This window comes from Ursus arctos, unplaced genomic scaffold (assembly GCF_023065955.2).
Source record: "Ursus arctos isolate Adak ecotype North America unplaced genomic scaffold, UrsArc2.0 scaffold_19, whole genome shotgun sequence".
In the NCBI taxonomy this organism is placed as follows: domain Eukaryota; kingdom Metazoa; phylum Chordata; class Mammalia; order Carnivora; family Ursidae; genus Ursus; species Ursus arctos.
In genome coordinates, this window is record NW_026622863.1 from 44263683 (window position 1) to 44332382 (window position 68700).

General features: G+C 56.8%; 2 protein-coding genes across 5 annotated transcripts in view; both read left to right on the forward strand.

The window, feature by feature from the left end:
• The first annotated feature begins 8904 nt into the window (after positions 1-8904).
• On the forward strand, positions 8905-52829 carry PAK4 (p21 (RAC1) activated kinase 4). Of its 4 annotated transcripts, none has more exons than XM_026482346.4 (10): positions 8905-9065; positions 42130-42203; positions 43376-43637; positions 46415-46873; positions 47088-47531; positions 48824-48957; positions 49178-49304; positions 50326-50451; positions 51225-51359; positions 51794-52829. In XM_026482346.4, the coding sequence occupies exons 3-10, from the start codon at positions 43434-43436 to the stop codon at positions 51947-51949; spliced, it is 1785 nt and encodes a 594-aa protein (XP_026338131.2). In that variant the 5' UTR covers positions 8905-9065; positions 42130-42203; positions 43376-43433; the 3' UTR covers positions 51950-52829. The 4 variants fall into 4 exon arrangements, with proteins under 4 accessions (XP_026338131.2, XP_026338132.2, XP_026338134.2 ...); XM_026482347.4 differs by lacking the exon at positions 8905-9065 and adding an exon at positions 33202-33370; XM_026482349.4 differs by lacking the exon at positions 8905-9065 and adding an exon at positions 40105-40724.
• A 12024-nt stretch (positions 52830-64853) lies between these two features.
• Positions 64854-68700, forward strand: part of NCCRP1 (NCCRP1, F-box associated domain containing) — a 3899-nt gene continuing 52 nt past the window's right edge. Inside the window, 7 exon segments of the mRNA XM_026481731.4 lie at positions 64854-65151; positions 65740-65802; positions 65886-65937; positions 66539-66634; positions 67197-67314; positions 67316-67336; positions 67468-68700. The exon segment at positions 67468-68700 is cut by the window's right edge and continues 52 nt beyond it. Of these exon segments, the coding sequence (XP_026337516.1) occupies positions 64854-65151; positions 65740-65802; positions 65886-65937; positions 66539-66634; positions 67197-67314; positions 67316-67336; positions 67468-67608 (789 nt within the window). The 3' untranslated portion in view covers positions 67609-68700.

Below are 68700 nucleotides of genomic sequence, written 5' to 3' on the forward strand. Positions count from 1 at the left end.
CACTTCCAGCTCTCCGCTTCCTGGAAATCACGGACTGATTTATGCTTGTCCGTGGTCAGTCGAGCCCTGGGGCTAAGGGTCTGTGCGGGTGGAGACCAGGGCCATCTTGTTCATTTGTGGGTCTCTCACCTCTACCCAACTCTCCCCAGACCCCTTCTCAGGCCAGGCGGTGGCCCCGTGCCCCCTCACCCCAGCCCCGCCCATCCTGGGCCGGCACTGTCTGGAGGTGGCTCTGTCTCCCCCACTGGACTGTCAGCCCCGGGAGCGCGGGGCCCGGGGCTCAGCCCAGCACAGCCTAGCACAAGAGAGGCACTTCATAAATATTTGTTGCCTTAATGAAGGCCGCCACATGCCAGGCTCTAGCCGGACAATGCCAGGGGCATGCCCGGGACAGGGAAGAATCGGCCCCAGCCAGGCCCTGTAGGAGTTCACGGGCGAGCAGAGCAAGGCGGTTACCCAACTCGGGCGACATGCAATGAGGGAAGGCCACTGAGGGAGGCACCCAGCCTGTGAAGTCGCCAGCCTCAGTGTCATGCATCACTGGTGCCTGAGCTCGTGCCCACGTGGGCCTGGCCCGTTCCGTCCCAGGCCAGGGGAGGCTGTGACAGGCCTGGACAGGGGGGTCCACAGAGCATGAGGGCCTAGCACTGGGGCTAGACAGAAACGGGGTTTGAATCTCAGCTCTGCCACTTGCTGTGGGATGTGGCATCATCATCTATCACCAAAGAATGATCGTACTTTATGGCATTGCCTTGGGATTAAATGAGGCTGAAAGCCTTGATGTCGTCCTTGACTCTTCTTTTTCTCACGTCCCACATTTAACAAGCTAGCAAATTCAGCTGACTTTGTCTGTGAAGTCTATCAAGAAGCTGTCCCCTTCTCCCATCTCCAAGGCCCCCACCCTGGTCCCGTCCACCTGTCCCTTGCCTCCTACCTGGTCTCCCCTCTGCTCCCATCCCCCCCCCCCCATCTGCTCCACATGCAGCCGAAGGGACCCATGGACATCTGTGTCAGATCGTGTCCTTCCTCTGCCTGAGCTCTCCCGTGGCACCATCTCCCTTGGGGTAAAAACCAGTGTCCTCCCCATGGCCCACCACACACGATCTGCCCCGTCACCTCCCTCTCCTCGACTCCCACTGCTTGTCTCTGTCCCCTCTGCTCCAGCCACACTGGCCTCAACTGTGTCAGATGACTGGCTGTTCCCTCTGCCTGGGACGCTGCCTCCGACTACCCACATGGCTCTCTGCCTCCCCTCCTTCAAGCCTTTGCAGTGAGCCCACCCCTGACCACCCTGTTAAAACAGCATCCCGCCCCCTACCTCCCATCAGCATTCCCTGCTTTCTTTTCCTTCAGATCGCTTCCACATCGTGGCCTACTGTGAAGAGACATCTTTCATTATGTATTCTTTATCTCGCCATCAGAAAGTGAGCTCTGGGGATGGCAGGGGTTTCTGGGGTTTCTGCCCGTTCTGATTACCCCTGTAGCTCCAGTACTCGAAATATAGTAGTCGCTCAATAAACTGGTTGAGTGGATGAGGGGAGGCAGGGGAAATTCAGATCACATGCTTGAAGCCGCACTTGGCGCCCACGGAGCAGGTCCTAAATAGTAGGAATGACAGTGATTTAGGTGAATCAGACACAGGCCCAGCCCTTGGGGCTCCCACTGCTGGGCGCACAGGAGACAGGCACATCTAGCTGATTGCAACACCTATGATGTGTGACATGATCGGGAAGTGACAGGTTGCAGGACTGAAGACCCTACAGCTTCTGGAAGGCAAAGCCGAGCAAGGCTGAAGGCTACGCAGATGCTTGCTCAGCAGGCGGGGGTGACGCTCCTGGGAGAGGCAGCAGGTCCCAGGGACGGCCTGTGAGGTGGTTTGGGGTCTATGGAGACACAAGAAGGGGGAAGCTGTGGGTCTCAGGATTCATTCATTAGCAAATATTTATTTACTGAAGTCCCTCATTGCTCAAATCAGCCAGAAATGGTTTTTGTCGACTACGGCTGAGAAGCAGGAAAGAACAATGCGCCCAGCACGATCCAGCTGTTGTAGGTACTGTGGTGGCCGAGAGGACATTTTGGCCCTTGTGAGGCTGACATTCTCCCGGGGGAGATAGAGAAGAAACTGTGAAAACAAAAATATTATCAGTTGAGAATTCGGACGGTGATCAGCATTGTGGAGAAAATATGGTGGGAATTAAAGCGTGGGATGGCAAAGGGTGCTCTCGGTAGGGTGCCCAGGAAAGGCCTCTCTGAGGAAGTGACATTTAAGCCAAAGGACGGGGAGCTAGTCAAAGCAAAAACCTATAAGAGTGTTCCAGGTAGAGAAACCAGCAGGTGCAAAGGCCCTGAGGCAGGACTGAGGCGGTGTGTTTGAGAGATAGCCATGAGACCAGGGTGACTGGTGCGGAGTGAGTAGGATTTCCAGATAAAATACGGGGTGCCCAATTACATTTGAATTTCAGAGACAGTCCCTAAATGTTTAGTCTAAATATGTCCCAAATATTGCATGGGGACAGGCTTATACTAAAAAATGACTTGAGGTTTATCTGAAATTCAACACTAGCTGGGCATCCTGTATTTTTACCAGCTAAATTTTTATTGTAACCATAGGAATGAGCAAGACAGGATGTGGAGGAGATGAGGACATAGAAAGGACAAAAAGTTCCTCTCCACATCCCGCACACATGCGCAAGGAGACAGGACGCTCTCCGAAGAGGGACCTCTGTTACTTGGTGTCCCTACTCCCTGGGCAGAGACGCCTCCTCTCAGCCCTCCACCCTCTCCTCCCTCCAGATCTTTGCTGCTGCTTTTCAGCAAATTTAAAAAGTAATAATATTGTGATTTTACTTCAGCAGAGAAAGTAACACACTCATTGTTAAAAAACAAACAAACAAACAAACAAACAAACAACCAGGGGCGCCCGGCTGGCTCAGTTGGGGTAAGTGTATGACTCTTAGTTTCAGCTCAGGTCATGATCTCAGGGTCCTGGGATCAAGTTGAGTCAGGCTCCCTGCTCAGCGGGGAGTCTGCTTCTCCCTCTCCCTCTGCCCCTCCCCCCTGCTTGCTCTCTCTCTCTCTCAAATAAATAAAAATCTTTTTAAAAACTTTTAAATATAACTCCATTTAATACAATTACCTGGACCCTTTTAAAGTGTGTAATTTCATGAGTTTTGACCCATGTATATTCCCATGAGACCACTACCACAATCAAGCCACGGAACATTTCCACCACCCCAGGGTTTCCCTCCCATCCCTTTGCAGCCGAGCCTCCCCTCTGTCCCCCAGCTTCAGGCAACAATGAATCTGCCCTCTGTCACTACAGATTAGATTTACCTTTCCCAGAATGCTAGGAATGGAACCACAGGACACTGGCTTCTTTCACTCAGTTTACTACATTTGCAGTTCAGCCATGATGTCCCGCCTGTCAATAATTCCTTCCTTTTCATGCCGAGTAGTGCCCCATGGAATGGATAACTTGTAATCTATTTATCTGTTCACCAGTTGATGGACATTTTGGGTTGCTTCCAGGTTCTGGTGATTATGAAAAAAGGTGCTATAAAAAAAAAAACCTCAAAAGCAAAAAAAAGAAAACAAGCTTTATTTTTTTTTTAAGATTTTATTTTTATTTATTTGAAGAGATAGAGACAGCCAGCGAGAGAGGGAACACAAGCAGGGGGAGTGGGAGAGGAAGAAGCAGACTCCCAGCGGAGGAGCCTGATGTGGGGCTCGATCCCAGAACGCTGGGATCACGCCCCGAGCCGAAGGCAGACGCTTAAGGACTGCGCCACCCAGGCGCCCCAGAAAACAAGCTTTATGAACATTCCCGTACAGGTCATTGTGGGAATATATGTTTTCATTTCTGTGGAGTAAATACTTAGGAGTGGGATCGCTGGGTCCCTGTGTCTTGCGCATTCCTTTGATGGCTGCCTAGCTGTATTCTGTGACACGTTTTGAGCTCCGCTCATCACCTTATTTTATATTATTTATTTATTCATGTGTTTATTAGCTATCTCCCAAGCATTTGTTTTCTGAAAAAGAAGAGAAATGGCTAGAAGCCTGGACCTTGAAGCCCGGCTGCCTGTGTGACTTTGAGGAAGTTACTTAACCTCTCTGTTTCTCTGTTTGCACACTTGTAGAACGGGACTAACCATAGTGCATAGGGTTGTGGGGATTAAACGAGGTAGTAGGGGGCTCCTGGGCGGCTCGGTCAGGTGAGGCGCCGACTCTTGATGTTGGCTCAGGTCATGGTCTCAGGATTGTGGGATCCAGCAGCTTTAGGCTCCGTGCCCAGTGGGGAGTCTGCTTGAGATTTTCTCTCTCCTTCTCCCTCTGCCCCCCTCCCTCTGCTCTCTCTCTCTAAAATAAATAAATAAATAAAATCTTTTAAAAAAATAAGCGGGTAGCATATGTAAAGTGCTTAGCACAGGACCTGCTATAAAGAAAATCTTCAATAAATGTTTGCAGTTGTCATTATCAACATGCGGGGCACACAGATGGCACTCAACCAATACATTTATAAAATGAATCTGAGCAGTCTCTTTTTCTTTTTTTTTTAAGATTTATTCACTTATTTTTAAAGATTTTATTTATTTATGAGAGAGAGTATAAGCTGGGGCAAGAGGCAGAGAGAGAAGCAGACTCCCCACTGAGCAGGGAGCCCGATGCGGGGCTCGATGCGGGGCTCGATCCCAGGACTCTGGGATCACGACCTGAGCCGAAGGCACACGCTCACCTGACTGAGCCACCCAGGCGCCCTGAATTTGAGTGGTCTTTAAGAGCATAGGTTTTGAAGTCAGAACTGCCAGTTAAAATTCCAGCAAAACTGCTTACAGGTGGTGGTGGGACCTTGTTCCCATGCCTTAGTTTCCTCATCGGTGAAATGGGGCTAAGGATCCCATCTTACAGAGAAGTGTCGAGGATTAGCAAAGATCAGGTAGGTAAAGTGTTCAGAGAGAGTCTGGTGTAGCAAGCAGTGAAAAAAAATTGGAAGCAATCTAAACGTGCAACAGTAGGGAAATCGTGAAGTGTGGTATGATACATCAATAATTAAAAAACAATGAGGTGGTATAACAATGGTAACAATAGTAAATGGTATAACAGTGGTAACAATTGTAAAACAATGGCGATCTTTAAAAATCGTACTAAAATAACACTAAGGATGAATACAGTTGACCCTTGAATAATGTGGGGGTTGGGGTGCCCACCCCTGCACAGTCAAAAACCCAAGTATAACTTTTGACTCTCCCAAAACTTAACTACTAATAGCCTTGTGTGACCAGAAGTCTAACCAATAACATAAACGGTCAATTACTGCACATTTTGTATGTTCTATGTATTATAGCTGTATTCTTACAATAAAGTAAGCTGGAGAAAAGAAGATGCTATTAAGAAAATCATGGAGAAGAGAAAATACATGTATGGTACTGTACTGCATTTATTGAAAAAAAATCTGCTTATTAGTGGACTGATGCAGTTCGAACCCACGTTGTTCCAGGGTCACCTATACACTCAAATATATACCATTGTCTATGTCTTTTTTTTCCTTTAAGAACAATTCCTAGGGGCGCCTGGGTGGCTGTCAGTTAAGCATCTGACTTCAGGTCAAGTCAGACCCCTGTGAAGAGCTCTGAGCTCAGGAGGGGTCCGTTTATCCCTCTCCCTCTGCCCCTCCCCTGCCCATGCTCTCTCTCTCTCTCTCTCAAATAAATAAATACAAATCTTTAAAAAAGGGGCGCCTGGGTGGCTCAGTTGGTTAAACATCTGCCTTTGGCTCCGTTCATGATCCTGAGGTCCTGGGACCAAGCAGGGAGCCTGCTTCTCCCTCTCCCTCTGCCTGCTACTCCCCCTGCTTGTGCTCTCTCTCTCTCTGCCAAGTAAATAAAATCTTTTTAAAAAATCTTTTAAAGAAAAGAACAATTTCTAGAAGCGGAATTGCTGTTTCAAAAGGTTGACAGCATTGTTAAGTCTCTTGATGGGTTTCACCAAAATCTGCCCCAGATCATAGTCCTATATGTGGGGTATGAGAGTAACTGTTATCTTATATTCTCATCAGCACTGATTATAATAGTAAAAAAATATTTTTCTGGGGCACCTGGGTGGTGCAGTAGGTTAAGCATCTGACTCTTAGTTTCGGCTCAGTTTGTGATCTCAGGGTTGTGAAATCGAGCCCCACATGGGGCTCCACGTTCAACTCAGAGTCTGCTTGAGATTCTCTCTCCCTCTCCCTCTGCCCCTCCTGCTCATGCCCTGTCTCTCTCAAATAAATAAATAAATCTTTAAAAATACATATTTTTCTGAGAGACCAAAAAAAAAAGGATCTGTTTAATAGCTTAATATGCATTTCATTAATTTCTTATTTATGGATTCCATTTCTTTCTTATCCATTGTCTGTACTTTAAATTGTTGTCCATGTCCTTTCCTGTTTTTCTGTCATATGTTCACCTTTCTTATTGATTTGTAAATGCTCTCTACATATGAAGGCCATAAAGCATTGCCTGCCATCTATATATTGCCACTTATCTTTTCCCTTGATGTATCATTTTTATGAGGCCAAATCCTCCTCACCCTCCCCACCTGTTGCCATCTATTGGAGGTCACCTCCTCACCACCTCCTCCAGGAAGCCGTCTGTAGGAGGCTCTTTTGGGGCTGGTTTTCTCTCTTAGAGCCCCATCCTGAGGAAGCCCTTGGAGCAGATCTACCACTGGGCTTGTTCCACATCTGATCTCTGACTCAGATCTCCAGCTGAGTTCCAAGGAGGCTTCCCCAAACGTGGGTTCTAGAGCCTAATACCCTGCAATTTGTGCAGGGCATTCAGGAGGCAAAGGCTGCACCTGGCCCTCCTCCCATCACAGCGACCTGGATAAAGTGCTGTCATCTCAGCTACTAAACTTGCTTTTTTTTTTTTAAACGGAGACTCTGTGAGGCATACAGATTTCAAAAGAGCACAAAAACAAAAACGTTTAATGCTGGCGAAGATACTTTAAAGTGCATGTTCCCTCTGAGCGCTGGTGGGAGTGTGAATTGGATCCTTGTAGCACAATTTGGCAATGTGTGTTCCAGGCCGCGGGGAGGCAGCAGAGAGCAGTCAGCGAGAGCCTTGTCCGGGAGTCAAAACCGGATGAGCCCTGGCTCTGCCCCATTAACTTGGGCGGCTTTGAGCAAGTAAACTTACTTCTCTAAGCTTAGGTTTCCTCTGCGAAGCCAGAATAATCATAGCCCCTGTTGTTAAAATTACACAGCTTAGCTCCATGCATGGGAACTGTTACTATTATTAAATCTTAAAGCTGTACATTTTCTTTGACCCAGCAGTTCCATTTGTGGTAATCTATTTAAAGGAAATAATTAGAGATGTGCACAAATATTTAACTGCTTGAATGGGGGGGGGGCGGTATTATTTATAATAGCAAAATATTTATCACAGCTTAGATGTTCAACAAGAAAGGGTGGTTAAACAAATTAGAGTTCATTGATAGAAGGGCATCTATGCAGCCATTAAAACGCATGTTCTTGAAGAAAATGACGTGGAAAGATACTGGTGATATTTCTAATCTTGTTTTTAGAAACATATAAAATTCTTTATAAATGTGTGCCTCTGATTCTGTTAAAAACGAAAGAGGTAGGTAAATGTACAGGAAAAAAATGACTCATCATGCAATCGTTCATTCATTGCTTCCCCCAGACATTAATTAAACGGCTACTATGTGCTAGACACTGTGCTGGGGTGGGGCGGTGGGGGGGATGCACTTAGCATTTAAGAGTATCTCTGAGGGGGTGGAATTAGGACTCATCCAACCATCCATTCAACAAATGTTTATTGAGCATCTACGTGCCAATAGTGCAAGGGCACTGGGCTTGCACAGTGAACAAAACAGACAAAAATCCATGCTCTCATGGAGCTGACATTTCAGTGGAGGAAAAAAACCAAAACAAACTAACAACAATTAGCTAATCATCTAGTTTGTTAGAAGTTGATTAGAGCAGGAAAATTCGAAAAAGCAGATAAAGGGAGGGGTTCAGTAGCATGCAAGAGGAATGTTTGCTGCTTTAGTTAGGGTGGGAAGGAATAAAGTCACAGATAAGGTGATATTTGAGTAAAAACCTGAAGGAGGCGAGGGAGGGAGCCCTGAGGATACTTGGGGAAAGAGTCTATCCCAGACAGAAGGAACAGCCAATGCAAAGACCTCGGGGAGGGAGAGCTCCGGATATTTTTTCTGGAAGAGCAAGGTAGCCAGGGCCCAGAGAGTGAAATCATAGGAGAGGATGCAGGGGCTTCGTTTATGGATTTTGTTGTTGTTGTTTGTTTTCTGGTGTTTTCCTTTTTTTTTTTTTTTTTTTTTTTTGACGAACTAATTACTTTTTAAAAACCTGCAGAAAAGATTAAGATCAAATAGTGTCTTGCTTCCAGGTCAAGTTCCTGGACTCAGGCAGACTGTCGTTCAAAACTCATTATCAACTTCCTGTAATCCTGAGGCAGCTAGTTTAACCCCTTTGAGCCTCAGTTTCTTTATCCGTAAAATGGGTATTAATAATAAGAGAGTTTTAGTGAGTATTTAGTGAGACAATGCAAGGAAGGCATTTGGCCAGGTGTGTGGCACATAAGTGCTTAGTAACTGTTTCTGGCCATTTTTACGCATTATTGCCTTCCACTCACCTACTCGTTTTGGTGTAAGGTGGGACTATTACACGAGGATAGTCATTTCCCCTTTAAGGACCCGATTGGGCGGGGAGCCAGCTTCCCCGCACCCTTTCCAAATTTTCCAATCCCCGCTTGGCATTTTCTGCCCGAAGGTTTCCGATTGGACGATATGCACCAATCAGAGGCTGAAGCGGGCTCTGCCAATGGCCCAGCTCCGCCCCTGAGCGGGCCCTGCCCCCTGCCCGGTCAGCTCCGTTGCTATGGGGACTGGTGGGCGGCGAGGGGGGAAAGCCCCGGATGTTCGTTGGGGATTTAACATGGCGGCGGCAGTGGCCGCGGTGGCGGCGGCGCAAGAGAGCTGAGGGCGGTGTGAGGGTTCGGAATCCCGGGTCGAGCAGCTAGGCCGCGAGCGACTGCAGCGCCGAGCCGGTAGGATCAGCGGTCTGGCCAGGGGATTGGGGTGGGCCGGGCGATGGCGGTGGGACAGCGTTTACGTAAGTAGGGGGCGGGGCCGTTGGGGTCAAAGTTCGCTCGAGGAGGGAAGGGTCGCCTCCAAGAGGTCGGGGGTCAGTGCCGCTGGGGAGGGTGGTGTAGAGGAGGTCAGAGGTCAAACGAGCGAAGGGGGCGTGGCGAAGGGGACCACAAAGTTCGAAATTTGAAGTGGGGCGGGTTCGAGGGGACGGGAGCGAGTGTCAAAAAATGGGGGTCAAAATCATTTTAAGGGAGGGTGCGCTTACCAAAGTCAGAGATCACAACCATGGGGGCGGTGGTTTGGAGGTTTTTTCGGCAGCAACCAGCGGACCAGATGCATGAGATTTAGGTTGGGGGGCACCTTTTTAATGGATCAAATGTGGGGCGTGGCCAAAGGGGGCAAAGATCAGAATCTGACAGATGATATACGTGAGGGTCAAAGTTAAAACCCTAATGGGAGACATTGCTGGGGAGGACGGGAGGGATGCCCAAGAGAGAGATCAAAGGTGCTTCCTGGCCAAGTAAAGGGGAGCCCCCTCCCACAAATAATGAAAATAATAGCAAACACTCATAAATCACTATGTGCCAGGTCATTTAGATGCTTTCCATATATTTAATCCTCACTACAACGTTATGGGGTTGGCTCTTTTATTAAGAGCCCAAGTGATTTGCCCAGGATCATCTAATGAATAAGTTGTGGGGTTGGGATTCAGACTCGAGTTCTGGGCCCAGAGATGTACTATGCTCTATCGCCTTTCAAATAATCACAATTTTGGCTAATATTTAATGAGGGCTAACGCTGTGCTCAGCAGTCTTGTTTCGTTATAACACAGCTTGTGACGTGGGTGCTGGGTGGACCTGCTTTACAGAGGGGAAAACTGAGGCTCAGGTAGCTTCTGCCGAGCAACAGAGGCAGATTCCGTGCCGGGTCTGAATGATTCGGGAGCTCCTGCCCCCAGTTGTTACACTGTAGATTGTTGAAGGTCTGTTCCTGGAAGCAGGGGGCTGGGCAAGGCCAAACCACTCCCTGGACTGGAATGGATTGTCTCTGGGCTCCCTGAAAGGGTGTGATCTGGGAAGAGAAGTTCTCCTGGACCTATGGGAGTGGGGTGTTTGTGGGTGGCCCAGAGTCCTAGTGAGTCTGATGGGTTTTGACTGGGGAGGGTGTCCCTGAATGGGATACAGTACAAAGCCGAGTGTTCTCTGTACTTAAAACCCTAAACTCTCATGGTGGTCCCAGATTGCTTCCACCTCATTTCCTACGGCTCTCCCTATCCTTCTCAAGGTCCAACCCCACCGGCCTGTTTGCTGTTCTTCAACTCTGTAGGCATATGCCACCCTCCAGGTCTTTGACCTTCCTGTTCCCTCTGCCTGGAATCCTTTCCCAGCGCCCCCCTACTCATGGTCACCCACGTGCAGCCCTACCAGCACCACCTGCCTCTCACTGTCCCTCACACACTCTTTATCTCCCTATCTTGTTTCTTCCCAGGCTTTGCTCTGTGCTTACCTTGTTTGTCAGGGCCCCTGTGTTGTCTGCCTCTGCCCCCCCCGTCCCCCCCCCCAGGAATGTGGGCCCCACACGGCAGGAATTTCTCCATGTTGTTCTTTCCCTGAATCCCCGCCTGAAGCACCGCCTGGCCAATGGAGGGTGCTTGATGGTTGGTGGTTGCATGCTGGACACTGTGCTGGGTGCTGGGACTCTAGCAGCGGACAAGACGCAGAACCCCTGGGCCTCTAGGGTCTCTCGGTGTCCCTTGGTGGGAGCCGACTGGAACCACACCCCCAGCCAGTGATACCCGGCTACATCTGGACCCCTAGGGTGCCCGGCCTGGGGGTGGGGGGCCAGTGGAGCAGGGGCTGAGGAGGAGCTGTCCTGTGTCGGTGGAGCAGTTCTGGGGACTGGTTCAGACCCAGCCCTGTCACTCACGTGGGCTGTGGGACCGTGGACAAGTCGCTTAACTTCCTGGGCCTCCATTTCTTCCCCTGCCGAATGGAAATGATAGTGACTACCTTGTGGAATGGCCGGGAGGGCGCAGAGCGGAAAGCGCGTGGCCTGGACCTGGCACCCACCAGGTGCTGTGTTGGCATTAGTCCTGCTGCCACTGCCACCTGGGGAGAACCTCAGAGATGGAGGAGGGTCCCTCTCCACCTGCCTGCTGGCTCTCTCAGGAAGCTGCGCCCCCCCTTCCGGCTGTGGCCGGGTCACCGGGTGGGCACACTGCCAAGCAGTCCTGTGAGGCCAGCCCCATCTCCTGGCCTCGTGGTTCCAGCTTGCTCAGCGTCCCAGGCTTGGCGCAGACGTGAGGGCTGGGGCTTTGACATCGGAGACCTGAATTCAGGTCTCTGCCCTGTCACCAGCCGTGGGACCTTAGGCAAGTGATTTCTTCCTTGCCAGTTTTGTTCCTTAGGCTGCATTTTAGATTAGGGGGAAAGGTAAAGCCTTCAATTAACAGAACCCCCACGCCTCCAGCATCCGGCCTGGGACGGAACTCGCAGGGTGGATGGCGTTCAATGCCCCACTCCCTCCCCGGCCTCCCTGCAGACTGGTACAACTGCTGGGGCGCCGCTGGACCTGGATTTGGTGTTCGTCTCCCTGCAGGTCTTCCTACTGTTACTCCCCTCGAATGTATTCACAGCTGATAGGGCCACCGTTCTCAATCCCAGCTCCACTCTGTAGTCACCTGGAGAGCTTTCAAATCTGCCGCGGCCCAGGCCAGCCATAGGGCTTCTGACTTGGAGTCATTGGGTCTGGGGTGGGGCGGGCCTCAGTATGAGGTTCCAGTGGCCAGCCAGGGTGGCCCACCACTGTTTTACTGTTTGCCGGCTGATGTAAGCGGCGTCCCGGTCAACAACCTGCTCTTTCTGCTCAACATTCGAGTTTGCCTTTCTCTTTGCCAGGACGTGTGCGTAGCTCTAGGATTCGTTGTCTCTGCCAGGAGTGTCTCTCTTCTTGTGATTGTGCCACATAGGAATTACCTGTTCACCTGTTGGTGGACATTGGGGTGGTTTCCTATTTGGACAGTGATGATGCCGCATTGAACATTCTAGAATGCGTTTCCTTGTATACTGTGGCCAGAGTCTCTCTTGGGCATGTGGCTCACCGTGGACATGCAGGGCCTTCCAAATTGTTCTCCAAAGCAATTGTACCAGTCTGCTTTCCCGCAGGGCTTAAGGGCTCCCTTCACTCCATGTCCTGCTTTGGGGCAACTTTGTGGCCCTTGCTGAAGTGGTTTACTCAGCCATCAGATGGTGGGTTTATAGCCCCCCAGGCTAGCTGGGAACAGCTGGGGAGATGGTTCACGTGATGGGCTTAGCAGGTCTGACACCCACCAAGCCCCCACACCCAGGCTTTTGCCCTCTAGGATGTCCAGGACAGTGACCACAACTTTGACCCAGCTCTCCTTGGGAGGCATCTCTCAGGGCTGACAGTGGGAAATGAAACTGTACTGACTTGAACCTCCTCAGGAAGGGGGCAGGGAGGAAGGAGGTGAAGTGTGGAAAAGGAGGGGCAGAGCCTTGTTACACTCTTTTTGCATGTGACCACTGGTCCCACTGGCGACCCACACAGCCCTGGCCCTGTCTGCACAGATTTTAGTATACAAAGGAAGACGGACCCATCCCGAGACAGTGACAGCCCAGAGTGTCAGGGCTGGGATGAGGGAACACAAGCAGAAGCGTTAGGGCTGGGCTACGGGAGGCACAGGGACTGTAGGAATCCAAAGGAGGCCCCTGACCAGCCTGGGAAGTCAGTGAGGGCTTTATGGAGAAGGAGACATCTGATCCATGAGAAAGGGTGAGCCAGGCCTAAGAAAGGAGGTGAAAAGAATAGAGCAGGTAGTGGGTACAGGAAGTGCAAAGGTCCTGAGGTCCGAATGAGCTTGGGATGGTCAAGTACCATCAGGGAAGCCCATGTGGCAGAGTGGGCGGCAAGGTCAGGAAGGTGAGGAAGGGGGCGCCTGGGTGGCTCAGTCGTTAAGCATCTGCCTTCGGCTCAGGGCGTGATCCCAGAGTCCTGGAATCGAGCCCCGCATCGGTCTCCCTGCTCCACTGGGACCCTGCTTCTTCCTCTCCCACTCCCCCTGCTTGTGTTCCCTCTCTCACTGGCTGTCTCTCTCTCTGTCAAATAAATAAATAAAATCTTAAAAAAGAAAAAAAAAAAAGGAAGGTGAGGAAGATGTGGCAGGTATACCAGAGGCTGACAGGCTGAGGTAAGGAGCGTGGACTGCGTTCTGTGTGTAATGGGGAGTCATCGGAAGGCTTTAAGCAACATCTAGTTTCCCTTTTATCAGGATTACTCATGTTACCATGTGGGGAGCGGATCACGGGGTGCAACAGCAGGGAGACCCAGGGGGAGGTTGGTGTGATGGTCCGAGCAGGAGATGAGGGTGGATTGGAGGAGGGGGCCAGTGATGGAGGAGGGATCTGTGTGCTGCCAGGATTGTGAGGACTTTACCCATATATTTTTTTCAAGATTTTATTATTTTTATTTGAAAGAGAGAGAGAGAGCGCGCGCGCAGGGGTGAGGGGCAGAGGGAGAGGGAGAGCGAGAATCTTAAGCAGGCTCCACGCCCAACATGAGACTCAGTCTCACGACCCTGAGATCATGACCTGAGCTGACATCGAGAGTGGGACGCTTAACCGACAGCCACCCAGGTGCCCCTTCTTTCCCCATATTAACACATTTAATCTCCACAACAACCTACAAGGTAGGTACCATTATTATCCCCATTTCAGAGATGAGAAAACTGAGACCCACAGAGGTCCGTGACGTGCCTAAGGTTACATAGCAGGCGAGTTGGCAGAGGTAGGACTTGAACTCCAGGCCTTCGGACTCTCGAGTCACGGCCTGCGGTGGCTGCCCTCCAGTGATTTGGAAGTGGTTGGGATAAGACAAGGCCACTTCCTGTCCAGTTGGTTCTTCCCCAGGCTCCTCTTTAGTTGGAATCTCTTGGAGATTCCAGTTGGAGGTCTGTTCAACCAGGGGTGTTTCTGGGCACTGGCTCCCTACCTCCCTCAGGGCCCCCACAGTCCCTTCACTCTCTTCTCCACAGCCTCACCCCTCCTTGTCCTGCTGGCTCACAGTAAAGCAGACTTCCTGGCCAGACGCCGGTCGGGGTGTCCCCACCAGCTGTTTATCCCATCACCCGAGCCAGGCGGCCACAGATGCTGCCAGCAGGAAGCAGCCTCCTTCCAAGTCACGGCCAGGGAAATGGGACCCTTCCCGCCCCCGCCACCCTTTCCGGGGCTGGGGCTTGTTTTCTGCCAGATGCCTGGGCCCACAGGAAGGTGTCGGCGGTGGGGGGGTAGCAGGGAGGGTCAGAGGGGAGCTTTCCCAGGTCCCAGGGGAGCCGGCGACGGCAGATGTGACACAAGCCACCACTCACGGCAGCCTGTCTCCTGGGGCCCTCTGGTCCCGCCTTGCCCTGCCCCGGGTGCTGCCACCATCCTCGGGGGCAATGGCGACTTCTCTGCAGGGGCCACACAGTCCACTCCTGTCCCTGACCCCCTCACTGGGGCCCCTGGGAAAGAGCCGAGGCTCCGTGAGCCTCACACTTGTTACCTGCCAAATGGGCTGTTGGGAGGATCGTAGATCGTGTGGTAAAGAGTTCCCAGGGTCGCCTGGCATGCAGTAAGCTGGTGGTAACAATTTAATGATTCAACAATTTTAACAATTTCCGTTTCCTTGCGCCCTGTCCCCTCCGGGCTGCAGCCTCCTGTTCGCCGGCTCCCAGCCTCTAGTGATACTGTCCTCACCCACCGCTTGCGGCCCGCCAGGCGCCGATGTGTGCTGGGCGAGCGTCGGCGCAGTGGTTCTGCCCAGAGACCCTGAGGAGGACGTGTTATTAACCTCATTTCTCTTTTCCAGCGTTTTCATTTCAAGAAGGCACATTTTTGCTCCGTGCGCACGTAGTACCTATTCCCCTAAATAATAATTGCATACGGCCCAGAAGGGGACGCAGTGACGAGGACATCCCTTTCCCAGCCCGCCACCGGTCCCCTGCCCCGACACAGCCATTGTTCCCAGCGTCTCTTCTGTCTTCGGATATTCGTCCCTGCGCGTGTTCTGCCCCTTTTTGTTTCTACCCCAGTGGAGCCGACTTCCCACGTTTGTGTTCTGCCCTTACCCTGGCGGGTTTCACTCTTCAGTCCTGTGGCAGGACCTGGAAATGCTTTCTTGTGCTTTCTGTGGCCGTGTGCCACTCCCTGACACACGTGTGTTCTCGCTGATGGCTCTTCAGGCCCTTGTGGTGTGTCCCTCCCCCGAATGGGGCCGCACACGCTCGGGACCGCATCTCTGGGCTCGGGGGTCGGAGATGTGTGCCCCGGTAGCTCTGCTGGTAGCGTTCAGGCCTGCCCGAGAGCATGAGCCCGTTGGCACCCCAGCCCTGGTGTCTGATGGCACGGGGTTGCCTCATTTGCTGGCCACGTGCTTGGGGCAGTCGCCGATGCCTTGGCCTTTGGCAGTCAGGGAAGGTTCTAGTGCTGGTTCTGATTTTAAGGTGAGAGAAGTAGAGCATCTTTGTGTTTGTCGAAAGCCATCTGGGCTTCCTTTCCCGGGAACTGTCTAGCTGTGCTATTTTCACTTTCTCTGAGAAGGGGAAACCGAGGCATGGGCTGGCAACCCCTCAGCAAATAAGGGGCAGATCCAGGACTGGAACCCTGGCCTCATGGCTCCAGTCTGGAGTTCCTAACTTCTGGGACCCCGTGGAGGCGGGGGGCTTGGGCTCTGGAACCAGCTGGGCCACGACTAGCTGTGTGGTCCCAGACAAGTCGCTTAACTGCTCTGTGCTTTGGCGTCCTTATCTACATAATGGAGAGGATAAGGGTGCCTCCTCAGGGATGTTCTGAGGCTATAAATGCATCATCATCAGGCAGAATGCACAGGAAGTGCTCAAAGACGGGAGTTTAGCCTTGTTCTGTATCATTACTATTCGCAGGCCTCGCTCTGAGTGCTTCCTCTGAGCTAACTTACCGCACTCTCCCAACACCCCGAAATGTAGGTGTTAACTCTGATTCCCCTTTCGTAGGGCAGGAGACTGTGAACCTGGGAGACTTATGTGGGGTCACCGCAGAGTCTGGCTCCTGACCACTGTGGCTCTACTCCATCTGCCACCCCTGAACTAAGCCTGAGGGATTAGAAGGCTCTCCCTCCCTGACCCCCCTCCCTCCATTGTGTCTTCCTTCCAGGCCTGCTGCCACAGAGCTTTGGAAGGGAGCACTCTGACAGGTGGGGGTGCCAGGCAGGGTCCCCAGACAGCGAGCACCCTCCCAGTCCCTCCCCACTTCCACCCCCAGGTTCCCGGCCTGGCCCTGGAAACTCCCGATAAAGCGATAAAGCGGCATTGTGCTGGGTTAGGGCTGGCTTCCCCAGGCTGGTTTCAGCCACTCCCACACAACGGGAAGCGGCCTGCTATCCTGGGCCTCCTCCCGCCCTCCTCCTGCTCCCCTCCTCCCCTCCCCTCCCCTCCCTTCCCCGCCCTTCCCCTCCCCTCCCCTCCCCTCCCCTCCCCTCCCCTCCCCTCCCCTCCCCTCCTCTCAGCGGTCCAGGCCAGGACTGGGGAGAAAGTAGGACATGGCCGGAAGGCAGGGCTCTTCAGCGTAACTCCCTCAGGTGAGGACCCCCCAGGCACTTCCGCCTCCTCTCTCCCTGGGGACCCCTCCTCTGCTGCCCACGGGGCCTCAGGGGGCCTCGACAGCCCGGTCCTCCCTTCCCCCGAATCTTCCACAGCAGGCTGGCCCCAGATGATCTGACTCTGAGATGCCGTGTTGTGTATATATAGTTATGTACATTTATGATTCTTCTACTTTTATTTTTTTTATTTTTTTATTTTTTTAAAAGATTTTATTTATTTATTTGACAGAGATAGAGACAGCCAACGAGAGAGGGAACACAAGCAGGGGGAGTGGGAGAGGAAGAAGCAGGCTCATAGCGGAAGAGCCTGATGTGGGGCTCGATCCCACAATGCCGGGATCACGCCCTGAGCCGAAGGCAGACGCTTAACCGCTGTGCCACCCAGGCGCCCCTGATTCTTCTACTTTTAAACCTTTAATAATTGCAAAGCGGAACGTGCCTCTAGAAATGTGCCTAAGTGCAAATGTCGGTTTACCATCATTATGAGATGAACAAACACCTTGCCACCGTTAGGGGAAGGCCGAACACTGCACCCTAGGAGCCCCCCCATCACCCTCTTGATCACGACCCCGGAAGCGATCACTCCCCTCACCTTGGGGGTCACCGCGTCCCTGCCTTTCTAGAGAGTTCCTGCCAGGCGTGCATCCCTGAATTACAGAACGCCACCTTGCTTGCTCTTGAACTTCATAGAAATGGAGTCCTTCCGCACGTCTTGTTAGCGGCTACCTTCTTTGATCCCAGTCTGTGGGGTCCAGCCACGTGGTCGAGCATGTCCATAGTTCGTCCCCCCTCGTTGCTGTGTACTCTTCTAGTGTGAGAACAACCCAGAGCTGATCTGTCTCCTGCTGTGCGCGTGTCAGTGTCCTTGAACATGGCTGCCCCGGGCGTGCGGGCAGGGTGTGCGTGCACACATTTCCCCAGGCAAGCTAGTCGGGCCCACGGGTGGCCCTTCCTGAGCGCCCTCGTGTAGGAGACACAGACCCTGGTCCCAGATCTACACACAGACAGGTAAAATAAGCCGGACTCCCAAACCCCCATCTCCTACCCCCCCCACCGTGAACCTGTCTCATTAACGGGCGCCCCATCCATCCTCTAGATCGGGCCAGGAGCCTGGTGGCACCCTGACTCCTCTCGTCCCTCCTTCGCAGCCACGATGGCAGAAAGGCCACTTGCCTACCTGCAGAGCAGAACCTGGCACCTTTCAGTCTTCCTCGGTGGCAGCCCCTCTTTAAGCCACCCTCGTCTTCTGCCTGGACTGCTCCCCACTCCGCACTCCCTCCTTCCCCATTGCCCCCCCCCCCCCCCCCCCGCAGTCTGTCCTCACATAAAGCCAGAGGGAGCTGGGGATCCTCCTGTGGCTTCATCTCTCTTGGGGTGGGGGGAGGTGGTCATGAGATCCTGGCTCAGCTTTCCTGCCAGCTTCCTCTTTTCTCCTGCCACGCTGTTCTTGGAACATTCCAGGCTGGGTCGTGCCTCAGGGCCTTTGGTTCTTGCTGCCTCGTCTGGGACCTGTCACTCTCCCTCTTACCTTCCCGGGCTTGATTTTCTTTGGGCACTCATCATTGCTACTTACATTACATTATGATTTGTGGGTCGGTTGGCTTCTTGTCCTCCCTACTCCTCATAACTTGGCTTCATGGGTTGGGTAGGGGGGTGGGGGGACCCTTACTGTGTCCCTTGCTGTATAACCTCAGCTTGCTATGTATGCGCCTGGGTGGCTCAGTCAACGCTGAACGTGAAGGGAGGAAGGAATGAAGGAGCCGTGATAAGCCCTGAGTCTCGCTGCCACAGTGCATGATGGGTGATCTGCCCTGAGTAAGGAGGGAATGCCATGGGAAGGGTGAGCAGGAGTTGGCTGAAGGAGGGGAGGGGAGGAGAGAGCTCAGGGGCCTCTGAGGGACGAGGGGAGGGGTAGCTAACATCGCTGTCAGTTTTGCGGTTGGTCTGGATTTGAATGCAGAGAGCCGCTTGGGGCCTCTCCATGTCTTGCTTGTCCTTTAGAATTGAGGCCACCCTGGTGTTCTAGGGTATCTCTGAAGCTCTGCTCCTAACATACTTACGCCAGTGCCTGGGGTATAAATATGAACGTGCCTGTTGTCGTGTTTCTCCTCCATATATTCTGGAGTGCCTGGTCCTTTGTGGCCTCCAGGGACACGGTGGTTGGTAGGTAAACAGATCCACTTCCTACCCATTTGGCATCTGTTTCGTGGACTCACAGCCTTCTGGGGCATCCCTGCTCCGAGACAGGGGAAGGCCTGAAATGACCTTGGGTCTGGGGAGTGATTTATTCCTTAGGCTGATTAATAGGGAAAACTAATTGAAGGTCTGCGCCTGCCAGGCCCAGTGCCCCGCGTAGCGCTCCCCGGCGTCTGCCCGGGCCTTCCTGGGATCCCGGAAGGTGGCTCTGACCATTCGGCCCATTTCACAGACAGGAGGGGATGGCACACACAGGAGGGGATGGGCGACACCCGTGGTGAGCGCTGGCCCGTCCTGCGAACTGGTGCTGAGCAGATCAGGCTCTCGTAGGCATCTCCTCGGGGTGCAGATTTGCATTTCCCTGGCGGCCAGTCAGGTGGAGCAGCTTTTCACCTGTTCCCTGAACATCTGGAGCGCCTCTCTTGTGAAGAGCCCATTCCAGTCACTTGCCTGTTTCCCATCGGGCTGTCTGCATTTTTGTTTGTTACTTCTTTGAGTTAAATCCCAGGTTCTGGAGGAGAGCCTTTGTTTCGAAGATGCTGTAATTCTCCCGGCCTACTGCTCGCCTTTTCACTTTCTTTATGGTATCTTTTGATGAACAGTAGCGCTTAATTTTAATATGGTCAAATATATTACTCGTATCCTTTAGAGTTTTATAATTCTGCTTCTTACCTTTCTTCATTCTGGAAGAGTGTGTGTGTGTGTGTGTGTGTGTGGTGTGTGGTGTGAGGTAGGCATCCAGTTTCATAGTTTTCGCCTGGATCCCCAGTCATCCAAGGACTATTTATTAAAAACAGACTGACTTTTCTCCATGGCCACCCTTATCATAAATCATGTGTCTGTATAAGTGGGTCTGTTGCCGGATGCCCTGTCCTTTTCTCTTGCTCTTCCGGCCTGTTCCGGAATCACTACCACCCTGCCCTCGTTTCTGTCGTTGATAAGAAGTTTTGATCTTGGGGAGAGCAAGCATTCCTACTTGTTCTTCAGGAATGTCTTGGCCATTCTTGGCTCTTTGAATTCTATTTAAATATTAGACATGCATCTCGTCACACACACAGCCACGACATTGAGTCTGCCAGTCCGTGAACGTGATCTGTCTCTCCGTTTGTTTGTCTTCTCTGATGTCTGTCAGGAGAGTGCCACACTTTTCCAGCACCATCCTTGCCCACTTCTTGGTGGATTTATTCTGGGGCAGTTGTGATGTGGCCGGGGGAGTCTGTGCCGTCCCCTCCCACGAGGCACCTTGCACCCTAGGTTTGGCCTTTGCCGGGTGAGGCTCACCTTAGGGGCAGGAGCCCCCCATCCTCCCCCCCCCGACCCTGCTTCCTCCCTGGCACCACTCCTAGTCCCTGGCAGAGGGTGGGCAGGGTGCCCGGAGAGGAGGTTGTAATTTTCCTGAATGATTTCAAGGGCTAATTAAAGGTTTTCCTTGACTAATCAGCTTACGGTTTAATTATCGGGGAACAGGCTCAGGGCTGCGGGAAGCAGCTCTGGTTGGGTCTCCTCACAGCGTGGCAGGAAGGAGCTAGGGCCCGCAGGGGTGGCAGGACCTGGGGATCCCCTGACACTCTCCAGTGGGCCAGCTGGAGTTCTCTGTCCCTGTGAAAGAAAGGTGGAGGGTAGCAGGTGTGGCTGAAGTCAGCACATTGAGGAGGGGGGCCTTCTCTGCTTGAAATCCTTCCATGTCCCACACTGCCTGTGGAGAGGGCCCAAACCCAGTCCCTCCCCTGGGGGACCAGGCCTTGCCCGATCTGCTTGCACTTTAGCATTCCTGACCTTGGTTAAGTGCTTCCCTCTCATGTATTCTTTGTGTCTTGACCTAAAGGTCACCCCCTCTGGGAAGCCTTCTCAGGTCACCCCTGCCCACCCGAGCAGGAGATAAGCTCTGCGGGCTCCTTGTCAGCTGTCAGGGTCACTCACTCCACCACTGATCAGCGCTTTGTGAAGGGGACCCAGGAGACGGGGTTCAGGACTGGCGCTCCAAGGAGAAGGCTGGGAGTGGGGATTCAGGGCTGGGCGACCTAGAGCTGGCTGATACCTTCCCAGGGGAGGCTTCTGCCTGGACTGGATGCAGGATGGGTTCCTGGGAGTTCGTGAAGGGGGAGGGGACCCGGAGATGGGAGATGGCTGTGCCAGGCCCGGCTCCATGCCTCGCATTCCTCAGCAGGTCCCCGACTCCTGGTGGCCCAAGGTGGGGGAGGGTGGGCGGACAGAGGGGCCTCCTGGGCACTGCCCCTGCCCCTCCCGTCGTGGGGGCAATGATGCAGTACCCCAGGCCTAGGCCATTTGAATCCCAGTCTCCGGCGGTGGGGCCTGAGCATTTATTGGGTGTTTTTGGTTTGTGTTTTTTAAGCTCCCTGTGTGACTAGCTGGGATGAGAGCCACTGTCCTCCAGAAATGATAGCAAATGTGTTCACTTTTGCAATGTTTGGGGTACTTTTCTAGGCTTCTGACCTAGCGTGATTGAGCCACGACGTCACCCCCACAAACGCACGGTCGGGTCACAGACAAGGCAGCTGAGGCCCAGAGCGGTCCTCTCTGCCGTCCCTGGGTCCCTGGGTTCTGCAGGCTCCCGGCGGGCCGCCTTCTCTGTCTCCCTCCTCGCCTCCTCTTCCTCTCCATGTCGCTGCCTTTTGTGTCTCTCCCTCTTTCCCGGCCTCAATTTCTGCTCCCACCCCCACCCCGAAGCTTCCCTGGCTTCCCCTGTTAGCCAGGATCCCACTGAAGCCCCAGAAGGAGATGGTTCCCACAGGCCCAGGACGGGGATGGGAAGGATGCCAGTGTCACTTGCCATCCTCCCTCGCTTCTCCTGGCTCCTGGAGTGGGGGCAGGGGCACGCATCCCGCTGATATTCGGAGGTATTGGGACTGGCTTTGCGACCTCGAAGGAGGACCGTCCAGGCAGACAGACCCTGATACGACAGCTTCTGTGACCCAAGATCCTGCTGTGGGCCCAAAAGTCTGCTGGTGTCATCTGTGGCCGGTTATCATTTTAGGCTCCCTTGGGGTGGCCGAAGGTTTGACTTCGGCAAAGGCCCGTGCCAAGATGTGAATATTGGATTGCAGGAGCCTTTACTATTTGATGGGACCAAGGCCAGGTCTCCTGTGCGTCCCCGCTCGCCAGGGCTCACTGGCCTCCCCTCCCGCACCTACTCAGGGCAGAGGCTCCCCATTGGGCCTCTCCCGCTCTGGCAGAGCTCCCTCTCTGACCTCGGGCCAGGCCCGGAGCCCCACATTGCTCAGTGTTGGTTTCCACATCTGGAGCAGGAGGAGACGGGTTCCTGCGGCCTCCCGGGGTAGCTGGGAGGAGTGAGTGAGTCAGTGGCATGTGTGACGCTCGGCACCGCGCTGCCATCGTTCTGTCATTGTGGTGGCTTTGACTGTGATCGCTGTTAGTTATTAGAGGCAGGACACGTGTTCAGACTCGGTAACAAAGATTCACCCAGTGAGCCATCCATAATTCTTCACTGTTATGATCAGGGCACATTTCCTTTTGCAAAATGTTTAAAACCTTTGTACGATGGAAGTATTCACTCATGCTCGGGAGAATGGTCTCATGCCTTCCCCACGTCCCCGTCCCCGTCCCCAGTGTCCCGCAATTACCAATGATGACCAGGCTTTTTCATTTGTAACCCAGGCTCCACCTCCCTGATTATTTCAAAGCAATTCCCATACGTCATATACTTGAGCCATAAATTTTTCAGCTTTTTCTCTTGTAAAGATTAAAGAGTCTATGAAAACAAACCCCGCAATACTGTTGTTGCAGGACAAAAAAGGACTGGTGATTCCTTAAGATCCTTACATTTCCCCAATTGTCTTACCATGCTTTTTCAATGTGCTCGTGTGATTTGGAATCCAGACAAGGTTCGCGCTGTGCGTTTGGTTGACAGGTCCCTCACATCTTCTGTAGTTGATAGGATTTCTCGCGTCGGCACTTTTGTGTGCTTGCTGTTTGCCTCGTGTATCTGCCAAAGACCCTTGTCCTGTGTCCCCTCGAGTTTTCCACAGTCTGGATCCAGCCGAGGAATCCTTGTGGTGTCATTCGACTTGTTCCGCTGTCCCCTGTGCTTCCCATAAACTGGGACTTAGGTCTAGAGGTCTGATTGTATTTGAGTTCTGTTTCTTTCACTGGTGGTGCTCTATGTATGAACGTCAGGTCAACATTAGCATCTGGGTCACTTTTAAAATAAACTTCAGGGGCACTGGGCCGGCTCCGTCGGTAGAGCATGCAACTCTTGATCTTGGGGTTGTGAGTTCGAGCCCCACGTGGGGTGTCAAGATTACTGAAAAAACAAATAAATAAAATTTAAAAGAAGATAAGATAAAACAAATTCCGTTAAATTTTTTAAAAATTGAGTAGATGGGGGAAAAATTATTCCCTTGCTCGCAGGTCAGACTGGTACCAGATCGAGCAGGGGGGCCTGAGGACCGAGGGTCGGAAACTGTGAGGGCCTGGGAGCCAGGGGCTGGGTGTTAGCCTCCAGCTTCCACGAACCGTCTGTCGTGGGAGTGCACAGCTTTGGGACCCTAGGCCCCCAGCCAAGAGCCCTCACTGCCCCCCAGCCGCCCCATCCTTGACTCTGCCCGCATCAGCTGGCCTGGTGGTTATCTGGAGGTGCAGCGCTGCCCTCCTGCCCTGGCTGTGTCCTTGGCCAGCGGGGCCACCCTGGGGAGTTTTCCCATCCTCCACCCGCTCTCCCCTCTGGAACGTGATGGGGGCAACACCCTCCCCCCAGGCTGTGGTTGGGACGCCATCAGGAGACAGTACAGAAAAGGGCATGATGCCTGGTGCGCGCTCTACAAGCCCCGTTCCTCTGCATTTAGCGGAGGCCTCTTTGACCTCAGCTCTACCACTTTCCCCTCCCAACCTCCCTCCGAGCCACGCTGGCCTCCTTGCACATTCTGCCACGTGTCAGGCCGGCTTCGGTCCTTGGGCCTTTGCAGTGGCCATTCCCTCTACCCTGAACGTGCTTCCCCGGGTCGCCACGTGGCTTCCTCCAGGCTGTCTGGTCTGGCTCCAGGGACACCCACCCCCCTCAGGGCCCTCCTGACTGTGCTCTCTGTCCTCTCCCTCTCATTGCATACTTTTTAGTTGACTTGTGTATTGTCTCATCTCCCCCATGGGAAAGTCAGCTCTGGTAAGGAGGGGCTGAGTGATTTACCGCTCTGTCCCTAGTGCCTGAAACCGTGCCTGGCACACAGTGAGTGAGTGCATAATACGGTGATGGAGTGCATGAGCGAGTGAGGGAAGCACATGGTTAAGTGAGTGGACTTGGGCCCGGGTCAGACCTACCGTGGACTGTTGGCTCTGATACACGCTGTGTGACCTTGGACCGGCACCTCCCCTCTCTGAGCCTTACTGTCCTCCTCTGCGACATGGGGGTGTTCACAGCACCCTGCTCGCTGCCTTGTTGAGCACTAGCATGGTGCCCAAACGTAACGCTTTGTAGCTGGCCTCGCCACCGTCCTGCGTCTCCAGCATCCAGCCCAGCGAGCCAGCCAGGGGCTGCCCCTGCCGAGGGGATGCTTTAAATCTTGAGTAATTCCTTCCACTCTGTATGACGGGCTGCTGGTGCCCCAGGGCGGGTCGGCGCAGGGCCATCGTGGTTGGGTATGTTCCCCTGGCCGACAAGCTACCTGAAGAGTATGATTCCCATGGGACACAAGAGTGCCCAGGATATGGAGAGACGTGGGGCTGTGGCCACCTCGGAGGGCTCCAGGCCTGGCTGCTTCCAGGCCTCTGTCTCCTGGGCAGGAAACAGGCCAAGAGCTGCGAGGGGCCAAGGAGGACTGCTGTTCTGATTATGGTAGCAGTTTACAGTTTTGGGGGGTGTGTGCGTGCGTGTGCGCTGAGAGATGGAGAGGGCTCAAAACAGAGAGATGGAAGGTACACGCGCGTAGAGACGAAGCCCCCAGCCATCAGAATCACGCGTGGAGAATGTACATAACTCCCCGTTCGGGTTCATGAATAATTATCACGATAAGCATTCACCCATCTAATTAATGACCACCCAGACCAAGACGACAGGCATCACCAGCACCCCAAAAGCCCCCTCCTTCATGGGCTCTTTCCAGCCTTGGCAAATAAATTCAACCCCCCTTTTCTTCCTTTTAATTCTCGTTTCTATTTTTGTGACTCGTGAGAGATATCCGATGCCCCCAAGGGGACAGAGGGTTACCTGATGGACCCCTCCCCCGCTTAGGCGCTCTGCCGGCCTGTGGGAGAAAACACTCCTGCCCTGGTTAAAGCCCTCGGTGCCCACCTGCAGGTGTGCGCGCCTCACTCTCCACCGCCCTCCCTGCAGCTTTTATTTATTAATTTATTTTAATTTTTTTTAGATTTTATTTATTTATTTGACGGAGAGACAGCCAGCGAGAGAGGGAACACAGCAGGGGGAGTGGGAGAGGAAGAAGCAGGCTCCCAACGACGCGCCTGATGTGGGGCTGATCCCATAACACCGGGATCACGCCCTGAGCCGAAGGCAGATGCTTAACGACTGCGCCACCCAGGCGCCCCTCCCCGCTGCTTTTCAAACCGTGGTGGTGCTGGACCGCCAGCTCTTGGCTGTCACTTGCTCTCAATATTTTGCCCTTGAGGCTTTATCCAGGTGGATAAACAAAGTCCCGCGCCGCTAGAATGATCCTCAGCGTGGGCCAGAGCCACCCCCACCCAGCAGCTAGACGAAAGCAGCCCTGTCCTGGTGGGGCGTCGGGAGGGCACTCGGGGGGGGGGGGTTTGAAACCACCACCTCACGTGACAGTGGGCATTTTCTGTCCCTGGAGGGCACTGCTGGCTTCCCCGGTCGCCAAATGGGATTCAGTCGCGGGCCCTTGACACATACGGGGACTTCTCCAAGCACCTGTAAGGGATAAAGGAGGCTCTGGTATCATCCTGGGTCAGCCTGTCCCTCCATGTGGAAACGGATGGGGGCTGGGGGCCGGACGGTCTCTTCTCTGGCCTGCCCCCGGGACCCCTCTGCTTCCCCTGTTAGCCAGGCTCATCCGGCCTTTCGCGGAGAGGCCCTCCGGGATGGAGAGTCCTAGCAAAGGCTCTGGGTGCGGAGGCCTGGGTCTGCTCCCGGCACTGCCACCTACTAGCTGGGTGACCTTGGCATGTGGTGGCCTCCCCCTGTCGGCCTCAGTTTCCCCATGTAAGATGGGGTTGTATAAAGGTTATTTCATCCACGTAGAGCACTCAAAAGAGAGTGGCGAAGAGAAACTCGTCATGCGTGCTAGCTGTGAGTATTACTGTCCTTATTGCCGGTCACTCGTTCATTCTGTAGATGCTCACTGCGTACCTCCAGCCCTGTGCGGGCCAGTGCCTGGGAGGGGCTGGGGACCAGTCAGCCCGTGGTCTTCCCTCATGGAACTTGCGGTCCAGTGATGGAGACGGTACAGCACCAGAGTAACCTTGGGGGGGAGCACAGACCTCTGTCAACGCTGTGGTGGAGGAAGCCCAGAGGACTGGGCCTAGGAAATCAGGGAAGCCTTCCTGGAAGAGGAGACAGCTGAGCCCAGGGCTGAAAAAGGAGCAGGAGTTAGTGTGCGGAATGGTGTTCCGGGGAGAGCAAATAGCATGTTCAAAGGCTAAAAGGTGGGAAAGTGTCTGGTGTGTTTCATAAATTATTATTTCAAGTGAAACTTTTTGTTTTGAGATAATTGTAGATTCGCTGGCAGTTACAAGAAATAACACAGAAAGCCCCTGTTTCCCCCTATGGTAGCATCTTGCAAAACTCTAGTTAGCATGAGACCACAACTAGGATAACGACATTGATACAGTCAAGATGCAGAACATTCCATCACAAGGATCTTTCCTGATGCCTTTTCACAGCCACATTCCTTCTCTGGCATGTCCCCAACTCCTGGCAACCACTCCCCATTTTTATAATCCTGCATTTCAAGCATGTGATGTGTTATGGAACAATTTTCACAACCATACTGTAAAGAACTGTAACAATAAAGAGAATTTAAGATATAAAATAAAGCAATAAGGTTTAACGTTTCAAAAAAAAGAATGTTACGTAAACGGAGCCTTTGTTTCACTCAGCTTCATTCTCTGGAGCTCCATCCAGGTCGTTGCCCAAGTCAGTAGTTCATTCCTCTTTCTTGCTGAGCAGTATCCCATGGTGTGGACGTACCACAGTGTAACCATTCACCCACTGAAGGACATCTGGGCTGTCTCCCTCGGGGGGCCTGTGACACATAAAGGTGCCATAAACAGTTGCGTACAGGTTTTTGTGTGAATGTAACTTCTCTGAGATAACCGGAAGTGCAGCTGCTGGTGTAGAGAAATTGCCAAACCGTTCGGCTCTGTCATTTTACATTCCCCCCAGCAGCATGCGAATGAACCAGTTTCTCTGCATCCTCACCAGCATTGGGTGTTGCCACTGTTTTGGATTTTTTAAGCTGTTCGACTGGGCATGTAATGACAACCCATCGTGGCTTTAATCTGCACGTGTCTAATAGCCGATGGTGCCTCACATCCTTTCATGGGCCCATCTGCCATCTGGGCATCGTCTTTGGTGAAATGTCTCCTGTGTCTTCTGCCCATTTCCTACCTGGATTTTTTTGGGGGTTTTTATTGCGGAATTTTGAGAGTTCCTTCTTTCTTCTAGATACTAGTCCTTTGTCAGATAGGTTTGCAAATATCGTCTCCCAATCCATAGCTTTTTTCCCTCTCCTCTCGTGGACTTCTGCAGAGCAAAAAGGTTTTTTTAATTTCGATGAGGTCTACTTTATTAATTTTTCCTTTTATGGATCTTTTGGTATCAAGTCTAACAACTCTGTGCCTAGCTGTAGATCCTGAGGGTTGGTTTGGTCGGTTGCTTTCTGAAAGTTAAAAAACTTTTACAGTTGAGTTTTACATTTGAGTCTGTGCTCCATTATAAGTTCACGTTGGTACAAAGTTTACCAAACAGTTGAGGGTTTTTTTGTTTGTTTTTTTTTGGGTTTTTTGGCCAAAAGTAAGTTACCACAATGAGATACCACTTCGCACCTACCAGCATGGCTGTTCCCCAAAGAAGGGAATATCACAGGCGTTGATGGAGTCCTCATGCATCGTGGGCGGGAACCTAACAGTGCAGCCGCTGTGGAAAACAGCCTGGTAGTCGTTCAAACGATTACAATCACCTAGCAGTCCTCCTCCTAGGTGTATACCCAAAAGAATCGAAAGCAGAGACTTGGACAGATATCCATACGTCGGCGTTCATGGTTGCGTTATTCACGAGCTAAAAGGTGGAAGGAACCCAGGTCTATCAGCAGATGAGAGGCCGCACAAGGTGTGATAGATACACACAGCGGAGTATTTATTACTCAGCCACAGAAATGAATGAGCTTTTGAAAGAAACCCCTACAATACGGATGGACCTTGGAAACGTTACACCTGGTGAAATAAACCAGACAGAGGAGAAATGTTTGTAAGGCCCCACTTAACATGAGATACCCTAGAATAGGCACATTCACAGAGACGGGAGAATAGAGGTTCTGGGGGGGGGTGCTGGGAGGCAGGAGGGAATGGGGAGCCATTGTTCAGTGGCCGCAGGGTTTTTGTTGGGGATGATGAAAAAGTCCTGGGTATAGACGATGGTGGTCACGACGCTGCGGCTGTCTTTAATGGACTGAATTATGCACTTTCCAAATGGTCAAAATGATACATATTATGTATGTTTTACCCAAAGAAGAAAAATCAGTGTTTTTAAAACCAGCGTGTATATTTGTGGGGGTCTGTGTGTGGGCCCCTGCTGCTCGCTGGGCCCGCATGCTTATCCACACCGTCTGATTACTGTAGCTTGGGAGGGTGAGGCCTCCACCCTTTTCTGGTCCCCAGCTGAGCTATTCTAGGGCCCAGGCGCCTGTCATGTTTGGAGTTCCTCGCAGCCTCCCTCCTGTGGAAGGTGGCGCTGTGGTTTACCCAGTTTCAGGGTCACCCCTGGCACCTGCTCCTCCTCAGCCCCCATATCTGTCTCATCAAATCAACAAGTGTTGCTTTTTCTTGGCAGACGGAGCTCCAGTCTGTCCCCCTCTCTCTCTGGGTCCCGCCGTCCCGGCTGCCTTCATCAGCGGCCTGGAGCAGTGCTGCCTCTTGTCACTTGTCCCCACACCCACTCAAGCCACCTGGATCTCGTGCTCCACAGACAGGCCAGCCAGGGTTGGGTCTTCCAAGCGCAGGCCTGTCCCTAGCACCTCGGCGGGCTCCTGCCCCTCTCTAGCCTGGCTCCACCCCACCCTCATCCCTCCAGCCTGCCCTTCCCAGCTGGAATTTCACGTTTCATTTGTGTGATCGTTGATTAGAGGCCCCACCAGGTAGGGACGTGCTGCACCCCTGCGCCTGCGCTGGTGGCACACAGTGGACGCTGGTGGCACACAGTGGACGTGCATTGGATTTCTGTGGACAGGATCCCTGATGGGGGGGGGAGGAGGTGGCATGCCATGGACACCCATGACCCCTGGAAGGGAAGGTGAGGAATTGAGCCCGGAGACGCGGGGAGAGCCTGGGGGTCCCTGGAGAGGAGGTGGCTTTGGCTGTGTGGGCTCTGGTGGGGTTTCAGTGGGAGAGGGACATCAGTTGGATTTTACTAAGGTCTCCCTGGCCCCAGGGGAAGATAGGCTTTGTGGAGACACTTGGCAGGCAAGGAATTCTGATGGCTTTTAGAAGGAGGAAAGGATGTGCATCCTAAGAAAATGCAAATGCAAGTACGCTCAGTGGGGCCAGACTCCACCTTCTGACTGGCCAGGAGCTAGGGGAGCTTGACCGCAGCCTAGGTGGGGGGGGAGGCTGAGGGGTTGGGCGGGGGCAGCCCTCACTTGGGCAGCTCCCCGGTTGTGATCCTGGCCCAGCAAGGCCCCTTCTGGGCCTGTGGCCCACAGCCGCACTGGCACACCCGTGAGGTGACATCTGCGCACCGTTTGTGAGAGCAAAGGGCCGGGAACCACCTAGCTGGCCCCGTGGGAACTGGCTCAGGTCAGGCTGCCCTTGCACGCCGCGCTTTGCAGAGATGGAGGCTCGGAAGTCACTAAGACGGAGATATTTCTTCCTTTGTCTTTAACATCGTCGTTCTAAATTGTCCGCGCACACGCCGCAAAGCATGTAAAGCGTGAACGTGCAGCTTAACCAGTTACTGTAAAGAGAAACCCCACGTAGCCACCTCCTCCCAGGTGAAGAAACGGGGTGCCAGCCCCCCAGGAGCCCCCCCCAGGCCCTCCCTGCCCCAGAGGCAGCCCCTCCCCTGACTCCGGAGCGCCCCCTGCCTGGCGCTTCCCTTCGGTTTGGGGGGGTTCACCCTCTCTGTCCGCGCCCCAAGCAGCATGTTCATTTCGTCTAGCTTTGAGCTTTTTCTAAACCAAGGCAGTCGTAGGATGTGTTGTTTCACGTTTTGCTTCTTCATTTTTGGTATTTGTTCACCTGTAGCTGTGGGTCATTTACTCGCACTGTCGTGCACAAGTATGTGGAGCCAGGAGATCCCAGATCATCGTCGGCTCCCGTGGACCAGCCCTTGGGTTGTTTCCAGTCTCTCTGGCTGACTCAGATCTGCGGGAACTCCCCCCCCACCATGTCCCTGAGGCCAGAGGGCCGGGTTTTGCTCGGCTACATACCCAGGAGAGTGCTTTCTAGGTCCCAAGGGCGTGTGCCTGGGAGAGCATCCCCAGTGTGTGTCTTCCCCTCTGCTGGATGCTGCCGGGCACCCAGGGGTTTTTGAGAAAAGCGAGGTCATAACAGCGTGCATGGGGTGCTGCCATTTTTAGTTTTTTAAAAGGCTTGCAAGCGTGTGTGTGCACACGCACCCATGCACACGCATGTGTGCTCTCTCAGAAAGGAAAGAAAGGACATTCTAATAGAGGTCACCTCTGGGGCTGCGCTGGGGCGGCCGGGAGGGAGGGCGCTGTCCTGTCACTGTTTACCCTGTGGGGCCGTTGGCTTTTGAACCACGTGCCCAGATCCTTCGGGAGACAGACGGAAGGAAAGGAAAGGAAAGAAAAGAAAGGGGAGAGATGGAGCCCAGATGTGGCAGACTGTAAATAGTTGAGAATCTGAGTGATGAACTTTACGTGGGTTTATTGATTTAGTTTCTGCTTGGGAGTATGCTTATGAAGTTTTGTAACCATCTGTTCGGGTGCGAGATGATCTTGGAGCAACCTGTCGTCGCTCCCGAGGCCGGGCCTCAGGAGAAGCCCTTGTTTCCACTGCGACTTCTGGGACTTCTGGGGAATGGGTGCTCCCTCCCCCTCACTCCCTCCCCACCTCCATTCCTCCCCTTGGGACCTGGTTTCCCGTGGCTGGCCAAAACTGCCCTATCCTGACTGCCTCCCCAGCCAGAGCCCAAACCTGCCTGGCCGGTTTGGGAAGGTCTGGGGGCCCACCCACTTGGCTCCTCTCTGGGCGGCTGCCTGACAGGTGCTCCACCCCATAGAGGAGGGAGTGGCCTGGGATCTAGGCCCCCTGGGGTCTCCTAGAGCTGCCCTCCTGTAGCCCCAGGCCCAGCCTAGGCCCAAGGGGGAGCCCCTGGCTCGGTGGGCAGGTGGAGGCAGGAGGAGGCTGTCCAGGACCTTGGGATTTCCCGGACTTTGGAGCCACTGCAGTCCTCCCTGGTCCCAGTGATAAAGTCCTCAGGGAGTTGACTACAGTGGGAGTAGTCTGGGTACAGGTGCCAGAGCAGGGGGGGTGAGAAGGACACAGGCGTCTCTATCCACCTGCCTGCCTGGGCCACTTGCTCACTGTTCTCACGGGCTCACCGTCGACTGGGCACCTGTCCTGGGCCACCTGTGAGAACCTGAGAACCTGGTCCCTGCTGCTCATGGGAGCCCCCGGTTAGGGAACAGTCCTACTCAGATATCAGCCCCTTAGAAACGGGGAGTTTTGTCTAGTTTGTCTAGTTTTGTCTAGTTGGAATTGTCAGGTCCTCCAAAAGGCCCACCTGGTAGGTGCTGGGAGCTCAGGGAATGTGTGAACGAATGGGGGAGATGGACATCTGGCGGGGTCAGCCCAGGGATGGGGTCTAGAGGAGCTACCAGACCCAGCCTGGTGTCAGAGAGGGCTTCCTGGAGGAAAGGTGCTTGCGGCAGGCCCTGAAGGGTGACTAGTGATGAAGCAGGCACCCCCCCCCCCCAAGTCCCCTGTCAGAGGGAAGACAGACAGATAAGCACAAAAGAAACAAATTTCACCCAGGGAGCACTGACCTGGGCCCCAGAAGGCTTTGCTGAGGAAGTAAGATCTGGAGGGGAAGGGAGGTGTGAGGCAGAGGTGGGGTGGGGTGTGCACACCCCTTCTAGATTCCCCCTGTCTGAGCATCTTTTCCTCTGTCTGTAATGGGGGTTCTGGGCAAGCTAGCCGTATGTTTAGAGCAGCTGCCTGGAAAGCCTGGTGCCCAACCTTCCTGCTGGGTGCCTTGGGCAAGTCTCTCGACCTCTCTGGGCCTCAGTTTCCTCCGTTATAAAATGAGCCTGATAAAATACCTATCCCTTCAGGGCCATGGTGGGGTGGGGAATGACTTAGTGCGTGTCAATGCTAAGAGCAGGGCCTGGCCCAGAGTAAGTTCCCTGGGGAGTTGGGCCCCTCACTTTCAGTTTAGTTGCATCCTGGCATGGCTGGCAAGACGGAGCCAGCAGGGTGTGCAGGGGCCCCAGCCCTCCCCACCTTTCTCTCTCCCCATTTCCACCATTCACACCTACCAGCCCCACTTTCACACCTAGAGATGGCTCTGTCCAGGGTCCACTGTGACCTGCCCCACATCTAATGAGAGAGGGGTGGAGCGGCTGAGGCCCCCTTTGTGCACCCTCTCGGAGTTCTTGCTGGAATCATGGGTGGGGGTGGGGGGGTGGACCAATACTGCAAGCTCTGGATCTCCAGCCATCAGAGAGCCTGTCCATCCCTGTCCCTCTGTCTAGCCCCCCAGCCCAGGCTGTCGTTTCAAACCTGGCCGCCCTGCCAGCCCCTCTTAGCCACTCAGCCCCATGTGGTGTGGCCCCTGCTTCCCCCCTGGCTCCCGGCGCCAAGTCTGGCATGGGGGTGTACGGGTGCCAGCGGGGTACGGACCCTGTTGAAGCAAGGGCTGGCGCTTGCTTGCATCCCCCGCTCCTGTGTCCCTGCCCAGCCCTTCCCTCTGCTGGGCCAGTGGTGGCCCCATGGCCCAGGCTTTCCAGGCTCGGCCCCTCCTTCCCCTCCTTCCCTCCGTTCCGCCCTCCCGCCCTCCCGCCCTCCGCCCTCCGCCCTCCATGGACTGGAGCCACAGGCAGCTCAACTCCTGCCAGGGCAGGGCCTCGGCACCACCCACTGCCAGGGAGGCCAGGGTGCAGAGCCAGCCAGCTCTCCTCGGTGGGCGCCCGCATCCAGAGCCAGGGGAGCCCCTTGGTCTCCACTCCCTGCTCTGCCAGCGGGAAGCCTGTCTGCCTGCTGCCCTCTCCCACGGAGGCTGGCCCTGGACAAGGGGAGGATGGTGGAGGTGAGCTGACCCCGGCCTCAGGCGGGAGGGGAGGAAAGGGGAGGACTGCCCACGGCGTGGGAGGGCAGTCCTACTGCCGGGACAGCAGAGCCACTCGAGCCAGTGTCAGCACGTGCTGGGGGGACCACACCTTTCTCGGGGCCCGGCCGAGGTCCCCGTGTTTCCGTGTGTTTGGAGGCAGGTGTCTGTCTGCTGGGGCTTACCACGTGCATTTGCGCCTGGTGGGGGGGAGCACATTCCTGGGGTCTGGTTCGCAGGGGGTTGGTTCGGAGGGGCTGTGCCTCACTGGGTCACCCTGAGTGACCCCGGAGTTGGCGGCGGGTGTGCCTGGGTCTGTTGTGGGGTCTCATTTCCTCCTGTGTGTGGATCTAGGGTTGTGTGGGTCTTGTGGTCTAACTCTGTGTCTAGGGGACTGTACCCAGGTACGTGTATGCGGTCCTTTCTAGAGAAGTCTGGCGGTGAGGGAGCATCGGGGATTGTGTATATCCACGCGTGTGCCTGCGATCTGAGGTGGTGGCTGGTCTGTACCGTGTATATTGTTGGCATGTGTCGTGGGTCTCTTTCAGGAGTCCGTGCATCTCCTGGGGGTGTGGGGGGTGTGGGTCTTTATATATTTGTGGAGGGGGGGCCTGGGTCCACGGCTCCTTCAGGGATCCAGCTATGGGCTGCCCGATTGTTCCGGCCTTTTGGTTTGGAGAGGTTCCTCCGACCAGGCCCCTCTTTCCGACTGCTTCCCCTGCCTTCTCCCACTGAGGCCACAAAGCTCGGGCGGGCTCTGCTGGGGCCTGTATCCCGAAGGCGGGAACTAAGGCTCAAGGTGGGCTGTCCTTGCCTGTGCCAAGGCTCCTGTGTGGCTGCTGTTAGCGGGGCGCCGTGGGGCGACTTCACCTGCTGCAGTGTCTAGGTATTCGCGCATGTGTGTGTGTGTAGCAGGGAGTTGCGTGGCGGGGGAGGGCTGGAGTGAGGGGGGTGCCCTGGGAGGGCTCTGGAGCCTCTTTCCTGCCTGTTACCCCTCCCTCCTTCCTGCCCTGCCTCAGGGGAAGAGTAAATGGCGTCTGATCTGCTTTTCCTGGTCCCTGGGGGCTCGCCCACACTCTCAGGTTTGTTGTGGCATCCATCCCCCACCCTGGGCACTGCTGGGGAGTGCCCTTTGTCTCTGTGCCCTGTTGGGCCTGGCCGGGTGGGGAGGGGGCACCTGAGCCTGGGGCTGCCAGAGGAGCCTCCTGGCCTCCCTGGGGGCTCGGATCACCGGCCTGGCTGGGCCTGGGAAATACCTTCTCTTCATTCAGCCACACTGTCTGAGCTGCACCCCACCCTGTGTTGGGCAGGGCTGGGGACACAGGGTGGCTGAGATGGCCCCAGGTGCCGCCTTCTGGGGGGGGGGGGGCTCCCAGCGCAGACAACCCAGCCCGTTCTGCTCCCCGATCCGGGCCCTGGAGAAAGTAAGACAGCAGAGAGAGTAAGGCTGGACCCTTGCTCTGGCCGGGAGAGAAGTGTGCCCAGCACCGTCTTTCGCTTATCTGTTCCTTCCCCCGTGCTTTCAGCAACAGCAGCAACAACGGCAGTGGTAAGCCAGCAGGGTAACCTGTAGCGAGGACCTGCTCGGCAGGCGCCATCTCTCTGCCGAGTCCTTGCCCTGACATGGTCTGTGCAAAGGCCCGGTGCGGAGAGATGGCACTGCATCTGGCCGGAACTCCTCGTGGACCAGACTGCCGACACCCGCGGCTTCCCAAGGCCGGGGTGACCATGGATTTGTGCCATCCTATGGGATTTCACCCGTTATGGGGACCAGTGGGTTCTGGGCGGCATCTCTCACCATGTGACTTGCCTCTTGCCTGTGGCCAAAATGGGCTGCCACATCCTCACGTTTCCAGCTGAGGCAGCGTGGCTGGCGTGGCCTCCCTGAGGTGGGGTGGACTGGGACTAGGATCACAGGGGGGCACCTCTTGGGGCGTTTGGAACACAGGCCAGCTTATTCACAAATAGCCAGATTTGGTCTTTAAAGACTCAGACCAGTTCCTGCTCAGGCATGAGGTCCAACTTCCAGGCAGTGTGGGACAGGCACCGGGGACTCCTGTCTGCCCTCTGCCCCGCACCTCCCTGGCCGGTTCCTCCCCAGGGTCCAGACTCCTCACTGGGCCGTGGCATCATTCATTTGTTCCACAAGTACTTGCTGAGTGCCTGCGCTGTAGATGCCAAGGACGCAGCAAGGATGAGAAGGGCCCGCTCTCGGGGAGTCCCTGCAGGGGGCAGGGGAGGAAGCGGGGACCCACAGGTGCATGTATATGATAGCAGGCGGTAATAAATGCCCCAGAGAAGTATAAAGCAGGGGTGCAGATTTTGTCAGGGAGTAAGAAAGGCCTCTCTAATGTGGTTTTATTTTTTAAAGATTTTTATTTATTTGAAAGAGAGAGAGAGAGAGTACACTCACAGAGGGAGAGGGAGAAGCAGACTCCTTGTTGAGCAGAGAGCCCAACACAGGGCTCGATCCCAGGACCCCAAGATCACAACCTGAGTCAAAGGCAGATGCTTAACCCACTGAGCCACCCAGGTGCCCCTCTAGTGAGGTTTTATTTGCACAAAGACCCGAATATCAGGAAGAGGTGAGCCACGCAGCTCTGGGCGGAGGGAACAGTAGGTGCAAAGGCCCTGAGCCTGGAACAAGCTTGAGGCCTCCAAGACTAAAAAGTAGGAGGCCAGCGCAGTTGCAGGGAAGCGAGAAGATGGAGTGGGGTCCCGAGGTTGGCCGAGTCCAGCTGGGCAGGCCTTGGTGGGTCCCAGTGGGGACCTTTATCCAAGTGGGAGAGCTGTTTGTTTAACAATGCTTCTGGTTCCTGCCTAGGCAAGGCAACCTTTCTGATCTTGGTTCTGGTCATTGACACTAGAGTTGTCTCGGCCCTTGTTCTTGTCCCATAAACCCCTGGGGTCCTTCGTCTGGAGCACAGGCCTTGGCTGGAGCCAGGGCTGCCGGGAAGCAGGAGGTGGAGGGGGTGGCGACAAGGCCTCTGCGGTTCAGCGTGGGCCACCTGGTGCTGGGCAGCCCTGGGCAGTGACTTCCTCTCTCTGGGCCTCGTTGTTCTGGTTTGGGAAACAGGAAGGAGGAGGACTCTCCCCACACCCACTCACCCAAGAACTGTCAGGAGGGTTCAGGGTGGCCTGGTCTGCGCGCCCAGTCCGGGCCTGGGCCGGAGTCGGTACCAAAGCGCGTGCCCATCCCCTCCATCGGCTCAGGCACGGGGAAGGAACGGCCTGCCCTAGGTGCTGGGATCGAGCTGTAACCGACTGAAACATGCTTCCTGCCTGCGCCGAGCCACAGACTTTGCGGGCACACTCATCACCGCGTAATGCGTTAGGTGATGCGAAGGGCCGGGAGAGCGTAGATGGGACGAGCCAGGCGCTGGGGATGCGGTGATGGGCAAGACTGGACGCAGTCCCCGCCCTGTGGCACTCCTGCCACGGCTGGTATGGAACACAGTGTCAGTCCTCAGCAGTTCCTGGCATCTTGGCCGGGACCGCATGCCCAGAGCCTGCCTGCTTCTTCCCCCAGAGCCACCACGTGTGCCTGCCCACCCCTGCGCTGTCACATCCTCCACCTCCCCGGGCTCCACGTGGCCACAGGGAGCCTGTGGGCACCTGAGTCAGGCCACATCCCTCCCCTGTTCAGAGCCCTTGTGTGGCTCCACGTCACTCGGGGAAAGAACAGAGTTGTCCCTGTGGCCCACAAGTCCCTACGTGACCTACCCCCACCACCCGGCCTCCTCTGCTCTGACCACATCAAGCGCGTCCCCACCTGGGGACATTTTCCTTGACTCCTTCCTGCTTCCAGGTGTCCACGTGGTTCCCTCGCCCCTCCCCACCTAGGGTCCCTGCTCAAGGGTCACCTTCCCAGCGAGGCCCTCCCCAACCACTTCACTGAAACTTCCAGCTTCTCCTGCCCCTCAGCACTCTCTTGATCCTTGCTTTGTGTATTCCTCAGCATTTACCCTCTGACTTACTAGATATGTTTCTGATACAGCTCATTTGTCGACTGTCTCCTTTCCCCTAGAATGTGAGCTCTGTCCGCAAGGGCTGGGATGCTCCTGGCCATTCTGACCACCGCTAGGAGCCCCAGCCCTAGCCTGGCAGAGATCAGCGCTCAGTAGCCATGGACGGTGGGCGGGTACCTGAGTGTGATGGGGTCCTTTGGGGGTAGAGTAGGTGTTTGCCAAGGAGGGAGCTCGGGCACATGTCAGGCCCAAAGCTCATGACAGCGTCTTGGGTCAAGGTCCCTGAGGATTCCTTGGAGGACCTAGGCTCAGGGCAGGGGGCCTGGGAGAGACATATGGACTGGGGAGGGCAGGGGGCCTGTACAGGTGGGCACACGAGAGCTGAGCAAAGGTGTGCCGGTGGGACAGGTGTGGGGGGTTAAGGGAGGCAGTGAGAAGTCTGCTGGGGGCTAGGAAAGTAGGCCGGACTCCCCCTCCTTTGGCAGAACACAGCCAGGGGCGATGGGGTAAACTGAGGTGGAAGGGCTTCCCAGAGCTACTAGGTAAAAGTCTTGGCAGGGGCGCCTGGGTGGCTCATTCAGTGAAGCGTCTGCCTTCGGCTCAGGTCATGATCTTGGGGTCCTGGGATTGAGCCCCGCATCAGGCTTCCTGCTCAGTGGGGAGCCTGCTTTCCCTCTCCCCGCTGCTCATGCTCGCTCTCTCTCTCTCTCTCTCTCCCAAATAAATAAATAAAATCTTTAAAAAAAAAAAAGTCTTGGCAGAAGGGCAAGTGGGAGCCAGTGGTGCGGGCTGGGGACAGTGAGCCTTCCTTCATGGTCCTCTTCCTGATTGAGGATTTCATTTTGGAGACTGTGATCATGGCACATCCCATGCTCTTTCCCTGGGCCCCTGGGTTCCTGCTTGGTCAGCTCCCCAAACTGCAGGGGAGCAGCGTGATTCAGAGCTTGGGGGGAAGGGAGGGGACAGGAGGTAAGTTTTCCACACGCGTGCACACACGCACACGTGCACACATGTGCACACACACACACACACACACACACACTCCCCGGATGGCTTTGTCACACAAGTGGGTCTTGCTTTTCTACCAGAGCTGATTTCCTTGGTGGGGGGAGTTAGGGGTGGGGTGGGAAGGGTGGGTATCATTTTCTTCCCATGAAAGCTCGGAGGGCGGAACCAGTGAGTGCAGGGGTGACAAGAAACTTGGAAGCTTTGGCTAGGACAGGCTGGAAGCTGCCTGTCCCACGTGTCGAATAATTCAAAAGCCTTTTTTTAATTGCAGTGAACATTTGAGAGTAGGATGGAAAATGTGCCTGCGTTTGTGGGATCAGACGCTGGAGTTCAGAGGCATTGTGGCCTGGCTGGTGGCCGGTGGCTGCCCGCCCCCCGCCCCCTGTTCCCTCTGTCTGAGGTTGTTGCTTCGCCCTCTCCTAGAGTTTCCCAAGGACCGTCTGGGCAGAACTGGAGGTGTCTGAGCAGGGGTGTAGCATAGCGGGTACAGATGTCAGTTTATTCACCAGAGAGAGGTTCCTTGAGTGCCTAGTATTGGCTGGGCTGTGTTGTAGACACTGGGGTACAGTGGAGAGTAAGACAGATGACAGGTGCAAAGGGAAAGGTGTAGAGGGGGACGGGCCAAGAGCAGGGATATTTGAGGACAGACGTGGGTAGAGGAAGGCAGGGAGGGAGCCATGTGCAGATCAGTGAGAATGAAGTTCCAGCAGCTGGGGTGACCGCCAGTGCAAAAGGCCCTGAGGTGGGGACATGTCTAGCGTTTGAAGAACCGCAAGGAGGCCCAAATGGCTGGGGCAGAACCAGCAAGGGGGCAGAGGTGACAGGCAGATCATATGGGCCACAGGGACAGGTCTCAGGGGCCAACAGAAGGTTTAAGGAGGTCAACGCTGCGGTGGACCAACTGTCTTCTGGGCCCAGCTCTGCTTGGTAACCTGAGCAAGAGATTTCACCTTTGTGGTCCTCAGTTTCCACATTTGCAAGATGGGAATGAGAATAGCTGCTCCCCCCAGGTCATTGGGTGTCCGTGAGCTGAGTGTCTGCATCTGGGCAGGGTTGTGGGGTCCCTCGCAGTGGCGGTAGTGATGTCAATACTGGGGTGGAGCCTCGGAAAGGCGCATTTGGTGGCGGGGACTGGTGTGTGGCCATCTTTTCCCCTACAGATTGTCTTGCCCAAGGGGGACAGGAATCCCCGCTCTCTGCTGCCTCCTGCTGCTCTTGGGGGCCTGGGACAGGTCAGATAGGTGGGTAGCCTCAGCCCCGGGAGGGGTCGGGACAGGACTGGAAGGGCAAGGTGTGGGGGTGCCTGGCTGGCTTAGTTGAAGGAGCATGCGACTCTTGATCTCAGGGTTGTGAGTTCAAGCCCCACATTGGATGTAGAGATTACGAAAAACAAACAAACAAATAAACAAACTTAGAAGAAAAAAGGAAGGGCAGGGTGTGGGCTTGGGAGGGAGGCACCCTGGAGGTGACAGTGACAGGAAGCAGTGGCTTCCGCGCAGCCCTCAGAGCAGGCCAGGCAGGTAAGAGGCTGGGCTCTGGTGCCCACCTGCCCGAGTTCAAATGCTGGGTGCCCTGGGCAGGGGGCTTCCTGTCTGCAGGCCTCAGGCTCCCCATCTGTGAACTGGGGCCGGTGAGTTGTGAGGGCAGAGAGGGATGGGGGGCAGAGGGTGGGGAGCAGAGCCTGGCACGCACGGCCCTCCGAGGGCACCGCCGCCTTTATTTCCAAGACCCGGCAGGGCGCAGGCTCTGGGTTAACAGGCCTGGAGCCTCAGGTGCACTCTGCTGCCAAGCGGTGGGCCCCGGGCGAGGGGGTGCCCTCCCTGCCCCTCGTTTCTCCTTGGCTCTAACTCAGGGCTCGTCGTGGCCGCATCCTCGCAGGTCACGTCCACGGATGAAACGAGGGGCTCTGGGCAGGGTGCTTAGAAGAGGGGCGAGCACACAGTAGGTACGTCGGCTCCCGCCGTGGTACCGAGCACTGCCTACTGCGTGCGAGTGCCTTGTGTTCTGACTCCTCTCGGAACTCAGGGTCTGGCATTATTCTCTTTAACAGAGGAAACTGAGGCACAGGGTGGCCGAGCTGCTGGCCCCTGGTCGCACAGTGAGCTCCAGAGGCAGGTTGGCTCCCAAATACACAGGGTGAGGTGGCCCAGACTCCTGGGTTCCAAGCTCGCTGGGGAACCCAGCACCCCTCTTCGCCCACCCGCGCGCTCCTGGCACAGGCACCTGTCTTCGTTTTAGCAGCCCCTCCGCCTTCCCCTCTGTGGCCCCCATACGGTCAGGAGCCTGGGGACTTGAGGAGGGAGCCGGCCAAGCCCGGAGCTGCCCCAGGGTGGAGCTGGAGCCAGATCACTATAAACACGGTCAGTTCCTCTGTTTGTCCCTCCCTCCATGCGGTGCCCAGAGGGAAGGGGTGGCCCCGGGCAAATATCCGGAGGTGTGTCCCTCCATCCCCTTCCCCTGCACGGTCACACGCACGGAGGGCAGGATACACGGGGGGCTGGCTGCAGTGTGCAGAGGCGGCTTGGGGTTTAGGGGTGAGGGTTCTGAGGAGACGGCCCCGTGGTCCGGCTGCCTCCCGCCCACCCCGTCGTGGTGCTGAGCTCCTCCCACCGCAGGGTCTGCCCCTCCCTTTCCCGGGTTTAGTGAGGGGTCACGTGGCCGATCCTACTCCCCAGAGTGACTCGGTGCCTCGGGCTGTGGGCTGCAGGGTGGAGGATGGGTAGGGCCGAGTGAGAGAGGCCAAGGTGAGGGGTGAGGCCGGGCCTGGGGCCGGGTGAGGGCACCTCTAGGAGCACGGTGAGGAGGTAGAGGCAGAGTTCTGGGGTGACAGCAGGGAGGATGGGGGAAGGTCCGGCTGTGGGAACAAAGTGAGGACCGGTACTAGAAAGGCAGACAGCTGAGGGCAGAGAGGCCAGGGAGCAGGAAAGGGGTGGGTGGGGGCCGGGGAGGGAAGTCAAGGCGGGAGGGATGGGCAGCACCCGAGGGCTGGAACGGGGGAAGACACTGAAGGGGCTCCTGGCTCGGTTGAGGGCAGAGGCAAAGGGGCCTCCATCCTGGCCAGGGCTGTCACACCCCACATCCCGGCAGCCAGGGGCCCGCAGCAACAGGGAAACTGGACCTGCTGGGGGAGCCCTGGTGGGACCTGGCTCCGGCCACCCGCTGCCCAAGAGGCCCCGACCAGTTGAGACAGGTTGTCTGCTGGGTCCCCACCCCCTCCTGACTGGGCTCTGCTGCCAAACCGGTTCTCCTAGACGGCTACCCACTGATGGTCCTACCTCTGGGCCAGGGGTGGCTGGCTGTTCCCCTAACCTCACAGAGCTGCTCTCACAGGAAAGGAACGGGGAGGGAGGAGAACCTGGGGCTGGAGGGCAGCATCCCAGACACGCTCGAGAGAGTCCTCAGTAGGTCACAAGACTTACGGAGCTTGGGGCCGAGCCTGTGTTGTGTTGGGCACCGCGCCAGGCTCTGGGGAGCCGCATGAAGCCGACAAAGATCCAGTCCCTGTGCCTTTCCCCTCATGCTCTGGGTCTTAGCTCACACAGCCGCTCTGGTGGGCAGCCGTCCCTGACCCGCACCCTGCCATCCCTCAGACTGGGTGTGGTCCTCCCTGACCCCAGCCCTGACCGGCCTGGGCTGTCGGAGGCGATCTCGGCCTCGGTCACCGCCACGTCCCCAGCGTGAACCAGCACAGGGCCGGGCACAAGGGAGTGAGGGTTTAGCAAACGAATGCACGGCCTGCGTGCATATTTTCTTCCTGTTTTCCAGATGAGTAACTTGAGGCCCCAAGAGGAGACGTCACCCGCCCGAGGGCACTTCTAGCACAGCCCGCATCAAACCAGGTCTGTGGGACTCTGGGGCCCAGGCGTGGGACGGGGGGCGTGGGACTGGGGCCCCCACCCCAGACAGTGCCGGGAGTACTCGTTATCATCAGAGCTAGAGGGGACAAGGGCCCTCACTCCGCGCCCTGCTCTGCTCCCGTTCGCTCGGTTGATCCTCAGAGCAGCCCCGTGAGGGCGAGAGAGGCTACGTCGCTCAGCCCCGGTCCCGCAGAGTAAGGGGCAGAGAGAGATTTGTGCTCTGGCCACTTGACTCACCCTGGTCTCCCTGTGGGACACACCACAGCGCATCTCCCCCGCGGCCCGTTTGGTTTTAAAACTGGCTTTCATGGAGCGTTTATACGGTGCCTGGTACCATCCAAAGTATCCACCTGGAGACCACAGATCTTAAAGACGGGGATTGTTTTGTCTGTTAGTGTCTGCTGCGTGGTGGAACTTTCCCCACTATGTGATCCTGGTGAGGAACTCCCTTCTCTGAGCCTCAGTCTCTTGTCTATAAAGTGGGAGTGTTGCAGTGGGGCTCCCCGGGACCGTGCATAGGACAGGGACAATGGAAGCAATCATCGAACAATTGCTCGGTCCCTGAGCACAGGCTAGGGGCCAGGCGCTGTGCTGGGGGTAGGACACAGGCACACTGGGCAGATGAGACCTGGCCTGTGATGCTGATAGTCTTGGGGTAGGGGGGTGTGTAGACACCCAGCATTCTTGTGGTAAACACAAGAATGAACAGTAGAATTTCCAGAAGTTGAACGTGCTGTGAAGCTTTGTGGCAAAAGGCTAGAGGGGCACCTCCTTCACTTGGGGTGGTCAGGAAAAGATTCACCAACAAATCTGAGACCCCAGAGAGGGGAAGAAGGGAGCCACATGTGGATACTGGGGAGGAGTGTGCCACGAGGAGGGAACAGCCAGTGCAAGGGCCCTGAGGTTTGACAACCAGTGTGAATGAAGGGGACACGAGAGCAGAGAGGGGAAGGGGCAGGTCGTGGGGCAGTGGGGCACAGGGAGGACTTGGCTGAGAGCTCTGAGTGGGGAAGGGCGTTCACGGGGTCTCTCGGGCTGCCTGTGGGGCACGGGAGACCAAGGAGGAGACGAGGAGTGACAGGACCCGGGACCGGGGCAGGGCCTGAGGAGCTGAGAGAAATGGGCAGGGTCTGGTGAGCGGCCCCCTCCCACAGGCCTGCTGGCAGGAGCCCAAGTCTGCGCCCTTGGGGTGCTGATAGCCGCCTTAGCACCATGTTTGGGAAGAAGAAGAAACGGGTCGAGATCTCTGCGCCATCCAACTTCGAGCACCGCGTGCACACGGGCTTCGACCAGCACGAGCAGAAGTTCACGGGGCTGCCCCGCCAGTGGCAGAGCCTGATCGAGGAGTCGGCTCGCCGGCCCAAGCCCCTGGTGGACCCCGCCTGCATCACCTCCATCCAGCCCGGGGCCCCCAAGGTATGCAGGCACCCACCACTGCCTCTCCTGCCCCACATCGACCCCACACAGTGCCCCCAGCCCTTAACCCCACGCTTGACCCTTGGGCCAACGCCTCCTCACTGACCCCCTCCTTGCTGACTGCCAGACACCCCAACCCTCTACCCTAATCTTCGCCCCCAGTGCTGACCTTTCACCCCTCCACCCACTGATCCCTCCCCTTGCCTCTCAACACTGACTCCCACCTTAACCCCTGCGCAGCCCCCCACACCAGCTCCAAGTTGTGCTCCTCTCCCTGGACCCCGTGTCCCCGTCCCCAGTACCAGAAACTTGTCCTTGGTCAAGGGACAGACCCCTGTGGTCAGGGCTGGGCTGGGGGCACCCGGAGTGGCTGCTGACCCGCCCCCGGAGTCTGGGCCAGCTTTGTGGAGGAGGGGACACCTGGGCTGTGCCCTGAGGAGGAGTCCTTGTGGCAAACGGAGAGGAGGCGGGGCTTTTTAGCAGAGGAAACAGTCCATGGGAAGCCTTGGAGGCTTTTTGGTTTGGGGGGGTGGTTTTCCTGCCATCTCGAGCAAAAGGGTGGAGTTGGGATTTGAACCACGGTCTGTTTCCACAGCCCATGCTCTTAACCCCTTTCCCGTCTGCGTGGTCCAGGCGCCCAGGCTCGGTGCGGCTGGCTGGGGGCGGGGCGTGAGCCTGCCCAGCCTGGGAAGCCAGCCGCACAGCCGGACTTCACCCCAAGGGCAGCGGGAACCAGGAAGGGCTGTGGGCCAGGGGCACGCAGCCAGGGTTGTTCTGGGGCTGGAGGTGGAGATGGGTGTGCCAGTCAGCGGGCCCAGCGCCTGGGGGCAGGCCTGCAGCTGACTCATCCTCTCCGGTGCCCAGCGAGGGGACGCGGGCACTCACCAGGACGGTCTCCACCCGGCGGCCCGCTGAGCTGCCGGTGTATCTCACGCAGGCCTTTTGAATGCTTTGAACTCTTTGCCTCTGCTTAGAACAGCAGAGACTCCATATCCAGAGCTGTATTTCTGGCTTCTGCTGACTAATCGCAGGGACTGAGGGGGTGGCAGCTGCCTCCACGGGACAGGGCGCTGGCTGGCTCCTCTGGGCCGGTAGGCCCTGGCCGGCCCCGGCGCTACTCGGTGCTGGCCGTGGCCTCACTAGGGGACCCCCGACAGTCCAGCCCCAGCTCGGCCTGCAGCTGTAAGCCCTGCTTGGGCCTGTGCCCACCAGGAGGAGGGGGCACCTCATCCTGAGTCACACGAAGGTGCCGCAGGGGCTAACGCTATCTTGGGGCCCCTATGGGTACTTGTTTGCTGCCCTTGGCGGGGAATCTCCCCTTGGCTGGATCTTCCCAGGCCCTCCCCCAGCCCCCAGAGACTTCTCAGCCTCTTATTCCAGCACCAGGGTCTAAGCAGGTGTCTACCTTGCTTCACGGGGCGCCCGGCCGGGCAAGGAGGCAGCCAGGCCCAAGAGAGGCCAGGGGCTGTGGGGGGGGAGGCCCACGGGGGCACTGTGGCCTGGAGGTAGGTTTGGGCCACAGTAGAGGCAGCTGTGGCTTGAGGAAGTGTGGCAGCCCTGGGCCCACACCCCTGCAGGCCAGAGAGAGAGAGCACAGGGACGGGGGTGCGTATTCTGCTCCCTGCAGCCTCCTCCCAGCCTGCCTCCCTCCTTCGCTGGCTCAGCCAGTGTTTTTTGAGCACGCTCTGCATACATACTAGACACTGTTCCAGGTGCTGGAATGAGGCCAGAGCAGGAGGACAGGCAAATCCAGCAGCTGTCTTTGTGAACGTCGCAGGGGGGGTGCAGGCGATGGTCCGCTTACGCGGGCTTCACGGCAGCTGGTTTCGAGTGCTCCAGAGAAAGAGAAGGCAGGGAAGGGGAATAGGGAGTGTTAAGGGGCTGGCATTTTAGAGTCTGGGTGGTCAACGAAAATTTCCTTCTGAGAAGCTGAGTTCAGGCAAAGGCCTGAAAGAGGAGAGGAGGGAAGGAGCTGCGGGCATACTTGGGGGAAGATGTTCTAGGGAGAGCGAGCAGCCAGTGCAAAGGTCCTGAGGTGGTCGTGTGCCTGCTATGTTTGAGGAGCAGTGAGGAGGCCTGTGTGTCTGGAGCTGGGTGAGGGGCCAGGGGATCCCTGGAAGCCTTGACTCAGTACTCAAGGGAGGAGGCGGCTGTGACGTGGATCAGGGTGGTGTGGACTTGGGTAGATTCAGGACACACGTTACGTCCACAGGCCCCATGGGAATTCACATTTGCATGGGCCCAGTCCTTTCTGACTCTCCCTGTACTCCACCCTCGGCTTCCAGGGAAACAGAGCATGGGTTTGGGGTTAACAGCCCTGGCGGGCTGCAGGGAAGGAAGTCCAAGCCGTGCCTTGGCCCCAGCATCCTGTAATTTGCAGCTCTCCAGGGCTGATTATGGGGTGGTGTGGGCTCTGTGCTCCTTTCCCTCCTGCCCACAGGGCAGAGAGCTGCCCCCAGCATGGAGAATAGGAGAAAGACAGGGGGTGCTTCTCAGTTGGGCCAGCCATCCCGGGGCGACAGCCTGACCTATGGGAGGTTAATCCTTCGGCTTTCTTCCTACACCACATCTCTGGGGGTGTGGGAGGGGCTGCAGGGGCCCCCCTGGTGCCGCCCCCACCTGCCCAGCCCCATCATCACCCCATGGCATTTCTTCATTCCGTCTCTGTCTTGTCTCTGTGTGTGTGTTGTGTTGTCCTGTCCTTGTGTGTCGGATACACATCCCGTGTCCTCCTCTTCCTTGCCCGGCCCCCATCCCGCCATTGCCCTGGACCCCAGACCATCGTGCGGGGCAGCAAAGGCGCCAAGGATGGGGCCCTCACGCTGCTGCTCGACGAGTTTGAGAACATGTCGGTGACACGCTCCAACTCCCTGCGGAGAGACAGCCCACCGCCACCTGCCCGTGCCCGCCAGGAAAATGGGATGCCCGCAGAGCCGGCCAGCACGGCCAGAGGGGCCCCGGAGAAGGCGGGCAGCCAAGGCCGGGGCACCGGCCGCAGCGAGGCGGGTGGCAGCAGTGGTGACAGGCGGCGGGTGGGGCCAGAGAAGAGGCCCAAGTCTTCCAGGGAGGGCTCAGGGGGACCCCAGGAGTCCTCCCGGGACAAACGCCCCCTCTCTGGGCCTGACGTCGGCAGCCCACAACCTGCCGGTCTGGCTGGTGGAGCCAAAGCGGCAGCTGGTCGGCCCTTTAACACGTACCCGAGGGCCGATACGGACCACCCGGCCCGGGGTGCCCAGGTAACCAATCCCCCTGCCCCAGGACCTTCCACTGCCCCTTTGTCCAAAATGTCCCCCGTTCCCACCTTCCAGCGCCAGCCTGTGCCCAGCCCACTGTCCATCTTCCATCCTGACCACCATGTGTCTGTCCCACAGCCAGGGCCCCTGTCCCTCACAGGGAGCAGAGCTGGCCCCCGGCCCCTCCACTGACAGCTATCTCTGTTTTCTGTTGCAGGGGGAACCTCACAACCTGGCCCCCAACGGGCCATCAGCAGGGGGCCTGGCGGTCCCCCAGTCCTCCTCCTCCCGGCCTCCCGCCCGAGCCCGCGGACCCCCCAGCCCGGGAGTGCTGGGCCCCCATGCCTCTGAGCCCCAGCTGGCTCCTCCAGCCCGCCCTGTCGCTGCCCCCACCCCCGCCGGGCCCCCAGCCCCCGGGCCCCCCGGGCCCCGCTCACCGCAGCGGGAACCCCAGCGAGTGTCGCACGAGCAGTTCCGGGCAGCCTTGCAGCTGGTGGTGGACCCCGGCGACCCTCGCTCCTACCTGGACAACTTCATCAAGATCGGCGAGGGCTCGACGGGCATCGTGTGCATTGCTACCGTGCGCAGCTCGGGCAGGCTGGTGGCTGTCAAGAAGATGGACCTGCGCAAGCAGCAGAGGCGCGAGCTGCTCTTCAACGAGGTGGGCCACCGCCCCCCCCCACCCTCCCGGCCCGGCCCCGCCTTCCCCCTTCTCCTGGTGCCCCACACCAGCTGGTTGCACGAGGCCCATGCGGGGCCAGACCCAGTGGGGGTGAGGATGGGAGGCGGCCCTTCAGCGCTGGGATTCCCCAGGGCTGGGTTTGGGCCTGTCTCCTCTCCTCTCCTTACTCCTCTTCCCCTCGCTGTCACCCCCCCCCCACCCCTGTACCCACCACTGCCTCCCCAGAGCCCCAGCTCCAGGCCCCTCACACCCACCGTTTCCCAAACTGGCCCCCAGAGTCTCCCCCAGCCCTGCCCCTCCCCTGGTTCCCTGGCCCCCACCCCAGCCCGTTACCCCCTGTGCAGCCCCATTGTCTCCCGCTCGGCTCTGCCCTGGCTTCCCCTCTTGGGCACCCCCTGGGCATTCCCCATGCAGCAGTTTAAGGGCTCTCTTGGACATGCTGCCCTGCCACACTACCCCCCCCCTTACTGACCCTTGCAGTCCCCCCACCCCACCCCTCAGTGTCCTCAGGATAAAGGCCTGGCCGCTGCTACGCATTTGAGGTCTGGCTCCCATCTAGGTCCTTGGTTCTGTCTCTCCTCTGGCTGGGGTTCTTGGTGGCGTCTGCCAGGGAGCTTGTTACGAAGGCAGACTCCTGGCTCCTTCCCTGGAGGAATCCATGCTGGGAGCAGCCCTCAGCCTCTGATGCAGGAGTCCCGGCATGTCAGGCCTAGAAGGGGTCTAAACTCTGCGTCTTCCTCCCAGTCTCTCACCTGTCCCCAAAACCCATCTCCCGGCCCCCCAATCTCGCTGTGCTCCAGCTGCACCACGAGCTCAACAGAACCCCTGCAAGTGTCCTGTTCCACCTCCCCAGGCTTTGCCCTGCTAGGCCTTCTTGCCCCTGAATCTATCCCCCCAGCCTTTTATTCTGCCCTTGGCTGGTACCTGCTTGTCCCGCAACCTCAACCCCGTGCTTCGACGTTCTCTTCCGCACCCCTCTTCCCACACCAGCCCGGTCAGCAGGGCCACTCAGAGAGCAAGATCAGAAAATGGGGTGTGGGCAGGGAGCGTGCCCCCACAATGCAGGCCTCAGGCCTCAAGCTGCCTTTGGGGTCTCCTGGCTTTGGCACAGGGGAGGGCAGTCCAGGACGACCCCAGTGAGCAGGAGCGACAGGTGGGCCGGGGCCTGCGGCGTGGCAGGGCCCAAGCCTAGGCAGGAGGGGAGGCAGGAGGCCGGCTGGTGGCTGGGTTCGAGGCGGGGGCTGGCAGCGCTGACCCGGCCCGGTGCCCAGGTGGTGATCATGCGGGACTACCAGCACGAGAACGTGGTGGAGATGTACAACAGCTACCTGGTCGGGGATGAGCTCTGGGTGGTCATGGAGTTCCTGGAGGGCGGCGCCCTCACCGACATCGTCACGCACACCAGGTACCGCGGGGCCCCCGGTCCCCGGCAGGCACCGAGCCCGCTGCCTCCCCCGGCTCTCGGGTCCGTCACGTCCCCTCAGACCTGTCCCATGGCAGGATGGAGTCCCCTCGGATCCTTCGGGGTGGGGGCCGCGTCCCGACGGGGAGGGGGAGGGCAGCATCCCTGTGGGACCCCGGGCGGGCCGCCGTCTGCCGCGGTTGCTGACCCCCGGGCTGCGCAGGATGAATGAGGAGCAGATTGCCGCCGTGTGCCTGGCCGTGCTGCAGGCCCTGTCTGTGCTCCACGCACAGGGAGTCATCCACCGCGACATCAAGAGCGACTCCATCCTGCTGACCCACGACGGCAGGGTGAGGCGCGGGGGGGCCTGGGCTCCTCCTGCCTCTCCCCAGCCCCCCTCTTTCTCTAATCCCCGGGTCGGTGGCTTGAGGAGCAGTAAGTTGGTTGGCTCCTCACGCAACAGCCCAGAGTCGGGCCCAGTCAGCGGGGGGCTCTGTGCACGCAGTTATAGAGGGGCCCACCGCTTTCACACGGGATGCCGGGAGCTGAGGTCTAGCACTGGGGGCCAGGAGGCATCTGGGTGGCTGGCCACAGCTCTTTCTCTGCGGAGAAGGTCTTCCTAGCCGAGCTCACGGCGGTACTCCATGGACCCCGCTCCTGTCTCCCAGCCTCCAGACGGAGGCTCTGACTCAGGTCCACGGATGAGCCTCCCAGTGCCCAGAACCTGCACTTATATCCCAAGAGTGGACGTGATTTTCTGTGGGAGGGGGTCTTTGTCCCCAAATTCTCGATGATTCGCCTGCCGTCCCCCAGGGAAGTTAAGCCATTCAGCAGAGATAGGGGTACGGGTGGGCTCTCTTTCACTGGGAGTCTCAGCTGGGGTCCGCGAACACTTAAACCTGTCCACGGATGTGTTTGGGGGATATCTGTGAGCCTGAAACCGTGTGCACACCATGTGCGTATGTCTCCTGGGGGTGAGGAGGTCCATACGTATCCTCAGGAATCGCAAAGGGGCCCGTGGCTCCCAAGCAGGTAGAGATGCGTGGTTCTGGGCACGTGGTTGTTGGTAGAGGAGGCCACACCCCTCACACCCTCTGGGGTACGGCTGCATTTAGGGACACACTGGCCCAGGGCACAGGAACGGGCTTTGGGAGGCAGCTGGTGTCTCAGCCCCTGTGCAGCATTTGGAACCTGGAGGACTGAGCCACTTCCTCCCGAAGGCCCAGGGCAGACACTGTCAAGAAAGCAGACGGTTTGATCTCCCGGTTGTGCCGCACCTGAGGGCCCCCTGCTGGGAGGAGGTCGAGCTACCCGGTGGTCCAGCTGTAGAGCTCCAGCCCCTCTGACCCCACTGCCCGTGCCCCGCTGCAGGTGAAGCTGTCAGACTTCGGGTTCTGCGCCCAGGTGAGCAAGGAGGTACCACGGAGGAAGTCACTGGTCGGCACGCCCTACTGGATGGCCCCAGAGCTCATCTCTCGCCTTCCCTATGGGCCAGAGGTAAGGCAGCGGTGGCCCGGCTGTCAGCACGGGTTTACACTGTGACAGTCTGGAATAGCAGGAGTGCTGGGGGTGGGGTGGGGCTCTGTGTGGGAGATGGGGCCCTGGGGTTGGTTTTACGGGAGAAGAGGTAGGCATGCGTGCACGCGTCCATCACGGCTGAGCCCGGCTGGTGCTAGGACCAAACCCGCTCAAACGGATTTAGCAAAACAGGAAAGCTCTGGGTCCCAAGACGTGTGACATTAGGGGCAAGTGACAAGCTTCAGGCCCGGCCATCCCTGTGCTCTGTCCCTCCCCAGCCCTGACTTTCTCTGTGTTGTCTTCGCGGAGGCAGGCACTCCCCTTGTGGGGGTGGAGCTGGCCGGGCAGCTCTGGGACGTCCCCCTGCCTGTGAGTGCGGGGGGGGGGGGGGGGGGGGGGGTGTTCCTGGATATTTCTGTTAAAGTCTCAGGGTTGACTCTGATTGGCTCAGCTCAGGTCACCTGCTTGCTCATGAACCAATTACTGTGTCCCAATGATGCAGACCAGGCAACTGGTCACCGAGCCATGGATACTCCCTGGAAGGAGGGAGCTGTGTGGGCACAACCCTTCAGAGGGCTCCCTGGGGGAGGAATGTGTGGGTCTGGCAAGCCAGGTGTCAGAGGGGGTGTTTGGGGCCCCAGGACTCCAGGAGCAAGGAGGCGAAGGCAGAACCAGGGGCCACCCCTCCGTGGGTTCCCCAGCACCGGTACCTCCCCGCACAGCTTGGCCCTCCTGTCCCTTCCCTGCTGCAGGTGGACATCTGGTCTCTGGGGGTGATGGTGATCGAGATGGTGGACGGGGAGCCCCCCTACTTCAATGAGCCGCCGCTCAAAGCCATGAAGATGATTCGGGACAACCTGCCGCCCCGACTGAAGAACTTGCACAAGGTGGGCCCCGGCCGGCAGGCGGGTGGGGTGAGGGCGGCGATGCCTCCTCTGTGTTGGGCTCCCCGCCCCCACCCCCACGGTCCCCCGAGCCCTCGCCGCCCCCCGGTGGTGGTGCTGAGGCCGGCTAGCTGAACACACACAGCGTAGCCAGGCCCGGGAGAGGAGCCTTCCCCGTAGACGAGTCACACGGTGAGAGAGGGGTGCGTCCGGGGCCCAGCCCCTGTCCCCTCCTTGCAAACCTTGAAAATGGAGAAGAAATGACGCCCTGGCGTCTTTGGATGTGTTGCAAGCTCTAGACACCTGGGCCCGCCTGGCCCCCTCCCTGGGCAGGGGATGTTGTCGGCCCATTTGATAGGAGGAAGTGGCGGCCCAGTGGCGAGTGAGCAGTGGGGCTGGCCCTGAGACCCCCGACTCTCTCCCCCACCTCCCGACAGGTGTCACCCTCCCTGAAGGGCTTCCTGGACCGCCTGCTGGTGCGTGACCCGGCCCAGCGGGCCACGGCGGCTGAGCTGCTCAAGCACCCATTCCTGGCCAAAGCGGGCCCGCCCGCCAGCATCGTGCCCCTCATGCGCCAGAACCGCACCAGATGAGGCCCAGTGCCCTGTCCCTGAACCAAAGAGCCCCTTGGGTCACCCCTGCCCCGCCACGGGCCAGTGGGGGGCCGGCCCCCACTCCTCCCCGCCTGGGAGACACTCCGTGTGGCACCGCCCTCCTGGCCGGGGGTCGGGGAGCGTGCAGGACCCTACTACTGAACTCCAGGTTTGATTTTGTGACTTTAAAAAAAAACAAACAGGGACTCGTGGGAGCCAGTGAGGGTCCCCGGACTCCCCACCCTCCGGGACAGTCCCTCCCTGTGTCTTCCTGTCTTCCAGGAAGGACAGGCGGCCCCCCATCACTGGAAATCATCTGCAGCGGGGGCTGCCGTGGGTGGAGAGAACACTACGAAAAGCGTGTGTGTGTGTGTGTGTGTGTGTGCACGCGTGTGTGCGTGAGTGTGCGTGTGTGCACGTGTGTGCACGCACGCCCATGCAGAAGGTCCAGCTGCTCTGTCCTCCAGCCTGTGAGTGGGTGTCTCTGAGGCCTTGCCTGACATACAGTGCAGCCCCCTGGCCCCCCTGAGCCATTGTGGGGGTCGATCATGAATGTCTGAAGAGTGGCCTTTTCCCCAAGTCCTGCACCCCCTTTCTGTGGCTGGCTGGGGAGACGGGGTTGGGGCTTCCTGCCCATCGCCAGCCTCTGCAGATGACTACTGCACCTGGACAGCCTCCTCTTTTCTAGAAGTCTATTTATATTGTCATTTTATAACACTCTAGCCCTTCTCCCGACCTGGGGACAGATGGTCTCTGCCCCACGGGGCGGCACCAGGGACAGAACCCTGCTTGAAGAATCAGGTTCCCAGCCCCTTGGTGTGGCACCACCCTCCCCTCCCTTCCCTCGAGTTAGTTTTACAATTAAAACATTTTCTTGTTTTGTGTGTGTATGTGTGTGGTGTGTGTAGAGCCCCTCCCTGTCCAGGCCGTCTTGGTGCGGGACTGGGGGGAGGGACTCGAGGACGGAGAGGGGGGCCTGGCGAACCCCAGGATTCCAGCCCATCTTAGGGCAAGGGCCATGTCTGTGGGGGGTAGGGAGCCCCAGGTCAAAGCAGCCAGTAGTGCCCCTGACATGGGACCCAGACTCACCCACACCCCGCAAACACCAGTTCTCCAGGCTCCGTGTGCCATGGTGACCAGTTTGCCAACTCTGAGGGTTGCCGGAAACTTGTTTTAAAGTTTGTCTTGAGTGTGTTCAGTGAGTAGGAATGACCCTTGATGAGCCGATGTTAGTCAACGGGCCGTTCACAATATTGGTCAGTGAGCAGGTGGGCTTTGAGGGCTTGGCTAAGGCGGATGGATCTGGAACGGCCAGCTTTAGGGATACTCCACTGGCCAAAGCCCTCCCTCCAGATCGGGGTCCTGTGGGGTCTCCACGAGGGGAGAAAGGAATCGGCTGGCATCCACACGACGCTGCCTCTGTGTTCTGGGCACTGACTGCCCCAGGCTGGTGTGAGCTTGGGCTGCGTGCGTCTCCTCAGCACCCGAGAGGTGGCATGGGGCAGCAGCAGCCCCCCCCCGGGAACAGCTGCAGCGTGAGCAGCGAACCCCACCACCACTGGCCCCGGGACCTCAGCCTGCTTTGTGGGCAGGAAACACGTAGCGATTCCGGCTTCGGCTACGCCTCCTGCTGCCACCCCAGAGCACGCCTCTCCCCAGGCCCTGAGCTCCCACGGCTGGGATGCCGTGTCTGTGCTCAGGGCTCAGAAGTTGAACCATCCCGAGGGAAGCAGCTGTTGCCGTGTATGACTGTGTTGGGTGCCTGGGTGGAGTTGTTACATCTCTGGGAAGAACTCTGCCAAAGCGGGTATAAGGAGAAACAGAAAACAAGAAAAGACCAAAGTAACATACCCCCACACACGCGCGCGCACCAAAGAAAAAGCTTTGGGCTTGAATGTTTTTACAAATGAGTTCTACCAGACTTGGAAGGATCACGTAATTCCTACCTTGTACAAACTGTTCCAGAAAATAGAGAAAGGATAGCAGCCCGACTCATTTTCGGAGGCTGGTACGCCCATGATTCCACAGGCAGCTAAGAACGGGGGAAGAACAGGCTGGCACAGAGCCCCCGCGCTCCCAGCCGGAGTGCCTTGCCTCCTGGGGGCCCCCGGTGGCGCTCCAGGATGGGCCAGTGTGGGTGAAGGAGCCCCCACTTCCTGGGACAGGAGGTCCCTTGCCCAGTCATTACTTGGTGGAGGAGCCAACATTCAGCCCCGTGGTGACTCTGCCGTGATTGTCACCTTCTGTCACCATCACTGCAGTTTAAAGGATGATTTAGGTGGCCTTGAGAGAGCGCTTCTGGGGACTCCGCGCCCCCTCCTGCTGTCCCTGCCCATCTGGAAGGGGTTCCCAGGGCATCAGTGAAACCCCTCTAGTTGTTTCCAAGGGTAGAGTGAATACAGGGAGTTGGTCACAAAAGTATCGGGAAGGCTGGGGGAGCCAACAGGGCCAGGAACCCGGCCCCCCAGGGGGCTAGAGGCACAAAAGGGCTCAGTGGCACTACCAAGACCCCTGGAAGTCGGCTGGCGCCTCAGCTGCAGCGGGGGCAAAGACGTTCTTCCAACTTTCTGCCCCCTCCAGCCCCAGGGCCTCCTTCAGGCAGGACCCCACTGACGCCAGCATCAGAAGGGCAAGTGTGGCCAAGCAGGAGCAGACACCTGCCCCAGCCGCGATGTGGCGCAGGGGGGCTGGCTTTGTGCAGACCTTGCTGACCGGGCGTGGTCCCACACAAAGGAACGAGTGTTACCTCAGCGGCAGCAGGGGGCGCTGTGCTCTAAACTGCAAAGGCCCAGGAGGGGAAGCCAGGGACCTACGCCCGTAGGTCAGAGGCGTGTTTACAGAGACGCAAAATGAGTGAGTGAAACAAGTCAGACGAGTGGTTCTCCAGGTGTGGTTCCCGGACCAACAGCATCCCCAGGAACTTGCAGGAAATGCAGATTCCCAGATCACACCCCAGGCTGAATCAGTGGTCCAAAGGAGGACGGGAAGAGGCGGGCACGCCCCTTTAAGGACATGAACCAGAGGTTGCGCCATTGCCTCATTGGCCAGAGCTTCGTCACGTGGCGGCACCCCGTGCAAGGGAGGTTGGAAAACGTAGTCTTTATTCTGGGCGGTTGTGTGTCTGGCTAAAAATTCTGTTATTGTAGAATTGTGATTCTTCACCTCCGCTAGGCTCCGCACCTTCACTAGAACCCAGAGACAGACCCAAGTGTATTCAGGATGAGCTTAATATATGATAAAGATGGCCCCGCAAAACAATGAGGGAAAAATAGACTGTTTAATAATAGTGTGGGGGGAATTGGTTCGTTTTCTGGAGAGAAAGAAAATGGGATCCCTACCTAACACCACAACGAACCCTAGGTGTGTGCTTCCCGGGACGGTAGCCACCAATTACGTGTGGCTATTTAATTTTAAATTAAATGAAATGAAGCATTTCAGTCCCTTGGTGGCACTAGTCACATTTCACACCTTCCACTGTCACTGTTCACCAGCGGCTACTAACTAGATGGTTCAGATATGGACCTTCCCATTATCTGAGTTCTCCTGGGCAAGGTTCTCTGATGGATTAAACATCCTCTGGAAGACAAACTATAAAATTGACAGAGGAAAATACTTGATGATCAGCAGTAGAGAAGGACTTCTTAAAACTCCGATGGAACAAATTGTGAAAAACAAAATTAATTGAACTATGTTAAAATGTAAAGATTTTGTTCAAGGAAGGACATACATCATGGGCAAGGGTAATAGGCTTCAGAGAGGGAAAAAATATTTTCAGAGTCTAACATGGATCCGATTTTTTTTTTTAACGAGAAAAAGAGCAACCCAGATAGAAAAATGGGCAAAGTGTATAAACAGGCAACTTACAGAAGAAAAAACCCAGAAGACCAACCAGGGTGTGTACAAGGGCTCAAACTCCTTGGTAATCGGAGGAAGGCACATTTCAGCAAGCTATCATTCTACCACAAGCCTGGTAAAAATTCAAGTCTGGTTTAGTCAAATGAAGTATCGCACATATGCATCTCGCAATAATTCCATTCCTAGGTGCCGTCCCAAAGAAATCATGGGACCGTGTGGGAGCAAGCACGAGGACATTCACTGCAATGGTGTTTATGGGATGGGAGCTGGAGGTGGCCCGGGTGTCCACTCTAGGGCAGCAAATGGGAGACACAGGGGCCACACGCCAAGGACTCCATGCAGTCCTCAGGAGCCAAGGACCAAGTGTGCTCATGGGGAGGGAGAGCCAGACCAGTGATGGAGAAAGTAAAATCAAGATCTATGATACCAGGCCACGTGTGTGGATTACAAATGAGAGACATAAAACAGTAATACCCGTTTTTCAAGATTAAAAGAAGGAGACTCGTTTACATAACAGAGTGCCTCCCAGTGGGGAAGAAGGGGGGGAGAGAGGGAATAAAGAGAAAGAATAAATGAACATGAGAGGGGTCTTGAGAGGAATAAAGGCCTTGAAGGTCACGCTGAAGGTCTGTCCTATGAACAAAGGGCAGCCCTCTTTGGTGTGGATTGGGGCCTGGTCACAGCTGTTTAAATGAAAATTATCCAGGTGATTCTAATGTGCAGCCAGGATTGAGAACGGGAGCGTGGCTATGGGGGCCACCCCGCACTTTGTCTGCCCCAGCGTCACCGCTGGACTCAAACCCCCTGCCCACCTCCTGCCAGCGCCCCAGAGCTTACAAAGAGGGGCCCAGGGGAGCATCTCGTGCTTTCCCCCATTTCACAGATGCGGAAACAGTGCCACGGAGGGGAAGGACCTGTCCAGGGTCCCATGACCTAGGAGGGCCAGGCCTAAAGTCTCGGGTCCCTCGGTGCTGTCTGTGGCGAGCCTTGAGCTGGGCAGTGGGGCTGCTGCATTGAGCAGGACAGACATGGTCCAAGAGGCCCAGACCCCGATGCCCCGGGGCCAGGCCGGTAACATTGGGGAGCGGGAAAGTGGTGCCCCACGCGCCCCTCTGAAGCGCAGTCACTGCTCAGGTCACTGTGGCCTTGTGGGAATTTGGCCCCAGGATGCCAAATGTCCAGATTTTTCTTCAGAAATCCCCATTTTCATGTAAAAGCTCTTGAATCTTAAAGAGAGGCAACCAACTCAGCGTGCTGAACGCTATCACGTGGGCCCAGCAAACTCAAGGGAATAGCTAACATTCATCAAAATTGTAAGACAGTGGGGGGTGCCTGGGGGGGCTCGGTCAGTTGAGTGGCTGACTCTTGATTTCAGCTCAGGTCATGATCGCGGAGTGGGGAGATCGAGCCCTGCGTGGGTCTCTGCACTTAGCAGAGAGTCGGCTTGAGATTCTCTCCCTCTGCCCCTCCCCTGCTCCCCTTTCACACTCTCTCTCTCAAATAAATAAATCTTTAAAAATATATACTAAGTGTTCAGGGCTTCGCTGGACACCCAGTTTACCCCATTTAACCCTATCGTGTGTTGAACAGCACCCCTGCCACCTCCAAAAGATATAGCCACGTGGAACCTGTAAATTCAACCTTATGTGGAAAAAAGGGCCCTTACCTTGTGGATGTGATGAAGGGTTTTGAGATATGAGATCATGCTGGGTTATCGGGGCAGTGTCATTAGAAGAGAAGAGCAGAGGGAGGTTTGTGAAGCCCAGGGGAGGCGGACACGGGAGGGCTGCGGGGCGCACCCAACAGCACGGGCAGCTCCCAGATGCCAGGAAGAGTCTCCCCTCAGAGCTTCAGAGGAAGCAAGACCGGCTGACACCTTGATTCCGGAATTTGGCTCCCAGGACCTCGCGACATCATCTTTCTGCTTTGTGGCAACTCATGAGGACAGCTCTAGGAAACACGTACGACCCCCCCAGGGGCCATCCTCTGAGCAAGCAGCATCCCCAAACCCATTTTACAGCTGGGGAGACTGAGGAACAAAGACGCCACGTCACCAACGTGAGGTCACACAGCCAGAAGGTGGGAGAGGCGGGATTTGAACCCAAGCACACGGGGCCCACGAGTCTCTGCAAATCCCCACCGGGCCACAGCCTCCGGGACCGGGCAGGGCTCCCTTCACTACGGCACCTGAGCAGGAAAGTGTCAACTCAACCAGGGTCAGGCCCCAGAAAGGAAGTTCAGAGGAGAGATTGTTCGAGAAGGCTGAGAGGTGTTGGGGCTGTGAGTGAGTGGGGACAGCACATGGGGTCCTGGCCTGTGGTTTGGGGAGGTGGGGACAGCTCAGTGCCTCCCCCCCCAAGAAGACCAGAGGCATCTACAGAAGTTTTGGGGCCCCGCTGGGTTAAACAAAGGTAAACTCTCAACCTTTCTTCCTGCCTCCCTCTCTTCCCAGCTCGTTTGTCTCTGACTTTCTCTCTCTCTCTGTTATTCTTTCGTTTAATCACACTTAGTATTTGAGCCAATAACCCAAACCCACGGTACAAAATGCAAAAGATTCCAAAGGAGGTAAGTTGCAAAATCAACCCCCTCCCCCCTCCCCCATTCCCAGCCTCTCGGTCCTCCTCCCTAGAGGCGGCCCCTGGTAGAAGTTTCTCGCATCTCCTTCCAGAAATGTATGCGTGGACCAGGAAAGACCTACATGCATATGCAGATTGTGTCCCACTTTGCACGAATGTTCGCATAATGTCCACATCCTTCCACCTCTCGCTTTTTCCTTCCAAACACTGTGTCTTGGTGGTGGCTCCTTGTTGGTATGTCAACAGCAACCTCACTCCTCACTCACGAGTTATGGAAATAGTCCCAGTCGGTGGACTGCCGGGAAGCCCGCAGCTGCTCTGAACACCGCCACAGTACAGATCTTGCATATATTTTATATTTGGCACATGGGCAAATTTGTCTGGTATCCATACGCCTTGCCTCCTCCCCTACCTGCCATTGGACTCCGCCCTGCCCTCTGCCCCAGGTAATGCCCTCTCGGTATTTCTAAACTTCTAGATCCTTCCCCGCCTCTGGTCAGCCTTGTCCCAATCTCTGTCTTTCTCTTTCTCCGCTTTCCTGCTCACCACCCTCCCCTCCTCCTCTTCTTCTTTCCCTCTAACCCCCTCCCACTTCCCTCCTTCTACCGGGCCTCATCCCTGCCTTTCTGTCGCCCCCTGTAGGATGAAACTGGCTCACCGCATCTTCCACCAGACTCTTGTGGTTTCTATTTTGGGAAGGTAGCACCCAACCCAGCTTATCTTTCTCCCATCCCCTGCCCCCTTCCAGACCTAGCTGAGCCTCCTCGCTCCTTGCAGTCCTGGTGGAAAACCTACTGTTTCCCAAAGCCCCAGGTGCCTGTCCTTCTGAACCCCACCATTCTCTCTCGACCAGTAGAATTGGGCCCTGGGGGGTGATACTGGTTTTTCAGTAGAAGCCGTGGGAGCTAGACTCGGGCAGGCTGGACCTGCTGCTTCGACCGGACAGAGCCTCCCCTCCTGCCTGGGGCCGGCCTTCATGTCCTCCTTGCTTAGCAAAGAAAGCAACCAGTCTTTGTCAGAACCGAGCTGGGGACAGACAAACAAAACAAGGCCCTGCCCTGGCGAGTCTGACATTCTCACGGAGTGACACAGTTCATGACCAAGTGAACACATCCACATACTCATGGGTATTTATAAATCATAACTGAGCTCAAGAAAGAAAGAACGGGTGTGGCGATAGAGAATAGCAAGGGGGTGGGAAATTGACCTTGGCCAGGGATGGCCCAGGCTGCTGTTTGTGTATAGCGAACAACCACAAGGCTACATTGTTGGGCAGAATAAAGCCAGAAAGGTGTGTATTATGAGAGGTGACATCTGAATGCAGATGAAGGCAGCCATGGAAGCATGGAGCGGAAGGCCTGGTAGGAGCAGAGGCAGCATGTGCAAAGGCCCTGAGGTAGAAAGGAAGTTGGAGGGTCAAGGACCAGCAAAAATACAGGACACCGTGAGTGAGGGGAGAATGTGGGCCACCGCAGGTAGCCCTGAGGGGAGGCATTAGCCCCAGATTATAGATAGGAAACTAAGGCTTGGAGAAGGAAAGTCCCTCACCCAAGGACACACGTGTCAGGGTGGGGACTGTTGACTTCAGGCGGCCTAACTTACGCTCTGAACCACCAGGACGGTGGTTCTTAGTGGGATCCCAGACCAGCATCACCTCTCGGCCCACCCCAGAACTACTGAATCAGAAACTTGGGGTGGGAGCAGGGTTTGGAGCCCAGCAGTCTGCAATTAACAAGGCTTCTAGAGGATTCTGACACACAGTCAAATTTGAGAACCCCTGAGCCAGGTTCTCCTGCCTCCCCATAGGTCGCTCCTGTCCCCTGAGGGATCCCTGTCCAGTATGGGTTGAATGGTGGTCCCCAAAAAGATATGTCCACATCCTAATCCCCAGAACCTGTGAATGCTACCTTCCTTGGAAGGGTTTTAAGGGAAGCAGACCCATGGCCAGCAGGCTGATAAGAAGGATCACCCCGGGAGTCAGACACTAGCATGAGGCACCTGGACCCCAACCTGAGCCTCCCTCCCCACGGATGCAGACTTTGTGGGCCAGACTGCCAATGTCCAAATCTCAGGTCTGCCACTTCCAGGCTGTGTGACCTTGGGCAAGTCACTTTACCTCTCTGTGCCCCAGTTCCCTCACAGTAAAGTGGGTTTAATAATAACAACACCAACCATAGTGGTTCATTCGATTAACACACATGGAGTGCAGGCGCCCGGCTGGCTTCGTTGGGAGAGCGGGCAACTCTTGGTCCCGTCCATCCTCATCTCCCTCCTCACCGCTCCCCAGATCCGTCTCAGCCAGAGATCAGTTATGTTTCCTCCTTTCCCACCTTCCCTGAGAAGTCACTTAGAATGCATTACACCTACCTACCTACAAGATAAACCTATGAGCTGTCCCATTGTCTCACTGATCTCAGCTCCCCTACATTCCCTCTGCTCCAGCCTCCCCGCTGTTCCCCAAACACACTAAGCTTGGTCTCACCCCAGGGCCTTTGCACTTGTTGTTCCTGTTGCCTGGACATGCTCAACTCTTTCCCCTTCTTCAGGTCTCCACTCAAATGTCACCTCCTCCGAGAAGCCCTCCCTAACTACCCTAGTTAAAACAGGCTTCTGGGGGCGCCTGGGTGGTTCAGTCATTAAGCGTCTGCCTTCCTTCGGCTCAGGGCGTGATCCCAGCGTTCTGGGATCGAGCCCCACGTCAGGCTCCTCCGCTGGGAGCCTGCTTCTTCCTCTCCCACTCCCTGCTTGTGTTCCCTCTCTCGCTGGCTGTCTCTCTCTGTCAAATAAATAAATAAAATCTTAAAAAAACAAAAACCAAAACCACAGGCTTCCGGCTCCTTTTCTCTGTCCTCACAGCCTGTTCTTCACCTCCAAAGCAGTTGATGCTGCTTGTCAGTTAACCAGTTACTCTTTGACTTGTTGAAGCCCGTCCCTCCTTGCACAAGGGACAGAGCCCTGTGGGGACAGCTGGCTGGCTGTTCTTTCACCATTATATCCCTGATGCACAGGGCTTGTATTAAGTAATGGTATTACTTAATCAGTATTATTGCTTATGATTCCTTAGTACTTAAGTATTTGTTGAAAGAATAGGAGGTAGAAAGGCAATGGGAAACTAGGGATCCTTGTTTTCTTTCTCTATTTTTTCTTCACACGAACAGCAGCATATGAAGCCCACTGTTGGACATCTTACTCTTTTCACTTAATAGGCTTGTAGATATTTCCTTATTAGTATGGAGACATGTTGCTGTGTTCTTTTTGCTTTGCTCCTTACTGAGGTATAACTTACATACAATAAAACACACCCATTTCAAATGTACAGCTCGGTGAGTTTTGACAAACGTATTCTTCCTCCCATATTACCACCACCACCACGAAGACAGAACTTCCAGGGCACCTGGCTGGCTCAGTCAGTCAAGCATCTGACTTTGGCTCAGGTCATGATCTCAGGGTCCTGGGATCGAGCCCCATGTCTGTGCCCTGTGTCTGCGCTCAGGGCGGAGTCTGCTTGTAACCTCTGCCCCTCCCTCTTCTCCTACCCCTCCCCCTGCTCATGCTCTCCCTCCCTTCTCTCTCTCTCTCTCTCTCTGCATGAGAGAGAAAGAGAGGGGGGGGGGCAAGAGAACACAAGCCAGGGGCAGGAGCAGAGGGAGACGGAGAAGCAGACTCCGCCCTGAGCAGAGAGCCCGACTCAGGGCTGGATCCCAGGACTCTGGGATCATGACCTGAGCCGAAGGCAGATGCTTAACCAACCGAGCCACTCAGGTGCCCTGGGCATCTGGTTTTATAAGAAATCGTCAAATTGCTTTCCAAAGTGGTCCCATCATTGCTCATGCTTTTGAATGCTTCGTGACCCATGAGAGGTGGCTTTGGGAAGGGGTGCTACGTCAGTTACCCAGGCCTCAGCCTGTTCAGAAAACTGGTCCCCACACTCGGCCCTTCACCACTTGAAGGTGGAGGGAAGGGACGTTGGAGGTCCACTTGGCTTTGCAGGGCCCGGGTTGTGCCCCGGACTGCTCGGGTTTAAGTAACGATGTTTCTCATAGTTTGGCGTGTGCAGGAGAGGGAGAGGGTGCTTCTTAAATTTTTGATTCTGAGCCCAGAGGGACTGAGGCCGACTCCTGACAGTGAAACCTGGGAAGACACATTTTGAGTGAACTCCCTGGGGGAGTCTGACGTGCTGTAAAGCTTGGGACCACTGAGTCTGGGGTTGGGGAGGGTAGGTGAGGGAAAGTCATTCCAGGTAGAAAGAACTTTGGGAGCAAAATCCCTGATATGGGAGAGAGCAGGTCATGGAAGCAGGGACCAGAAATCCAGGCCTCAAATGGCCGTCAAAGAACTGGGGTTAGGGGCGCCTGGGTGGCACAGCGGTTAAGCATCTGCCTTCGGCTCAGGGCGTGATCCCGACGTTGCGGGATCGAGTCCCACATCAGGCTCTTCTGCTATGAGCCTGCTTCTTCCTCTCCCACTCCCCCTGCTTGTGTTCCCTCTCTCGCTGGCTGTCTCTCTCTGTCAAATAAATAAATAAAATCTTTAAAAAAAAAAAAAAAGAACTGGGGTTATTCTCCTGAGGTCACTGGGGAGCCATGGTGAGCTTAAGTGGGGGAGTCACTGCTTGAATTTGGGCTCTTGGAAGACCCCTATGACTGCATGCGTGTGTGCATGTGTGTGCGTGTGTGTGTGTGTGTGTGTGTGTATGAGATATAGAAGGGGGTGAGGACCCCAGGAAGGAGATGATGGGAAATGTGGTGTGGAAACCGTGGAAACCCCATTCTACACACTCCTTGCTCCAGGCCACTCCCTGCCCTGGATTCTGACCTGGGGACAATTGACTCCCCTCACCAGACACTCCTGCTCGGCCCCTTCCTCCTCCTCCCTTGCCCCTCTTCCTGCTGTTCGGCTCAGGGGAGAACAGGTGGGCTGGCCGCCAGGTATGGGTGTGTGTTTGTGTGCTTGAGGTGGCCCCGGGGAGTGTCTCCAGTTGCGCGTGTGTTGTGAGCTCGGTGAGTGTTTGTCTGGGAGTCTCCTGGGGACTTCCTGGTGCATCTGGGCTGCAGCCCTGGGGTGCATTGGGTGAGTTACTAAACCTCTCTGTGCCTGTTTCCTCATCCGAAAAATGGGCAGAGCAATGGTATCTATTTCCTAGGGAGGATGTGGAGACGGAGTTGATTACCCCAGTCAAGAACGCCGAGCAATGCCTGGCGCACCGGCAGCCCTCAATTACACGGACAGCATCATTCGGGTGTGAGCGCCACTCTGAGTGTCCCGGGCATGTGTCTGTCGGACGTCTTGCAGGAATCTGGGGCAGGAAGTGCCTCTGGAAGCATAGGCGGTTATCTAGGGCAGCACGAGAGCAGGCCTGCGGGGGTGGCCTCTCTTTCCTCCTCTGTGAAATGGGGATAACAGCCCCACCCCACACACGGTTGGCGCGCAGGCGCGCTGGGCACTGGAGCGCATGTTTGCACGTGGGTCTGCTATTACCCCTCCTTTGTCGATATGGTGCAGATAATAGTGGCTCCCCCCCCACCCCCTCTGCTGCTGGAGGATGACACGAACTAGTAAGCACCTCAAACAGCACCCAGTACCCAGAAAGCGCTCACTGCAGAGGCTGCTGTTGGTGTGGAACTCTGTGCCTGCGCTTGCCTGGGCCGGCTGTGGGATGTGGCCCGGGCAGGATGCGGTCGTGGGCATCTGGCTCTACAGGTTCCTCGTCACCCCACTTCCTCCGCACCCCGACCTCTTGCCCCTGCCATAGCCCCAACCCTCACTCCCAAATCCTCAGGATCTCTGAGGGAAGAAGCTTTGGCAGCCGTGCCCTCTGTCCCAGCCCCGAGATGGGGTACAGACAGTCCCCCAAAACCCAGGTGGGGTTACGGCTCCCCTCTCTGCTTCTATGTCTGTGCCTCTGAGTGCCTCTCTGCCCTCCGCCTTGGTTTCCAGAACAGGAAATGTCAGGGTCCCAAGGGTGTGTCCCAGGTGAGCGCAGAGGAGGAAGCAGTGGAGGCAGGACCTCCCCCACCTCCTACCTCCTGGAGGAGAGTGGGGGTGGGGACAAGAGGGGGTCTTCCTTAATTAACCTCTTAATCCTGCCACGCGGGATCTTAATGAGGGGGAGGGACCTCATTAGAGGGCAGGGAGCCCTGACATTAGCTCCTTTGTCACACCCCTCTCCCAGGGCCAATGCCTGGGCCCTCAGCTGGCCCTGGGGAAACTGGGGCAGGAGGCTGGGAAACCGAAGAGGGGCTGCGGGCCCGGACTCCTGGGCCCTGGAGGAGGAGACGACCTGCACTCCTGGGTCTGACGGAGCAGGGAGCTGGGGACCTGGACTCCGAAGTCTGAGGGTGGAGGGCCTGGGGCCCGGAGCCTTCCCCTAACACACCCCCCTCTCCAACGCCCGCTGGCGCACCCCGCCCCTCCCGCCTCCGGTTAACCCCACGCCTGCGGAGGAGCCCGGGACAGTCGCCCGGAGTCCACGGATGGACGAGGAGCGCGACCGACACGCGCTCGGCGGCGGGATGGAGGCCGACGAGCCCGCCAGCCCCCCGGAGCCGCCGTCGCCGCCCCCGCCGCCGTCGCCGCCGTCCCCCGCGGCCCCTGAGACCCCCGGGCCCCCCCAGCCCGAGCAGCCGTCGGAGGCCTATGCCCGGCAGCTGCTCCTGGAGGAGTGGAGGCCCCCGGGCGGGAGCCTGGAGCTGCCCCCGCGCCTCACCTGGAAGCTGCTCTTCCTGCGGCGGCCGCTCTACCGCAACCTGCTGCGCTCGCCCAACCCCGAAGGTGCGGGAAGGTGCGGCACGCGGCGCCGTACCCCACCGCCGCCCGGTCTCCTCCTTCCGCCGCGCGGCTCACTCGGACCGTCTGTCTTTTCATCTTTCCGTCTGGTCTCCTTCTCTGTTTCTCTACATCCTTCCCTGTCTCTTCTGTCATTGTGCTCCTCTCCAGGGCTTGCGGCTCTCTCCCGTCCCGCCGCGCATCGGCCTCTCTTTCTGTGCCATATGTCCCGGTCTATCTCTCCCGCTGTGTCTGTCTACCTCTGTAGACCCCTGTATGTCTACCTCTCTCTCCCTGCCTCCCCCCGCTTGCATTTCTGTCTCTTTCTCTAGGTGCCTCTCGCTTTGTCCCTCTGTCTCGGTCTCACCAGGGCGCCCTCCTCCTCCTTCCCTCCTTCTTCACTGCACCATCCCTTCCCCCAGGACATTCTCAGGGCTCTCCCAGGGCCCTGACTCACACATCCCTGCCAGGCAGGTCTGGCCTGGCACGGATTCCTGCCCTTCCAGCACAGCCCTGGGGGGAGGGAGTCAGGCCGAGGCTGAAGGGCTGGGGGCAGTTTCAGCCTGCTGAGGCTCCGCTCACTGTGCCTTTCAGGCATCAACATTTATGAGCCGGCACCCCCTACTGGTCCCACCCAGCAGCCCCTGGAGACTCTGGGTAAGTGCTTGCTGGCTGGGCCCCTGGACAGAGCGGTTCTGGGGAATGGGCATGCTCTAACCCTTTGCTCCTCCACCTGCCAGGTAACTTCCGCGGGTGGTACATCAGGACCGAGAAGCTCCAGCACGACCGCAGGTGAGTGGCCAGGACCCCAGGGCCCTGCTCCAGCCTCTCACTGCAGGGCTAGAGAAACTGTGTGCCCCTCTGGGCCTCAGTTTCCTGCTCCATACACAGGGTTTGTCGTCAAAGAGAATGCTCGTAAAATACAGCATAGGGTCTGGCTGTGTCCAGCTCGCATACAGTAGGTGCTCAATAAGTAACAGCTCTCACCATTACTCTACTCCCCCTCTTTCCCTGGGACGGGAGTCACCCAGGCACCATCTACCTTCCATTAAACCGAGCCCTGATTCTGCACTTTGGGTGGGACGGTGTAATTCAGGGGCTCAGAGTCACGCGAGCCTGGGTTGGGAGCCCAGCTCTGCCACTTCTTTGCTGCTTGACCTTAGGCAAGTGACTTCCCTTCTTGAGCCTCTATTGCTCCTCTGCATCATGGGGTTCAGACAGTCTGGCCCTCAAGGGGGAATAGAGGGAGCTGAGGCTATAAGGTGGAGAGTAAGTGCTCAGCGCCCATACACGGAGCCCGGGATGTCTCTACGAGGGCACCATGACCAAGGTTTCCTGCTCTCAAGAATGCCGGCAGGTCCCAGACCTCCCCTGCCCATGCCCTCTCTCGCAGCTGGACAGTGAAGCAGCAGTGTGTGGATCTCCTGGCCGAGGGCCTGTGGGAGGAGCTCCTTGATGACGAACAGCCAGACATCACGGTCATGGACTGGTACGCACCCCTGCCCGGTCAGCCTGCCCCATCGGGTCACGCATAGGGCTCCCCAAAGCGCCAGCCTCACCTGTCCTCCCCTGGTGTGAGCTTGTCACCAAGACCCTCATGCCACTGCAGGATCCAGCCCTGCCTACCTTTCTAGCCCCTTTCCTCTGCGACTTCCAATCTCTGAGATGTGCCAGGGTCGACACTGTTCTTTCATTCTCGGACGCTTGGTCACCCTCTGTTCTCGAGACAAATTCCTCCTTATCCTTTGGGATTCTGCTACATGTGGCCCCACCGGGAAGCCTTCCCTGACCACCCCCAAGCTGGGTCAGATGCAGTATGCACCAGTGCCCTGGACATCCCCCGACCCAGCCCTTAGCATTCCTGATGGCCAGACTCTATGACTCCCCCGAGGGCTCCGTGGGGGGGTCGTCTTCGTCAGTGCCCGCGCTAGCCAGCCCAGGTGCACAGAGTGGGAGCCCGCCAGTGTGCCTTGCATGGTGTTTAGGACCAGGGGTTGAGGTGGGGACACGGGAGCTGCAGTGGCAGCTGAAGGCCTGGACCCCACCCCCAGGTACGAGGATAGCCGGCTGGACGCGTGTGTCTATGAGCTGCACGTCTGGCTGCTGGCAGCTGACCGCCGGACCATCATCGCGCAGCACCACGTGGCCCCCCGCACCTCTGGGCGGGGCCCCCCCCGGCCGTTGGCTCCAGGTGAGGCTCTGCCCTGGCCGCCAACCCCAGCCACGTGTTCATGTCCCAGGGCCTCAGAGAGGGCGGAGGTAGGAGAGGAGGATACCCGGGTCCCTGATGGGATTTCTCCCTCACCCCGGGTGCCGCCACAGGTGTCCCACGTCTTCCGCCAGTATGGCCCTGGCGTGCGCTTCGTCCACTTCCTGCACAAGACCAAGAACCGGAGGGAGCCCGGTGGGCTGCGGAGGACAAGGGTGACCGACTCCTCCGTGTCTGTGCAGTTCAGGGAGTGACTAGCTGTTCAACTCCCGGCCTCTTCTGACCCCTTGTCTCACTAATCCACAGCCTTGACTCTTTCCTGATCCCTTACCACCTCCCTGATCTCTTAGCACTTCCCTGACCCTTTGCACCTCCCTGACCCCTTAGTATCTCCTTGTTCCCTTATCTCTTTGGACCTCTTAGCATTTCTTTCACCTCCCTGACCCTCAGAAGTCCCTGGCCCTTAGCACCTCCCTGACCTTTAGAAGTCCCTGGCCCTTAGCGCCTCTCTGACCCTTAGAAGTCCCTGGCCCTTAGCGCCTCCCTGACCCTTAGAAGTCCCTGGCCCTTAGCGCCTCCCTGACCTTCAGAAGTCCCTGGCCCTTAGCACCTCCCTGACCCTTAGAAGTCCCTGGCCCTTAGCACCTCCCTGACCCTTAGAAGTCCCTGGCCCTTAGCACCTCCCTGACCCTTAGATGTCCCTGGCCCTTAGCGCCTCCCTGGCCCTTAGAAGTCCCTGGCCCTTAGCGCCTCCCTGACCCTTAGAAGTCCCTGGCCCTTAGCGCCTCCCTGACCCTTAGAAGTCCCTGGCCCTTAGCGCCTCCCTGACCCTTAGAAGTCCCTGGCCCTTAGCGCCTCCCTGACCCTCAGAAGTCCCTGGCCCTTAGCACCTCCCTGACCCTTAGAAGTCACTGGCCCTTAGCGCCTCCCTGACCCTTAGACATCCCTGGCCCTTAGCGCCTCCCTGACCCTCAGAAGTCCCTGGCCCTTAGCACCTCCCTGACCCTTAGAAGTCCCTGGCCCTTAGCACCTCCCTGACCCTTAGAAGTCCCTGGCCCTTAGCACCTCCCTGACCCTTAGATGTCCCTGGCCCTTAGCACCTCCCTGGCCCTTAGCTCTGCCCTGTTGTCTTAGCACTTCCCCGACGCGCGGCACCACCTGTTCCCCTCACACCTTCATGACTCTCGGCTTCTCTTTGATCACTTACCACCTCCCAAGCCCCTGACTCCTGCCTGGCCCTTGATTTCCCACCTGACATCTTCATACCCCCTTGCACGTCGGACTGTCATTTCTTCTGCACTCTCTGAGCTCCATGAGGGCTGAGGGCAGCGGCCACTTCTTCCCGA

Excerpts from the sequence above, each read along its gene's own strand:
- PAK4 (XM_026482346.4), top strand. The coding sequence starts at position 43,434 with ATGTTTGGGAAGAAGAAGAAACGGGTCGAGATCTCTGCGCCATCCAAC. Across the intron at positions 46,874-47,087 it reads ACCCGGCCCGGGGTGCCCAG|GGGGAACCTCACAACCTGGC; the intron begins GTAACCAATCCC and ends TTTCTGTTGCAG. Across the intron at positions 47,532-48,823 it reads GCGAGCTGCTCTTCAACGAG|GTGGTGATCATGCGGGACTA; the intron begins GTGGGCCACCGC and ends CCCGGTGCCCAG.